Here is a 72,089-nt window from a genome sequence, read left to right as displayed (position 1 = left end):
CCTTTCATATACGGAGTAATTTCTGTTCGTTTTAAGTTTTAATGTCGCTCCTTACTTTCATTTAAAAAAACTTGTTTTTTTTAATGACTTTCAGACGTAGGAAGAGAGGTCGTGCAACAGTATAGTGATTTTTTCTGCCAATTTGTGCCATAAATCATCAATTTTTTGTCTAAAAAATGTGTCAAAGTGGATGAAAACACAAATTTGAAGATAATCAATCGACTTTGCATTGTTTAAAAATTTCAAGTGGAGGTTTTGAGTCCCCTCACATGAAAAAGGAAGAAATCACTTTTTCCGTGGTTAGCTTTTATTTCATAGTTTATTTTAATTCTTATTTTCTACCAGGGCTAGCAGACTACCGCAAGATCGCAGAGAGATGTTTAATTGCTCATTTAAAAGCTACTACCTAAATCTACATGCCTCTTATAAATTCGAATTAACGACTCTCTACTTCTGCCTCTTGCAAGTTCAATTTAACAACTCTATCGTAAGGCACCTAATACCGCCTTCTTAAGTTGGAGGACTGGAATCCATAATAACGGTACCATTATTATTCCCCTGGCCAAAAATCCTAAACTGGTGGTTTAAAATCACCTTCTTTTATGCCTTCTCCCAGCTCCCCCAGTAAGCGTGGCATGACAATAAAAATTGCCTAATGAAGACAAATGTCATTTACTTGTTTCACTTCTATAGAAAATTATTAAATGACTCATCTGAAAATTTGCAAAGAAACTTGTGATAAACTACCCCCCGACCTCTCTAGTTACTTAACAAAATTGCACGGTAGCAGTGTTTTAACGCCACCACGTTTTTCCGCCATCATATGTTTTCCGTCACCTTTTAATTCAGGTAGGTCAGAATAGACATAGACGTAGAAATAGACATAGACACAGATAAAAATATAGACATAGAGTTAGACATGGACATAGACTAACCTAACCTGTCTATTATGACCTGAGTAATCCTCTTGATGATGCAAGATTTCCTGGGTGGTGGAAAAAATAAGGTGGCGGAAAACCGCGGTGATGTGAAAACACCCACACCTAACTACTGGGCCAGTACCGACGACCAACGATGGTTCAACTTTGTCAAACGGGAAATATGAATTTGCTTATAGACATAGACATAGAAATAGACATAGACACAGACATAAGAACAGACATAGACACAGAAATAGATATAGACATTGACATAGATACAGATATAGATAAAAACACAGACATAGAATTAGACATAGACATAGACTAACCTAACCTGGCTATTCTGGCCCGAGTAATCCACTTGATGATGCAAGATTTCCTGGGTGGCGGAATACATAAGGTGGTGGAAAACCGCGGTGGCGTTAAAACACCCACACCAAATTCATATCTCTTGGAAAAGTTAAGGAAGTAGGAAGCAAAAACCCTTATTTAATGTTATATTTTAATAAAATATTTTATTTACTTGTTTAGTTTCATTGCCTAAAGTATGCAAAAATCTTTCTGCAAGTTTTAAAAGTGTGTTTAAAAAAACAACAAAAATTAATTTAGAACAACAACGTTTCCTTATGGAAGTAAAGAGCAAGATTCAAACTTAATACAAAGACGAAAGACATATCTACAAAACTAGCTTAGACAGACTAACTCGTAATATTTTTCAGTACCTGTGGAATTGTAAAAACAGGCGCTTTACTGAAAACTGAGTTTAGTTGAGTTTTTTTCGGAGGAATATAATTCCATACTAAAATTTATCAATATCCTGGTCGATGAAAAATTATTTATAGAGTTATAAATTGTTCTTCTGTTTCTGCAGGCTGCTCATGGAGTTGTCTAACCCTAATCCTAAAGCACGTACTCTATTTTTAGGTCAATGTTGTGTTTTCGATAAAGTGCTAGTTTTTAGAATTCTATGGATATCAGAACATACCACAGGTATGTTTGTTTGCGCCAGTTTGTAGATATATCTTGCGTAATCTATAGCCACAAATTTCATCATTTTAAGTTTCAACTTTGTTCTTTACCTTCCCGTAAGTAAGTTTTTTTAATTAACATAAGAAGAATATGTGTGTGCCAAAAATTGTCTGTATTCATAAATTGCGTTAATGGGCAGATATAGTTGAAATTGGACACCATTTCTGTCAGCAGATATAAGGAACAGACACACTGTGATAAACTAGGAGGAAATAGAAAAGCGTTCAAGTCAATTAAATGTTACATGGCTAAAAGTAGCCAGATTGTATGTTTCTTGGACAAAGGGATGAAAACCTTTAGCCTCCTGTTTCTACTTGAGCCTCAAGTTTCAAAAAACCAGGAGTTATTACAATTCTTTAGCGAAATGCAAAGACGTTTAAGCTTTGACATGCATAGAAGTACAAAGAAATTATTTTTAGACTTAAGCATACTCCAGGACACTATGTTATTGTAATTGATATTTGTATGTTTTAGCATTCAATAGCCAATGGGAATTAAGGAATTGCGTTGAATAGCATTTATCGAAACCTTGTGCAGACATAAATTCTTGAGTTATTTATCTATTGGTGCAAGCTAACAGCATTTTTGTTTTTTGTCAGAAGTTTTTTTTTTGACATTCAAACCATGTTTAATAGATTACTTTAATTATGCTTACTCAATAGCCTTTAAGCTCACAATAAGCTAATTGATAATAATTTATAACAATAAGCTCTGTTGAAGGTTGGGTAGGAGACAGGATTACTATTGTCCGCTGAAACAAAATTTTCAGATGCTTTCTTGACCTTTCTTAGTAGCTCCGGAAGGTTGTATTCCCACCTAAAATCATATTCGAGGTACACTCTCGCATGAATGGAGGTGCGTAAATGTACATTAATATGCAATATACAAGCATAAGTTATGACATCTGTTGTAAAGTTACAGCCACGATATCATTGCAATGCACAAATGGTAACAGCGACTGGCAAATAAATGAACAGATACTCAACATACTTAAATCTACACAAAACTTAGCTTACAAAACTCCTAAACTTTTAACATTCTCCTTCGCACCCCTAGTAATCCCTTCTCGCTGCCTAATAATGTCATAACGCTTACTTCCAATCCCGCTTATCAGCGACTCTTCCTCATATTTCATGCCCCCTAGAAAAAACTGTCTTTTAAATCTTTTTAATGTTTTACACTCACCTAAAAAATGAAACACGCTTTCATTCAGATACTCAAAAATTGGGCATGAACATGGACTCTCTTTTTCTTAATATTTCTAACATATTATCTTTTTTCTTCAGCATGTTAGCACTCAGCTAATAGTTCTACAAAACACAAAAAATTAAAACTTTCCTTCTTATAGTTAAGGTTATAAACAAAAGCAAAGACCTCACGGAGGAACGAATGCGGTAATACCTATTCACTAATTAGGCTCAGAACTGCTAGGGGGAGAACTGTCTGGGGTTAGTAATGCACCTTTATTAGAATTTGTACAGGTTCATACATTTGTTGTTAGAATTTCCAAAATTTCACGGTTGCAGTGATAGGTGCAATTTCACGAAGAGTGAGCTACTACCGACAGTAACAAGAAATCAAAAAGTGTATTCTTGGGGAAACTGTGTATTGAAAGAAATTCTCAATTGACAATTATTTAGGAATTGTAACTATTAACTGGATTCAACTTACTAACATTATATAGTCAGAAGAAAATTCCTCCAAAAGACATTTAAAAAAAAGAAGAAGAAAAAAACAACAACAAAAAAACTGAGCATTAGAATTGTCTTAGTCATAACCCCATGCGGATTCCAGAGACCTATCTGTCCTCAAAGTTCAAAGGTAGTCGTACTTCAGCAGTGTAATGCTGATGTCTCCTTTTTTCGTTAGTGTCAGCTGTCTACAGGATGGTGAAATTCAAAGTTTGTATTAATCACTACACCTCGCGTAGAACTATTTTGGGGGGAGAGGGATTACTAGTCAAAACGACAGATGAAATTATTCTATTAAAACACTATCAATGTCACGGGAAAAATCGTCAGGTTTAAGGAGGCGGCCACCTACGAAAACCTTTGCCAGGCATGTACAATTTTTGTATACTTACAGTATATTATGTGTGTGACGAAAAAAGAACCTATACCGAAACAGAGTTGGTCGCTAATATCCAATTTCTCAACCTCATAAAGTAGTCATATAATCATGACGAAGTATTAATCGCTTTTTGATATTTCTAAATTCGATTTTCGACTAGTGACCGTGGTGACATTTGGTTGTTTAACAAATTGGAAATTATTTATGGCCTGGAGAGAGATTGAGACTCATAAAAAGTAGAAATGCACGTGTTATGATGCATGCTGTGTCTAAATTGATAGAAGACGAAAAAAAAACAATTGGGATTGCTACATCTAACTCTGCACTGATTTGATGGAAGAAATAGTTGAGTGATAGACAATATTATAAAACTGGATCTGGGGCCCCAAAGAATGGTTCGTTTTAGATGAGGTATTTAGTTCAAAAAATCAACTATCCAAAGTTCAGATGGAAAAAAAACTGAATATAAACATCAAAAAAGGTTTAAAAACAACTATATTCTTAAAAGTCGCTAAAAGGATGAAGAACTAAACTGGTAAACCAGAAATGATCTCTTAAACCACACTGGTTTGCCATAACATAAAGAAAGACAACAATCCAAAAATGGGGTTTTTAAAGGCCAAATGAAGTTGTTCGTTAGTATCCATCGTTGGCAGTTCAAATTTGTTTGGATTTTATGCAAATTGCAGATATTGGCGAATAACTCACTTTATTGTTTGTTAGGTATTTGATTTTAATTCTTTAAATTTTTGGTCTTTTATTGAATTTTATTTTATTCTTTGGTGTTTTTTTGGTTTTTTGGTTTTTTGTTTTTCCTTGATCATATTATTTTGTTAGCGCTGAAAAAGAGAGGTGGTTGTTCTCTCGAAATATTCGCTTTCTGTGTTTTCTTCAGTATTTTCATTTGGCATTTAAAAACCCCATTTTTGTATCATTTTCTTTCTAAACTAGAAATGAATTCACACCCAGAACTCACGCGAGAAAGTAGACTTGTTGTTTGCTCAATACCACAAATATTATGGAAAATGTACATGGCACTCGACATGAATAAAAAAGCTTTCGAAGACAAATTTCTCAGATAAGAATAATACAATTTACACTTTACTGAAAAATAAGTATTTGTAAGTGTCATTACGCATTTTGAATTCGAATGGTAGTGAATATTCAGTAAAGAACGGTATACTATAAAAACAGAACTTTAATAACAATAAATATATCAAAGAACATTCTTATTATGATAACTTCAAATATATGCAATTGATTAAGTTTAAAACTCCCTATAGGAAGCTACCTGCCCGAGAAACTAATAAAAACTGTTAGGAAAAGGAGGAAACAATCATAAAAGGGGTGTGATTTTGAAGAAGATTGCAGCATCCTATTCAGCATGTCCAGAAGCCTTATTAAGCAATTCCAGGTTCTTTTACATTATTAAATAAAAAAACAAGTTATTTAATTGAAAGTAAGCAGCGACATTAAAACTTAAAACGAACAGAAATTATTTCGTATATGAAAGGGGCTGCCCCCCAACGCCTCGCTCTTTACGCTAAAATTTTTTGTCTTAAAAAGTAGAATTGTGACTAAGAGTCAAACTTTAGCGTAAAGAGAGAGGTGTTGATGAGGGGATAGACTCTTTCTTATACAAAGTAATTTATGTTCGTTTCAAGTTTCAATGTCACTCCTTACTTTCAGTTAAAAAAAATTGTTCTTTTTTCTAATTTCAATGCAGGCTCGAGTTTGGCTCGCCGTACATGAAAAATTAAAACGAAATTTGCGGGCTGAATTTGGCAGATTTATTCCGTATATGAAGGGTTGCCCCCTCCTAAAATACCTTGCTTTTTATGCTAAAGATAAAAAATCCTATTCTAATTAAACAGCCCCCGTGTTTCAGTAGCCGTTCTTAAAAAATTGGGACAAACAGTCAAACTCTAGCGTAAAGAGCAAGGTATCAAGAATTGGGCAACCATTCATATATGGAATAATTTCTGTCCGTTTTTCAAATAATGTCGGTAAATCTAGATCAATCTATGAAATATACTCCTTCCCCTCACGGAAAACTCCTCCGTGGAAAGTTTATCGAAGTTAAAGTGAACCCCTCACCCGTTAAATTCCCTCCAGACAGTTCCATCCTCGCTGAAAATCCCCCTTTCCGGTAAAATTGGCTGCAGACGATTCAGCCTGAAAAATTCTTCTTAGCATTCTTTCATTTGAATAAGACTTTAATTTCTAAACTGTTTCTCGATCACTCCAGCAATGCCCCCTTCTGTGAAAATCATTTCCGTGGAAAATAGCCCCAGAGTAATTCCCCAAGACAATTAAAAAGAATTTCGTATATTAAATCTGTCAAATCCCCCAATTGTAACATTTCCCCTGGAAAATTCACCCCCCAAAAATTTATTTCCCCAAGGAAGATTCTCTCTATAGAAATTAAATATATAGAATACAGCCCTTCCTCCAAAAGCTTTCAGGGGTCAAATCATCCTCAAAGACATAGTTATTATTTTTTTTTTATATTGCTGAACAAAATGTCTATCTCAGAATTTTTTACCGGACGACTTTGGGAAAAAAGAGGTGCGGGAGAGCTGCCCGCCGATATGTTTGGTCACTTAAAAAGACACTGGAACTTTTGATTTCTGATTAAATGAGGCGTCTCCTGATGATCTAAGAGCATTGGTTTGATACGATTACTCCTTGGAAAACAAAAATAAAAATAAAAGAAAATAAAAACACATCTGTGATCTTGCTTCTGGCAGAAAATGCAAAATTCCACATTCTTGTTTAAAGGAATTTGAAACCTCTACAGTAAGGTTCTCTGATATGTTGAATCTGATGGTGTCATTTTGTTAGGATCGCTTGATGTTTTTGGGAAGTTTTCCTCCTTTTTCAAAAATTGGATAAATTTTCTCAGGTTCTTAAATTTTGATGGGTAATTTCAAACTTGATGAATTTCGTGTATTTTGAATAAGCATTGAAATTTGATTCTTGTATTACATCCAATCTTATCAAGACTCTGTTCTTTAGAGTTTCGGTTACTACTGAGCTGCTTAGCTCCTTGCGTACATTTTGTTAACACAAACTATTTGAAATCCAGTTCGCATACAAAGAGAAGAGAGCCTTTGAGTCCAGGTCTCCTCTTCCCTAGCGTTCCAAGATTTTTCTTATTCTTTGTATAATTTTATGTCATTTTTATTCCATCTGTATGTTTGTAATATTCTTGTTTATTCACTCCACCGGACGATACCCAAAATATTTTCCTTGGTATCTATCAGCTCCAATATACAATTTTCCTTTGGCAGTCTCCTCAATTTCGTTTGAGAAATATTTTTCTCAAAATCAAAATAATCAGCAACTCTAAAATGAATCTTAATTTGTACTTAAGCATTAAAACTACTGGCGTTAAAATCAACTTTATATCACTCTATTTCGACGCTATTTTAAAATGTTTGAGAATTCCAATGGAAACCAACAAAAGTAGCTCTGATTTTTATGTTTCAACCAACTGGTACCAATCAACTAAAAAGTGCTTTTCTATTCCAGTATCATAAATCTAACAGGAATTCTAGTCAAAACTTTTACTAATCCCTGCATCCAGCGGAATGTCGCGGACTAGTAGTGCAGCTGTCTGAAATCATTCCCAGAGACTGTCACTAAGACATGGCAATTTTGTCATTTCCGTGCCGATGTTAAAAGCCGTATTAATTGCTTCAAGGTTCCGCGTCACTAGATAGTCGCGATGGACCGGAAAACAAACGAAAATTTACAACTTGGTTTTCTTTATTAATTTCCGTATATTAGGTAAAAGCCTTCCATGCCGACATTGCCTTTAAAGACATAAAATACGACGTAAAGCATAGACTAAGCAAGGACGCATCCAGGAGTTTTGTTTTAGTGGGGGGGGATGCTCTTTTAGGTTTTTCTTACAAAAAAAAATTACAAAACACATCCAAAATAAGTTTATATACGTTTTTGTTACTTCTTTTACGAGTGGGGCAAACATCTGAGCGGTTAAAGTTCAAAATTGGTAACACCCCCCTTCCTGGATACATCCTTGAGACTAAGGGCTAAAATTATTTCTTAAGGGGGATATGGCGATTGAGTCACATTTATTAGTTGTAGAAATTATCAACCCATACAGAAGGGTCATTTTACAATTTTTTTCAAATTTTTAATTATTCATTTTTTTTTTTTGACGAAACAACAATTTGGCCCTAAAAGGACGGACATTACGTGGGGGGGGGGAGATATGTTGACGCAGCGGATTAGTCTGATCAGTAAAAACACTTTTATATGATGCCATATAATTTAATCAGCTTGGTGTCACCTGGGGGTGTTTAATATGCATTTAAATAATGTCTATTCAAACGATGGTTAGCCTAGGTTCTACTAAGAACAATTTTCTAGATTAATATGAGACTCGGGTAAGACAGAAAATACCTGAATGTAGGCGGGCAGGGGGGGTATACTTGATATCCCCAGATCTGCATTACTACCTCAGAGAATGAAGAGCTGTGTGAAAACTCAGAGATAATTAATTTATTTTAGATTATCGAAAAATATATATTGAGCTTTCCAGTCTCAGAAACAGTAATGCCACACTGTGACATATTCCTTTCTAAAGATGCAACTACACACTGCTGGGAGAGTGCCTTGAGCCTCAAAAAGTGTATTTCCATGCCAAAACTTTGTAGTACTCCGAGGAACCTCGGAAAAAACAGGGGGGAGGGGTCAGGGTCGTATCCAGGATTTTTCCAAGGGTGTGTTTTTACAAAAGAATTTTTCTGGCGGGAGGGGGGACAAAAAACTTTAAAAAACGCATCAAAAATTTATTTATATTAATTTTTGTTACGCTTTTACGAGCCGAACAAACACTTCGTGGAGGTTAAAACCCCCTAACTCCTCTGGATACGGCCGTGAGGGGGGGGGTGTTAATTAAATGCTAATTCGTCTTGATTCTCGGAAATATTTTGTGCTACGCCTGTAATTGGTACTGGGGGTAATAGCACCCCTCATATTGCCGAAAATCTGTTTCTATGTAACATGAAAGCTTTCATTCACACACCTACCGGCAAAAAGTTGTTTTTTTGGGGGGGAGGGTATGAGCACCATTGAAAAATTTTTCGAGCTGGTGGAGTAGTTTTGCGAGTGCTAACAAAAGCTTTTCCTGCCAAGATTTAGATTGTAATTTGTTTGTATTTATGTACAGCATGTTATGGCTTCTTTTTTTCTTCTGAGTATTTCCCACCCCCTTCCGGCGTCAATGGGATTATCCGTATAGTAAAAAAAATGTTCAAAGACCGTGAAAAAGACAAAAATGCTTCTTTTTTCTGGTCCCCTCTCCGAATAGATATTTACAGCGATGCATTTTTCAAGGAGGCACACTCGTGCCTCTATAAAGAGGCGACACACGACAATGTTAAGCGATCTTCGGTTCCAGTGGTCGCAGACGGATGGGGAGGGATGCATTTCGTAGCCCGAGCTCCAACTAAGAAACCTGCAAAATTTCATCCCCCTCCAACTTTTTCTTCATGGGGAAAATCTGGCCGAAAGTTTCGACCTGTCAACCCAAGCCCCCCTTTAACGTTGTCCGATCGGGCTGAAATTCACAAGTTAAGGTTCCCTAGGGCCCAGGAGCTTATCCGCGAAATTTCAGCTTGATCCGATAACTCCTTCCCTGTTTTCCAGAAACCACGCATAGCCACTTAAAATTCATTTACTTTCTTTTTCGCCACGCCTACAGGTCACATCCGACATCGGATCTGGGTGTACGAAGACTCATTCGATGCGGAATTCTCCGAGTAAGTGCCCATGAAAGTTTCGTAGGAAAATCTTAACCCCCCGAAAGTTTCGACCCTCCAAAACCCCCCCCACCCCTTTTAACGTTGTCCGATCGGGCTGAAATTCACAAGTTAAGGTCCCCTACGGCCCTGGAGCTTATCCGCGAAATTTCAGCTTGATCCGATAACTCCTTCCCTGTTTTCCAGAAACCACCCATTAGCTATTTAAATTAACGGATTTCTCTCCATAAGAGCCCATGTTAATTTGAAATTTTTAAAAGCTATTGAGAAGTTATATTTACACACATGCAAGTTATTAGCTCAGCTGGTAGAGCGTGAGACTTTTAATCGTCTGGTCAAGGGTTCAAGTCCCTTACGGGCGATTTTTTTTCACAACATCAAAAAAATTTTGATAACACCTGGACAGCTTATCATTTGAGAGATAACAGAATATTAGCTTCTTATGAGCAAAAGAAACATTTCGGTCATTCTATCTATTTTTTTTTCTATTTTATACAATGATTTAAAAGCGGGGGTGGGTTCCTCTCCTAATTCCTGTACGAGGAGTACAGGAACTATTAAATTACATCCACCATGGATTGTAGAAAAACGTACAGAATTAATATGAAAAAAAATTAAACCTGTACAAAAGAGTCTTTAAAAGCGGGGGGTTTGCCTCTCCTAATAGTCTTCTTATAGTCCTAATAGTCTAATAGTCCCATGTTAATTTTTGAAATTCTTAAAAGTTACGAATATCAACATTCAAGTACATCAAAATAATCAGCTCGGCACGGCGAGAATGACTGCAAGCATCATAAAAATCCAGCTCCATTCCAGAAAAATATTTGATAACACCTGGACAGCTTATCATTTGAGAGATAACAGAATATTAGCTTCTTATGAGCAAAAGAAACATTTCGGTCATTCTATCTATTTTTTTTCTATTTTATACAATGATTTAAAAGCGGGGGGGGCGGCAGCCACCCAAGTTCCTCTCCTAATTCCTGTACGAGGAGTACAGGAATTATTAAATTACATCCACCATGGATTGTAGAAAAACGTACAGAAATAATATGAAAAAAACTTCGTTTTCTTAAAGAGTTAAAGAGGCTGCGTCCCAAAGTCGAACCTTAAAACGTACAGGAATTAGAAGAGGCAGTTGGGGGGCTGCCGCCCCCCAAACCCCCAGCTTTTAAAGACTCTTTTGTACAGGTTTTTTGTTTTTTTTGCTAACCCCCAGCTCTTGGCTTCGGAAAGGCCCTCTTTTAATTAACAAAAAATTGAAATGAATGAATAATGGAATAACTTCGAAAAATGTTAAACACAAGAGGACAGGAGAACCATTGCGCCGAAACTAGTAATTAGTAACAATGAAGTCCCCCCCCAAAAAAAACCTGTACAAAAGAGTCTTTAAAAGCTGGGGGTTTGGGGGGCGGCAGCCCCCCAACTGCCTCTTCTAATTCCTGTACGTTTTAAGGTTCGACTTTGGGACGCAGCCTCTTTAACTCTTTAAGAAAACGAAGTTTTTTTCATATTATTCAAGAATAATGACCACTTTTGAAGCACTGCTTACGAATATCAAACTAGAATATAACAAACTGGGTTGAAGGAGGGAGCAACAACCCTCCCTCGTATTTATGAGAGCCTTGGTCCAAACAGCTCGTAGTAACTAGTTACATGTAAAGAGTGAACCTTTTCAAAAGGAACCAAAACTCAAAGTGAAGCTTTAGTTACAATATTTTTAATTTCTATTCGTTTTAAGTCTGAATTCAGAAAATCAATTTTTGTTTCAAATGAAAATAAAGACTGGCTTTAAAACTTACAACTGACAGAAGCTATTCCGCATATTAGCGGTGTTATCCCTCCTTGACCCTCACCCCTCACCACGACACATATCACAGAATTAGGACAAAATTCAACTTTAAACTAAAGAGGAAGAGATTAAGCAGGGACAGCTGCCCTCATAATCGGAGTAATTTCTGTTCGTCTTAAATATTAATGTTGCTTTTTATATTCATTTGACAAGAAAAAGTAATTTAATAATACATGTTTTGCTTTAAATAGCATACCCAGGATCACCGTGAAAGCGAGTAGGGCTACCATCTTCTGAACTTGACTCTTTGATTCAAAGTTTAACTGTTGTACACTATTAATTGGGGGAAAAGGGCTTGCTTGTGTATTGGCTTCTAAAAATAAAGTATAACTACTTAGTATAATCTCATCCTTGATATGACGGGAGCTTTCACCTCCTCAAGCCTCATACTGAACGTTTCATCCTGTATTCATATCAAATAAAAAACATATTCTCAACTGAAAGTAAGGAGCAACATTAAAATTAAAGCAAACGGATATTATTCAGTATTTGAGAGGGGCTGTCTCCTGCCCCCAAAGATTTTTGCACTTTAAGAAAATCTTATTCCAATGCAGCGGCCCTTGTTTTTCGGCAGTTGTTAATAAAGAATTGGAACAAAAAGTCAAAATTTGGCGTAAAGAGCAAGGAGTTGAGGAGGGAAACCCCCATATATATAATAGTATCTGTTGGTTTTTAAGCTTTAGTGTTGCTCCTATTTCAGTTGAAAAGAACATATTGTTCTATTTGATTTGTCACTGTTTTTCAAATTATACACAGACATAAACAAGATATAAGGCCTAAGGCTGGGAACTGGCCCCATAAGCACTTGATTTCTTACTGTTAAATCGTATATATCCGTAAGTGCAAATTGATCGGCAGTGCCCCTCTTTTTCATTTTTTCTGGTTAAGAATTGAATTGCTGGATTGTAATTAAAATTTAGAACAAAATGTGAATATTTAATCAAATTTTCGACGAACAGTAATTCTGTTGAGCAAGTCCTTAACACAATTTTTATTAATGAATTTTCGGTGGAGGAAGAGGGGTATTATTGTTCATATATCTAGTTTAATATCTCCCACAGCATTCCTTTCAAGTTTCAACTTAAAACCTTTAGCTGTTCCTGAGGTATTACAGATGAGCTCTGTTGAAAAATTGAATCCATATAGTATCTTTTGATTTGGTAAATCCTGGCCTGAAAGCTTGAGGTAAATCTCCTTAACCGTTACTACATGTGCTTTTTTACAAACAAGATGCAAATAGTGTCTTTAGATCCAGTTCAACCTTTCCCTCAGCATTCCTTTTAAGTTTCAACTTAACATCTTTAGTCGTTCCTGAGATTTTGCAGATATGTCCATTTAACCATCTGGATACACCTAATGATTTTCGACTTGGTAAAAATCCCCTCAACTTGCACATAATGATTCAACTTAATACCCTTAGCCGTTCCGGAGACATTACAGATTTGTCTTTAAGACAACTCCGATGCACATAGTGTCTTTCGAGTTTAACCTTCTGAGAGAGTTAAAGTTTCAAATTAATATTTCTAACCTGCTCCTTAGATGTCTTAGCTAAGCCCTTTTGAATATTTTGGTGCATGTAGTGTCTTTTGATTTATTTCATAATTCCCTTCGACATTGCCTGAAGATTATCTGTTAATACATTGAGCCGTACCAGAAATATTTCAGATATACGCTTTTGACAGCATGAATGCATGTAGCGTCTATTGATTTATTTCAATATTGGCTAAGACAAAATTTCACCTTAAATACACTTATACGTTCATATACCCATACCCATACCAATTTTTATGGCGTCGTTCAATTCATTACAATATCTCCCTCAAAATGCTCTGAAATTTTCAGCTTAATACGCTTAGCCATTCCTAAAATATCTTTATGCGCAATTTTTACAATATGAATGCCAATAGTGTACATAGTTTATCCAATCTTTAAGAATTTGCAGATACGGCTTTTTGATCACCTAAATGAATATACTGTCTTTTGATTAAGTTCAATATATCCTTCAACATGTTCTGAGAGTTTCTATTTAAGGTCCTTAGCTATTCCTGAGATATCGCAGACACATATTATCACTGTAGACACACACGTTGACACCATTGATACACTTAGTGTCTTTTGATTTAGTTCAACACGCCCTGAAAGTTTTAACTTAATACATTCAGCCCTCCTGAGATATAACAGATACACCTGTTTTAGACCCTGGTTGGACCCTCAATTCAAGATGTCTCCTCGCAATGTCCCAAGAGTTTCCTCTTCATGCCCTTAGCTGCTCCTGAGACATCGAAGTCACACCCCATTGACAACCTGTATGCCTTAGCATCTTCTCATTTAGTTCAAAATTGTCTGAATTTTACCTTAATACCTTTAGCATTTCCACCTATTTGCCTTGACACCCAGAGTCAAACTTGACCCATTTTCAATATTAAAACTTACATACAAACAACGTTTAAACAGGATGATTAGCAGCCGTTACCCTAGGGGCTATGGTAGTTATATCATCCCTGGAGGCATGGTCACTGGACCTTTCTACTATTGAGGGCAAAGTGGCTATCTCAAAACTTTATCGGATCTATTTGGGGGCTAAGGTAGAGTGAGTAGCTAAAACGGGCTTGGGAGGGGGAAGAGCTGCTCACTAAGCGGTTTCGACCCTTAAAAGGAGACTAGAACTTTCAGTTCTCAATCAAATCAAAATTCCACGAAATTCTTATACCACTCCTTTCGTATGAAGTGTTTTTTCTTATAAGTAAAAAAAATCTTTTTTTTAAATCAGTGAAGCCCTATGGCTCTTTGCTTGGTCGGCACTTTTGCTCTTAGCCCTCTAGAAAATATATTGTGCACCTTCTTCAATTTTTTGAAGTTACATAAAAACTGCATAAAAATAATTGCCAAGTGTCATTTCGTGATTCTAGTGATCTAATTTTAGTCGTAATGTCCATTTTTCTATTCTTCGAAATTTTTCAGATATTTCCATTACAACCACCTTTCTTACCAATGTTACTAGCTGGGTAATAAAACTGCCCACTCGGTCGGTTTCTCAAAACCCTAATGTTCATAACTCTTACTCATTTTTTTCTGGTTCCTCCGATTTACTCGTCTTAATATTTAATTTTTAAACTTGCTCACACTCTACCCTCAATGTCTCAATAATTATAATTGTTTCAGCAACGGTTTTACCTAAAACACTCCAATCGTAACCGTATAATAAAAAAACCAGCCTGATTTACTTTCCCATTTACGACAATATTCCCATTTCTAACAGTTTGTGATGACGAGCGACCTGGTAATAAGGAGCGACCCGGCTCAATAGTAACCAAAACTCTAAAAACCGGAACTTTTATACCAATAGTTACATCAAAAGAATCGCATTTTAATTTTGATTTTAAATGTATAAGTTTCATCAAGCTTAGTCTTACCCATCAAAAGCTACGAGCCTGAGAAGATGTGCCTTGTTTTAGAAAATAGGGGAGAATATCCCCTAAAAGTCATAGAATCTCAATGAAAATGACACCATCAGATTCAGCGTATCAGAGAACCCTACTGTAAAAGTTTCAAGCTCCTATTTACAATAAAGTGGAATTTTGTATTTTTTGCCAGAAGACAGATCACGGATGCGTGTTTATTTGTTTTTTTTCCAGGGGTGATCCCATCGACTCTGTTGTCCTAGAATGTCACGAGAGGGCTCATTCGAACGGGAATTAAAAGTTCTAGTGCCCTTTTTAAGTGACTAAAACATTGGAGGGCACCTAGGCCCCCTCCCATGCCCCCAAAGTTGCCGGATCAAAAGTTTGAGATAGCCATTCTATTCAGCTTAGTCAAAAACCTAATAACTAGTCTTTGGGGACAACTTAATCCCCCACAGTCCCCGGGAGAGGGGCTGCATGTCACAAACTTTGACCATTGTTTATATCAAACACTGTTGAATCAGAATCACGCAAAGATTTTGATTTGTGTGATCGAAGGTGGAAATGTTATACAGAGTCATAAAAGGACTTTCAACATTTGTGATTTAAGGGCCCAGATCGAGATTTTTATGCCTTGGCCTCTCTATTGTATTTTAATACTGGAAGTGTGTAAATGTTACATTTTTTTTCACCAGGTTCTATGCAAAGATTTCAATATGTTTCAATGAAGGTGGACATGTTACCGATTTTTAACATCAGACTCATGAGATAAATTTTAAATTGTACAAGTGAAGGAGAAAAGTAATGCTCTTGAGTCTGCGAACCTTTTAGCTTCACCTTCCTCGTTTCAGTGACAGATGGGCATGTTCCAATTTTTCAAAATTAGATTTTTTAATACCTTCTCTAGCTCCTCATCAATAAACAAATCTTCCTTCATATTTAAATTATTTAACATCTTATCACTATTTTTTTTTATATGATTCCATATTTTCATGCCAACATTTTATCCCGTTCCTCTTTGTAAACTACATCTTTCTTTGCTTCTAATTTGGCTTGCATTATAAATTTCCTTTCGCTTCCCAGCAATCAAAATGTTCCCATTATTGCTTAGGTTAATTCCTAAGACTGTCACGTTTTTATGGCACTTGGTATTAACCAAGTGACATATAGCAATCACAAATTCTGTCGGTCTGTCGGTCTGTCTGTCCCGGTTTTGTTACTTTAGGCACTTCCAGGTAAGCTAGGACGATGAAATTTGACAGGCGTATCAGGGACCAGACCAGATTAAATTAGAAATATTCGTATTCCCTATTCGACCATCTGGAGGGGAGTGAGGGGCCGGTTAATTCGGAAAAATAGAAAAAATGAAGTAATTTTAACTTACGAACGGGTGATGGGATCTTAATGAAATTTGATGTTTGGAAGGATATCGTGTTTCAGAACTCTTATTTTGAATCCCGAACAGATCCGGTGACATTGGGGGGAGTTGGAGGGGGGCCGAAAATCTTGGGAAACGCCTAGAGTAGAGGGATCGGGATGAAACTTGGTGGTAAAAAAGCAAAAGTCCTAGATACGTGATTGACATAACCGGAACGAATTTTCTCTGTTTGGGGGAGTTGGAGGGAGGGTTAATTTTTAAAAAATAGAAAAAATGGGGAATTCTTAACTTACGAAGGAGTGGTCAGATCTTATTCAAATTTGATGTTTGGAAGGATATCGTGTCTCAGAGCTCTTATTTTAAATCCCGACTGGATCCGGTGATATTGGGGGAGTTGGGGGAACCTAAGATCTTGGAAAACGCTTAAAGTGGAGGAATCGGGATGAAACTTGGGGGTAAAAATAATCACACCATCACACCATCAAGAGACCTGAATGAAAATCACACCATCAAGAAATCTTAATGAAAATCACACCATCAAGAAATCTTAATAAAAATCACACCATCACACCATCAAGAGACCTGAATGAAAATCAAACCATCAAGAAATCTTAATGAAAATTACACCATCACAAAATCTTAGTGAAAATCACACCATCAACAAATCTTAGTGAAATCACACCATTAAGAAATCTTTATGAAAATCACACCATGAAAACTAATGAAAATCTTATTGAAAATCACACCATCAAGAAATCTTTACGAAAATCACACCATCAAGGAATCTTAATGAAAATCTCACCATCAAGAAATCTTAATGAAAATCTCACCATCAAGAAATCTTAATGAAAATCACACCATCTAATCTTAATGAAAATAACACCATCAGAATAAGTGTATTAGAGAAACTGTACAGGTTTCAAGCTCCTACATACAAAACAATGGAATTTTAAATTTTACGCCGGAAGAGCCATCATGAATCTGTGATTTTTCTTTTTCTTTTTTTTGATTTTTCCAGGAGTTATTGTATCAAATTAATGGTCCTATAAAGTCGGAATAGTGCTCATTTAAATGGATATTAAAAGTTCTTGTTCTCTTTTCCCTCTAATCTTGGAGTTTTCTTCCAAAATTGGAGAGAAACTAGCCTCCCCCCTCCAAGCCCCTTTCCCCTGCAAATACAACCGATCAAAATTTTGAGACAGCCATTTTTTCCAGCATATTTGAGATGCCAAATCATGAATCTGTGATTTTTCTTTCTTTTTTTTTTCAGGAGTTATTGTATCGAATTAATGGTCCTATAAAGTCGGGATAGTGCTCATTTAAATGGATATTAAAAGTTTTTGAGCTCTTTTCCCGTTCTTGTGCTCTTTTCCCTCTAATCTTGGAGTCGTCCTCCAAAATTGGAGAGCAACTAGCCCTTCCCTCCAAGCCCATTTTCCCCTCAAAGACAACCGATCAAAATTTTGAGACAGCCATTTTGTCCAGCATAGTTGAGATGTCAAATAAACATACTTACTGGGATAACATGACCTTCGTGGCCCCTGGAGAAAGGGTTATAACTTATGCAACGTGCCGAATATTTACATATAGTATATGTTCTTGGGAAACATACGGACACTTTAAGGGGGATTTCTCTGTAGGCGGGGGGATCTTCCAAAGGAAGAATCTTCTGTGTGGAGAATGGCTTCTGGAGGGATGGGGGAATTTTCCATTCATGATTTTCACTGTGGTTATATGCTAAAATTTTTACTTTCTTTATGGCTACTCAACTTTACACGTGGTAGAATATTTCAGGGCAATTGTCCAGTGAAAATTTTCACCAGGGAGGGCATTGTGTGGGGATTCTTCACTTTGGAGGGGGATTTTCCAGAGAAAATTTTAATAGAGGGGGACTTCGGGCATGATTTGAAAAATGATCAAAAACTAAATAAGAAATTTTTTTTCAAATGAAAGTAAAAAGAATTTTTTAGTGAGTTTTCCGCACGAAATTTTCCAGGGGAATAGTCAGCAAAGAAAGTATTATCCAGGGGGATGTTGCGAGGGAGGAATCTTTTTTATTGGAGAATTTTCATTGGATTTTCCGATTTATTTTGGGAGAAGGAGCAGAAATTAATTGAAAAAAAGTTTACTTTCTACTGAAAATAAGGAGCAACATCAAGACTTAAACTAAACAGAAATTATCTCATATATGAGGGGAGCTGTCCCCTACTCAAACCCTCCTTACTTACATTAAAATTTGACCTTTTGTCACAATTCTTTAAGAAAATTGACGGTTTGAGGAGGGGACAGCCCTCCAATATAGGGATTAATTTCTGTTCGTTTCAAGTTTTAATGGTGCTCCTTGCTTTTTGTGGAAAAAAACTCTTTTACATTCGATCAAACAGTTCGTGGTAACGAACTGTAGTAAGCAGCGACCCGGCTCAATAGTAACCAAAACTCTAAAAAATGGAATTTTGATACCAATAGCTACATCAAAAGAATCGCATTATAATGCTCATTTTAAATATATAATTTTCATCAAGTTGAGTCTTACCCATCAAAAGTTACGAACCTGAGAAAATTTGCGTTATTTTAGAAAATAGGGGGAAACACCCCCTAAAAGTCATAGAATCTTAACGAAAATCACACCATCAGATTCAGCGTATCAGAGAACCCTACTGTAGAGGTTTCAAGCTCCTATCTACAAAAATGTGGAATTTTGCATTTTTAGCCAGAAGGCAGATCACGGATGCGTGTTTATTTGTTTTTTGTTTTTTTTTTACCCAGGGGTGATCGTATCAACCCAGTTGTTCTAGAATGTTGCAAGAGGGCTCATTCTAACGGAAATGAAAAGTTCTAGTGCCCTTTTTAAGTGACCAAAAAAATTGGAGGGCACCTAGGCCCCCTCCCACGCTAATTATTTTCCCAAAATCAACGGATCACAATTCTGAGATAGCCATTTTATTCAGCGTAGTCGAAAAACCTTATAACTATGTATTTGGGGACGCCTTTTTCCCCCACAGTCCCCGTGGGAGGGGCAACAAGTTACAAACTTTGACCAGTGCTTACATATAGTAATGGTTATTGGGACGTGTACAGGCGTTTTCAGGAGGATTTTTTGGTTGGGGGATGGGTTGAGAAGAGGGGGATATGCTGGGGGAACTTTCCATCGAGAATTTGTCATGGGAAAAGAAAATTTCCATGAAGGGAGAGCAGGATTTACTAGCATTATTAAAAAAAACAATTAAAAAATAAGTATGAAAAAGTTTTTCCAGCTGGAAGTAGGGAACAGCATTAATGCTTAAAACATAAACTTAAAACAAACAGAAATTATTACCCATATGAGGGGCTAACCTCTTTCTAATACCTCGCTCTTTACGCTAAAGTATTTTTAGTAATTTCAACTATTTATTCTACGGTTTTTGTGATTCAGGGGTCATTCTTAATGAATTGGGACAAAACTTAAGCTTTAGTGTAAAGAGCGAGGTACTGACGAAGGGGCAAACCCGCTCATATATGTAATAAAAACATGAGAATACAAAAGTTCTTTACGTAAGCTAATTTATAAGTTACGTAAAAATTTTACTAATAAAAAGATTCGTAAGAAATTAAAAGTTCTAGTTGCCTTTTTAATTAACCAAAAAATCGGAGGGCAACTAGGCTTCCTCCCCCGCTCTTTTTTTCTCAAAATCATTCGATCAAAATTATGAGAAAGCCATTTAGCCAAAAAAAAAAAAAATGCAAATTTCGTTTTATTCCTCTGCGGAGAGCCAAAATCAAAACATGCATTGATTCAAAAACGTTCAGAAATTAAATAAAAAAAACAAGTTTTTTTAACTGAAAGTAAGGAGCGACATTAAAACTTAAAACGACCAGAAATTACTTCGTATATGAAAGAGGCTGCTTCCTCATCAACGCCCCGCTCTTTACGCTAAAGTTTTTTACTGTTTTAAAAAGAAGAATTGAGAGAAAGAGTCAAACTTTAGCGTATAGAGCGGGGCGTTGATGAGGAAGCAGCCTCTTTCATATACGAAGTAATTTCTGTTCGTTTTAAGTTTTAATGTCGCTCCTTACTTTCAGTTGAAAAACTTGTTTTTTTTTATTTAATCACCAAATAAGGTCTGTTCTTTTTTTTTAACTTTGATTGGTTGATTGCCTCCATTTCAAACCTCCTACTTTCACATTTCAAATTCTTCGCCATGGATTGAAGGAAGCTGTTAAATATATTTTCGAGACTACTAAATGGTCATCATTACTTTTAGCATTTATTTTTCGCCAATATTTGGTTCTTTATTTTGTGTTAAACAATGCTAAAAATAATATTTATAACCGCAAGTAGATGTTATTGCGGCCATCTCAAGACAACCAGTTGAAGTCATTGTTATTTTTTAGCCTTATAAGATAATTCTACGTACTTGAAACTCTTGAAAAAACAGCAGGCAAAAAAATTGTAACATTCTTTATTTTACAGCGATATACATGAATAAATCTTAGACATAAGTTAAGACACATTGTCATAAAGGCACTAAGATATAATAGATCACAGAAAAAATCAACGTTTCAGCTTTGGTAAAATAAGTAATTTACAAAATCATTAGTACTAGTTCACAATTGGCCTCAGAATTTGCATCAAATAATACACTGTGTTGAAATACACTTCTTACTGTTCCAAGAAAATAAATCATTGGGCGGAAATTTGTCTGGCCCAGTGACGCCTCAAGAGGTTAAAATACATTAATTTAGAAAAATTACAGTCCTTCGAATCAAGAACACCCGCAGAAGTTGTTCTGAAGGGGGACAAGCTTGTAAGAGTTTTTTTCTCGGGTTGGGGAGGGGGTTAATGTTAAAAACTAACTTATTTCGCCAAAAAGTGCTCTTTTTCTTCTGAAAATTTTTAATTTCTTTCATAGTTTCTAATTTTGGAATTTTTTATGAAAATTTAAGTCAAATTTTCGGACTTCAAAAATATACAATTTCGAATTTATAGTATATTTTTGAGAAATTAGCAAGCAGCCGAGATCCCCTGCTTTCCACTGCTGGAGCCGTTTCTCAGATTAGAGAGCGAAGCGAATTGAAAATTTGTAATTCACTCAATCGCATAAATAATTTTCCTCGTACAAAAATGCTTTCTTATACAAATTAAATAATAAAACAAGTTTTTTCAACTGCAAGTAAGGAGCAACTTTAAAACTTAAAACAAACAGAAATTATTCTGTATATGAGGGGGCTGTCCCTTCCTGAGCCCACCTCTTTACGCTAAAGTCTTAAGGCTCTTTAAAAATATTTTTCATTCAGAATAAACGGTCCTTGTACTTGAGCAGTCAAACAGTTCGTGATAGAGAACTGCAGTAAGGAACGACCCAGCTCAATAGTAACCGTAACTTTAAAAAACAGAATTTTGATACCAATAGTTACATCAAAAGAATTATATTTTTATGCTGATTTTAAATATATAAGTTTCATCAAGTTTAGTCTTACCGATCAATAGTTACGAACTTGAGAAATTTGCCTTATTTTAGAAAATAGGATGAAACACCCCTTAAAAGTCGTAGAATCTTAACGAAAATCACACCATCAGATTCAGTGTAACATTTCAAATGTACGCTATCATTCAGTGGCGTAATTACGTCAAACTCTGGAAGGGGGGAGTTGGATCCAGTTTTCCCAAATCAGGTGAAAGTGACAGTGAAAAATGAAAAATGAGCCATATAGTACCAAAAAGCAAAGATATACTAAGAAAAGTGACCCGTTTCTCTGGATACTTGAATTATGCAGGCGTATCTTAGTTTTGACAAGATTCTTGAAGAAACTAAATTTTAGCTGTGGGGGGGGGGGGGTAAACTGTAACGTGGGAGGAGGCAAATTGGGATCTGGAGGGAGCTGTTCCCCCCGCCCGATAATAAATTATAACCCTGCTACCATTGAGGACAGGTTAGAATGATAGACTTCCAAGATCAGCTGTTAATTTTTCCCTTATTTTTGGTAATTGATGCAAGGATAGGGCATTTAGTGGGCTTGGACATTTAAAGGAAAGTTTGTTTGACAGCAGAGATGGCTTGATGCTTAGGGTATTCTTAGATAAACGACACCGAGATATAAAAGCTACGGTATATACATACATATATATATATATATATATATATATATATATATATATATATATATATATATATATATATATATATATATATATATATATATATATATATATATATATATATATATATATATAAAGGCATAAAGAAATGGCAGTGAGTGAATATAGTGAAGCTGTGAAAAATAAATCGTGTAGTTCACGGCATGCCAAACAAAAAACCCATTTTTTGGTAATCAAACAAACGTCTTACAGTATTTGCACAAATATAGCTATAGGTTTTTCTAAAAGGGGGCCACTAGTAAATTAGGGCGGGGGCTGATTTTAGTGTCTTCAGTCAGAGCATAGCTTTACAGTCTATTTTGGGGACTTTCTAAGAAGTTATGAATTTGCTGACGCAATGAACTCACTATTAGGTGCTTTGTTCATGCTTTTCTGATAAAAGGGTTTTACTTCTCCAATTATTTTGTTATTGTAATCTATTCTGTTGCTGTTGCTTGGGTGCTGTAACAACAACAATTTTGTGTTGCTGTTGTAATTATTGTAATCTAGTTATTTTGTTTAGCAGGTCTATGTTTTTAGGCATTAATGCAAAAAGGACGACGGGGGTTATACTTCTTACAACACCCAAAATAAAGCAAATCATAAAGCATGAAGTAATTATATATATATGGAAAAAAATATAGGATTTCTGGGGGTAAGATTCAAGACTCTGTGTCAGTATGTCCCTGGCCCTTGTTATGGGTCCTTATATTTGAACCTTCTTTCAATAAAATTCTCTTTAGTCGTTTATATGGTTAAAGGCCACAAAGAGTACTAGCATATTAATACTTCTCTTTCTTTACCTTTAATGTAAATTTTGGTTAAAAAGAAAAAAAGCATGGCACACACATTTACACGATCAATATAGAAGAGGTAGAACTGGCTCAAAAGCCATGCAGAGAGCCCTTCTACCATTTAACATACAAAGTTATGAAAACTAAAATTGCGAGGAAAATATTATATCGGCTACGCCTCAATGGACAGTACCTCCGATCGACATTCAGGTTCTTTTATTTTCTACAGTAATTACAACATAAGTGTGACCTACTCCAGGCAAAGAGCATAGCGTGAATGGCACAAATATATTATTTATAATAAATGAGTCAGCTCAAAAATCAAATTCTCAGAGATGGCATATCAGTTTATGAGTATAACCTGTCGAATGCTTAAATTCACTTATGAAATATAGCATATTTTAGGTATATGTCATGTTGACTAAATTACAATTGTCATAAAAAATTAAATAAGTCTTGCGCAATGATTTTTTTGTTTTGAACAATTTTCATGCAATATAAAAGTCAGTTTTAATTGGAAGTAAAAGCAATTCAAAGAGCCAAATCGATTAACTCTGCTTAATTTTACCTTAGCTTTTACTGTCAAAGCACTTGATCTACAATTAGCCTTGTATGCTCCAGCGAAAAATCCCTGAAAATAGAATAGAATACTCCGAAATGACCAAAAGTTGGCCAATGAACGATAAAATACTACATTAGAAACCAAATTGAACATCTCCGTAATAGTTTAAACTTAAACTCACTCTCTATTCTCAACCACACAAACAGACACGAAAACACCAGCTTTTTTCGCTCGTTGACTGGTATTTTATAGTCAAAGACAGCCACATATCTTTTTTTCATTTTCTGTTCTTTGTTTTATGGAGTTAATCAATGTGGCGTTCTAGTCACTAGTATACTGACTAGGTTCGATAATTTAGCTTCAATAAGCGCTAAATAAAAAAATGTGATTAGACAATAATGCAAATTTTGAGAATTCAATCCTGCTTTTGTTAGTTCGACCATGACTTTGCTTGCTTTGCAACTGAAAGATTCTCTACTATGGAACTTAGTCGGTCCAAACTCGATGTTGCTCCAGGAAGGGGGTCACTACCTGAAAAAATTAGATGTTTCATTTTGGACCTGGTACGCTGATAGAGCTAAACGAACTACTTTTTTTAGTCATGAGCCAAAGAGCACGGAAACGCATAAGAGTGGAAAAGAAAAACCACCAACGCCATCTAATGCTTGGTGACTTTGTATAAACTAACTTACCTAACTTGATGGGATTTTCCAGGCTAAGCTGGGTCAATTTGGTACAGTTTGGATTTGACTTAATTTAATCCAGATTAATTTGATTTACTCTTAATCTAGAGAATATCTAATTTTCTTTGAGATTTTTTATTGATGAATCCGCCGGACACTACATTATAAGTGGGGACAGTAGTTTGTGATCCCTATCCCATGTTTAACCATTATAGATCCATTTCTGATGATTTTCCTTTTCTCTTTGGGAGTCAGCTAGAATGTGTGATTCTAATAGACTTGTTTATGATAAATTTTAAAGCACATTCGGGGACTTGACATTGATGGTTAAACGAATTTTAAAATTGGATTTTTGCGAAATTTCAAGGTATGGGTTTTGTTTTCCAACAAAATTAGTTTTGATTGTCCAATAACGTAAGCAAACAGAAAATTGATAATAAGAATTCAATGCTTTGTCAGAGAAAACTGTTAATGGTCAACAATATTGAAAAGAGCTGAAAGACTTGCGTTTTATAAAGTTTAGTGTATAATTTTGATACATTAACGTTCAATAGCGTTAAGCAAACAGAAAATTGCTGCTCAAAATTCAGGGTGTTGTTAGAGAAGACTGTTGATGGAGAAAAATGTTGAAAGTAGTTGAAAGGCCTGCGTATTTTAAAGTTTACTATATAATTTTGATACTGCAGTGTTCAATAACGTTAACCAAACAGAAAATTTGCTACTCAGAATTCAGGGCCTTGTCAGAGAAAACTTTTGGTGGAGAAAAATTTTTAAACAATTGAAAGGCCAACGTTTTTTGAAGTTTAGTATATAATTTTGATATATTGACCTTCAACAACGTTAAACAAACAGAAAATTACTACTCAGAACTCAGGGCCTTGTCAAGGAAAAATGTTGTTAGAGAAAAATTTTAAAAACAGTTGAAAGGCTTACGTTGGTATATTATTTTGACACTTTTTTCGGGTTTTGGAAGACTGTTTAAAGTCTTTTTTTCTTACATTTGAAGGTCCCATTTCTAAATTGTCGGCCCAGTTAATGCGTCTCTGCGAATTATTAGTGACACGTATTCGTTTGTTTGCAATTTGGTTTCCGCAAGCTAACAGAAAATGCTCAGTATCAACTTTAAGCAACAATTCGAATGACAGAAACAGATCCAAGGTTAGAGATAGGGAAAAATCCTCTCCAGATTTTAAAACAGATTGGATTTACTCATCAACTTGCAATAATGTTTTGAAACCAAACTAAAAGAAACTTCACACACAAAAAAGTAACAAATCCAATTTGACACCAAAGTGATTCCGAGACAAACATTGTCAATTTGTTTTTCGGAAGCAATTAGATAAAAACGTCAAAAGTAGAAAGTCTCGTAAACAACTTTGAAATTAGTTCTTCGTTGAAATTAAAAACAAAAAGAACTATTTTCTCAAAGTTTAAACGGTCAAAGTTGACCGTGTGTATTTGTAGTTGCGCCTATAAATACACACGGAAGAGTAACAATGTTTCAGGCTAATCCTTAGTTTTTTGTAATCCGAAATGAAATTATTTTCATCCTTCATCCACATCTCTCCATCACCTGATGATTTGAAAATTCTTGAAAACGATATATTAGAACTGATTAAATAGAAGATAGTAAAAAAAAATTCTTTTTTTGAAACTGGAAACAAAACTGACTTTTTCCTCAAAGCTGAGACAAAAATCTATAAATAAACATGGAAATGTTACAATGTTTCAGGCTAGTCCTTGGCTCTTTGCCAACCAAAAATTAAATTGTTTTCACCCCCCAACCCATAATTCACAACATGCTGAATACTTTAAAGATCTCGAAAGCAATATATTGGAACCGGTTAAATAGAAGATAGTCAAGAAGGACTAAGCCAGTACCTTCGTTGAAATTGGAAACAAAACTAAACATTTTCTCAAAATTGACAGAAGTATATATAAATAAACACAGAAATGTTACAATGTTTCTGGCTTGTGTTCTTTTGTGTCCATTTAAAATGGTAAAATGAAAATCATAATTGTAATTATTCTAAGGAATATTTTTTCCTATATTTTTGATTAGTATCCGGACACTCTTTCATTTTCGGAGATGTGCTAACAAACAAAAAACTTACTTTGCAAAACACACATCGTTTAAGTAAATTGCAAAAGACACTGGCCTTTTGAACACTGTTTCTGGACACTGTTATAATATTGTCTCTATCATCGATGATTTTCAATAAGGTGCAAATGACACACCAGCCATTAGGGAGTTAAAATGGGCAGTAGGCCTACTTTTAGTTGGGTTAGCTTCTCTTCGTTCCAAGTTTAATTTGTTTGTCCATCTCAATTTCTGTTTGCCTTAAGTTTCATTTTAGTTTCACCTACTTTGACTTTATTTTGAACCTTTTTGGGTTTTGAATTTGTTCCTTTACCATTTTGGAAAAACGGGTTTTCCAAAAATATTTGTTTCAAATTAATCTAAAAAAAGACAAACGTTTTTTTGTATACTGAAAAAAAAAATGTTTCTCAGAGTTTACAGATAAACTCTGATACAGATAAAAGTGCTACTATGTGCTTACTATGAATACAGATAAAAGTGTCACGACGTTTCAAACTAGTCCTTGGCTACATGCTCCTCGAGATGCCAAATTTTATTCACCCTCCCCACCTACATCTTCCAGAAATTGAAAAAAAAACCTGGAAAGTGGTACCTGTACACTGGAACGAGTTAGATATAAAATAGTAAAAATGATGAAGAGCACTGAAACGAGAGCACTAACTTGAACAAAAATCTCAAGTCCTGGTGCTGTATTCTGGTAGCAATAGTGCCGTTTCTGTCACAACGAATTGCCATTTCTGGTTATTTGTGCCAATAAACAACAACTTTGCCCTGAATAGGACCAAAATGCTATCAAATAGAAACTTTGACATAACCAGTTAGTTTGAAACTATCTAAAAGTCATGTGGAAAGATTCTGACATAAAGTTTCCAGAATAATAGTTTTCGTGCATAAAGTTCCCAGTTTTGAAAATGAACTGCCGAGTAATGAAAACGTCCCAACATTTTTGTCCCATTTAATTTTATCCCGAAATATATATGTAGTCTATTTTGTCCTAAAACGTATATGTAATCTGAATAAGAAAAACAGTTACCACAGACATTAACTTGAAAGCTTCATTACAATGAAGCTTCATCACCTGATACACGTCTAAGCGCAATCTCGTCACGTGAGGTGGGCTTTCACCATGTCATGCCTACTCGCGCTACGTATGGCAAACTTTGTACGGTTCGCCTACTTTACACGATTTTTAAAAGCGGTCAACCCTTCGGACAGGACTCATTTTCTATTTCCTTCAATAAAGTACAATAACTTACTAGCTACTAAGTGGGAAGTGGTGACGCCCGCTCTGAGATGGGTGTCCAAAGACTCATTTTTAGGCTTTAATTTTACTGTGTTTTTTTCCCTGTAAGATAATTCAAGGTAATTTTGAAGGGGCGGCAGAGACTATTTACCTCATAACTTCTCTTAATTCAAAGAAATAATGTTTTAACTGACTGTTGAGAATTGGTGATGAGGGAGCCGTAGATTCACTTTTGTTGTTGAGGATTTTACGCACAAAGTGAAAAATTTGTTTAATTGTTTGTAAAACAGGAGGTGTGGGAGGGGCTTACTCACTAGAATAATACGTGCCCAAGAAACTCCTTCAACGCATATGAAAGTATAGCATATTTGCTTATCAAATAGTTAAGCGAATATGACCTTAGAGTCACTGTCACGCCTCAGTAAATCTTAAAAATTTATAAAATGAAAAACATTAATATTCAATAATTTGAATTGATTGGCTATCTCGGAATTTCCATTCGACGACAAGTTGGCCTTCATCGGGGCAGTACCGCCATTTTCCGACACAACGTTACAGAAAAGACACTTCATTGGGCTGCAATTTCTATTTCTGCTTTACTTGGGTACGAGATGTAAGGATTCTGTTTCAAAAGGGCTCTTATACATTTGCGACCTTCCAGTAGCCTACTAGCGCTGGCAAAAAAAGAAGACACACTAATACTACCCGTTCCAAAATGCAATATTCTTTAGTTTACAAGATGGGGGACTGGAGTCCATACCTTTGGCCAGGTGCTATGGTAATTAAAACGATGGATTTTCATCATTTTGGTGACGTTTAAGTTCTTACCCATAATTCTTTAAATTTTATTTTCGTAGTTATGTGCTATTAAGCTGAACTTGAACAATGGTTACAATTTACGAATCGGTTTCAGTTGAAATTTTTTTTTATATCAATGAGATTAGTGAAAATATATTTTATTTAATCTTTGGTTACTACGGACTGAGGTTCACTATTTGTTAGGGTGTAGCTACCCCTTCAACCACAATCCGGCAAGTGTCTTTAAAGTTGTGCTTTACCAAATAAGATCATGTACATTCACTACATCTAAAATGAGAGCAGTCTCTGCATTATCAAATCAAACAGTTCGTGGTAACGAACGAAAACGAAAAAGTAAACGAAACTCTAAAAAACGGAATTTTTTGATGCTAAAAGATACATCAAAAGAATCGAATTTTTATGCTGGTTCTAAAAATATAAGTTTCATCAAATTTAATCTTTGTCATCAAAAGTTACGAGCCTGAGAAAATTTGTCTTATTTTGGAAAATAGGGGGAAACACCCCCTAAAAGCCAACGAATCTTAACGAAAATCACACCATCGCATTCAGCGTATCAGAGAACCCTATAGCAAAAATTTCAAGCTCCTATCTACAAAAATGTGGAATTTCGTATTTGTTGCCAGAAGACAGATCACAGGTGCGTGATTATTTGTTTTTTTGTTTTTTGTTGTTTTTTTTTTCCTAGGGGTCATCGTACCGACCAAGTGGTCCTAGAATCTTGCAAGAAGGCTCATTCTAACGGAAAGGAAAAGTTCTAGTGCCCTTTTTAAGTGACCAAAAAATAGGAGGGCACCTAGGCCCCCTCCCACGCTCATTTTTTCCCAAAGTCAACGGATCCAAATTTTGTTCCGCATAGTCGAAAACCATATTAACTATGTCTTTGGAATGACTCACTCCCCCACAGTCCCTGGGTGAGGGGTGCAAGTTACAAACTTTGTCCATAAGTTACAAACTTTGGCTATGTGGGAGGATCTTCTCTTGGAGGAATATGTCATGGGGGAAGAGAAATTCAATGAAAAGGGCGCGGGATTTTCTAGCATTACTATAAAAAAAATGAAAAAATAAACACGAAAAAGTTTTTTCAACTGAAAGTAAGGAGTAGCGTTAAAACTTAAAACGAACAGAGATTATTACGCATATGAGGGGTTCTAAAAATACTTTAGCATAAAGAGCGAGGTATTTAGGAGGAGATAAATACCTTGCTGTTTATGCTAAAGTATTTTTAGTAATTTCAACTATTTATTCTACGGCCTTTCTGATTCAGGGGTCATTCTTAAAGAATTGGGACAAAACTTAAGATTTAGTGTAAAAGGCGAGGTACTAACGAGGGGACAAGACCCCTTATATACATAATAAGAAATATAAGAATATAAAAGTTTGTTACGTAAGTTAATTCTTAAGTTACATATATTTTTTACTAATAAAAACGTTCGTTAAAAATTAAAAGTTCTAGTTGCCTTTTTAAGTAACCGAAAAATTGGAGGGCAACTAGGCCTCCTTCCCCACCCCTTATTTCTCAAAATCGTCTGATCAAAACTAAGAGAAAGCCATTTAGCCAAAAAAAGAATTTATATGCAAATTTCATTTTAATAATTTATGTACGGAGAGCCAAAATCAGACATGCATTAATTCAAAAACTTTCAGAAATTAAATAAAAAAAACAAGTTTTTTGAAGTGAAAGTAAGGAGCGACATTAAAGCTTAAAACGAACAGAAATTACTCCGTATATGAAAGGAGCTTTTCCACCTCGACACCCCGCTTCTTGCGCTAAAGTTTGATTCTTTCTCGCAACTCTACTTTTTAAAACAATAAAAAACTTTAGCGTAAAGAGCGGGGTGTCGATGAGGAAAAGCCCCTTTCATATACGGAGTAATTTCTGTTCGTTTTAAGTTTTATTGTCACTCCTTACTTTCATTTCAAAAAACTTGTTTTTTTTATTTGATTCAATAAAAGTTCATCAAACTTAGCTATCAAACAGTTCGTGGTAACGAACTGTAGTAAGGAGCGACCCGGCTCAATAGTAACCAAAACTCTAAAGAATTGAATTTTGATATCAATAGCTACATCAAAAGAATCGCATTTTAATGCTGATTTTAAATATATAAGTTTCACCAAGTTTAGTCCTACCCATCAAAAGTTACGAGCCTGAGAAAATTTGCCTTATTTATGAAAATAGGGGGAAACACCCCCTAAAAATCGTAGGATCTTAACGAAAATGACACCATCAGATTCAGCGTATCAGAGAACCCTACTGTAGAAGTTTCAAGCTCTTATCTACAAAAATGTGGAATTTTGTATTTTTTGCCAGAAGACAAATCACGGGTGCGTGTTTATTTGTTTGTTTTTTTGTTTGTTTTTTTTTTTTTCCCAGGGGTCATTGTATCGACCAAGTGGTCCTAGAATGTCACAAGAGGGCTCATTCTAACGGAAATGAAAAGTTCTAGTGCCCTTTTTAAGTGACCAAAAAATTGGAGGGCATCTAGGCCCCCTCCCACGCTCATTTTTTCCCAAAGTCAACGGATCAAAATTTTGAGATAGCCATTTTGTTCCACATAGTCGAAAACCATAATAACTATGTCTTTGGGGATGACTTACTCCCCCACAATCCCTGGGGGAGGGGCTGCAAGTTACAAACTTTGACCAGTGTTTACATATAGTAATGGTTATTGGGAAGTGTACAGACGTTTTCAGGGGGATTTTATTTTATTTGGGGGTGGGGCTGAGGAGAGGGGGCTATGTTGGAGGATCTTTCCTTGGAGGAATCTGTCATGGGGGAAGAAAAATTCAATGAAAAGGGCGCAGGATTCTCTAGCATTACTATAAGAAAACAATGAAAAATAAACATGAAAACGTTTTTTTCAAATGAAAGGAAGAAGTAGCATTGAAACTTAAAACGAACAGAGATTATTACGCATATGAGGGGTTCTAAAAATACTTTAGCATAAAGAGCGAGGTATTTAGGAGGAGATAAATACCTTGCTCTTTATGCTAAAGTATTTTTAGTAATTTCAACTATTTATTCTACGGCCTTTCTGATTCAGGGGTCATTCTTAAAGAATTGGGACAAAACTTACGATTTAGTGTAAAGAGCGAGGTATTAACGAGGGTACAAACCCCCTCGTATACATAATAAAAATATAAGGTTATGAAAGTTTGTTACGTAAGTTAATTCTTAAGTTACGCATATTTTTTACTAATAAAAACGTTCGTTAAAATTAAAAGTTCTAGTTGCCTTTTTAAGTAACCGAAAAATTACAGGGCAACTAGGCCTCCTTCCTCACCCCTTATTTCTCAAAATCATCTGATCAAAACTAAGAGAAAGCCATGTAGCCAAAAAAGTAATTAATATGCAAATTTCATTTTAATAATTTATGTGCGGAGAGCCAAAACCAAACATGCATTAATTCAAAAACGTTCAGAAATTAAATAAAAAAAAAACTAATTTTTTTAGCTGAAAGTAAGGAGCGACATTAAAACTTAAAACGAACAGAAATTACTCCGTATATGAAATGGGTTGTCCCCTCCACAATCCCTCGCTCTTTACGCTAAAGTTTGACTTTTTGCCACAATTCTACTTTTTAAAACAATTAAAAGCTTTAGCGTAAAGAGCGAGGGATTGTGGAGGGGACAACCCATTTCATATACGGAGTAATTTCTGTTCGTTTTAAGTTTTATTGTCACTCCTTACTTTCATTTCAAAAAACTTGTTTTTTTTTATTTTATTTTGAAAAGGCTCGAAACATAGCCATTTGGAAACACGATCAACCTTAAAAGATGATAAATTTCTAGGCACTATATGGCTGAAAATTAGGTATTTTTATGTCATTCACAATAATCTGGAGAGAAGGCAACAGTGGTGTCAAGTCCCGGAAAATTAGAAGGGGCACAATTTATTTTTCGAAACCCTATGGGCCAATTTGTTTTCTTTTTATTTTTTCAATGAAAATACTAATATTGGCAAAAAATCGTAAGAAGTATTTTTCAAAATCTAGGATAGGAGGGACAAAAGTCTATGATGGGAATTCTAAATTCCTTTCCCCTCCCAATTGACACCCCTGGAGGGTTCAAATCTAATACAACCAATAATTCAAGACCAATGCAGATCTTTATCATTGTTGCAGCAACCTCTGCGAACCTTGGCTAAAAGCAACAGAAAATTTAAAAGTTGGTTAAAAAAAACAATAGCGTAAAAAATCTGCCATTGTTACTATCTTGAAAACGATAGCATGGTTAGAAAAGATGGGGCCTAGACTTTTAAATCCCTAGAACCTAGACTTTCAAATTCTTTCCTTAACTCATTTCAATAAATATCTCCAGCAGCATGGGTCGAATTATGTTCCGGTTCTATGGTTTCTAATTGTTGAGATCAAATACCACCTAATTTATGGATATCGGAAAGTTGAGACTTTAAACTCCATTTGCAGAGACCAACAGAGACTCCTGCAGGGATGGCCATAAATTTAAGAGAGGATGACCTTTGTCAGGTATCATTCATTAATATTGTGTTTATTTTCTCTTTTCTTTTACTTATTTTTTATATATTCAATTAAAAGGTGGTAAATTTTGGTGGTTAAAAGATGGATACACTACATTATATATGAACTAGCCAAAGAAGCTGTTAGACAGCAGACATATATAAAAAAAAAAACTTTAGTGTATACTATTTTATGAGGTCCAAAGAACATATAGCTCGGCTCCTTACCCTCCCCGCCCAATTCCTGATTTTCCTTGAAGAGTATTTTCTTGATTGTGCTCGCTTGAGTTGCGGAAAAATGCAAATACTTTAGACAGATATTAGAATATATACACTACAAACATCAAGTTTAAGCGAAAATTTATTAAAGTTATTTATCAGCAATGACATCAAATTAGAAAATAGTGAAAAATAAATGTAGTAATTACTTTTTCCAAAAGCAAAGCTTTCTTTCCAGCGATAGGACAAGAAAAATAGGTTAAATAGGTTAAAAGGTAAAATAGTAAACAAACTATTTTTTCTTTGGTCTTCACAAAAGAGTTAAACGCTATTTTGTTTATCTATTATGTATTTGGTGTCCGACAGGTTTCTTGGTTAGTCACTGAATCATAAATAATGTAATATACAAATAATTGAACTAGATTATTTACCACTTTTTTTGTCAAACAAAAAGAGAAGATAGGAGAGACCACCATACCGATGAGTTGGGAGGGTGATGAGTTCCCTAGAGAGAGAGAAAGGAGAGAATAAGAGAGACAGTTACCTATAAGTGGTGCATAGCTCCTACCATCTGTATTGTGGAAGCCAGGTTGTAGTAAAGATCCAGTTGAAGATGACTGTAATAAATAAAATTCAAATGAGAAAAAAAAGGTCGAGGGACAAACAACTAGGATCGTGGATGCATATGGTTAAAAAAGCTGGGGAATCAGTCAGAAATAAAAAAAAAACATTCTAGATCCTATTTCTCAGTAAGAGGTTTGTAAACATTATTATGCGTAATGGTGCTGCTTATAATATTATTACGCATAATAAACAAGGAACTAAAAAGAACATTTTTCTTATTATAACGGTTAAAGACAAACGGGAGATCTTTTGAGCTCCATGTTTATGAAGATGACCTTGCCCTCCTTGCTCTTACTTCCTTAGATGAGGTGCTAGTGAAGTAATTTGCTCAATTTTTTTCAGAGTTGGGATGAAAATGAAATATTGAGCTTCTCGACAGTCTTTCCCTGACTAAATTAAATAAAAAAAAACTAGTTTTTTTAACTGAAAGTAAGGAGCGACATTAAAACTTAAAACGAACAGAAATTACTCCGTATATGAAATGGGTTGTCCCCTCCGCAGTCCCACGCTCTTTACGCTAAAGTTTGACTCTTTGCCACAATTCTACTTTTTAAAACAACTAAAAACTTTAGCGTAAAGAGCGTGGGACTGTGGAGGGGACAACCCATTTCATATTTCATAATCTGATGGTGTCATTTTCGTTAAGATCCTACGACTTTTAGGGGGTGTTTCCACCTATTTTCCTAAATAAGGCAAATTTTCTCAGGCTCGTAACTTTTGATGGCTAAGACTAAACTTGATGAAACTTATATATTTAAAATCAGCATTAAAATGCGATTCTTTTGATGTAGCTATTTATATCAAAATTCAATTTTTTAGAGTTTTGGTTACTATTGAGCCGGATCGCTCCTTACTACAGTTCGTTACCACGAACTGTTTGAAAACTTTACTTATACCCAATTTCAAACACCAAAAACAAGAAGAACAATTGGGAATTATTTTCACAAGACAGTGGGAAACCAATTATACTGAATAATTTGGCCCTATGTCCAAGGGCCGTTCTCACCAAGACATTATATAAGAAGAAAAACTTACAACAAGATACAATAAATACAACTAAAATGAACAAAAAATTCAAAACAGTCCCAGCATCCTTACCTCAGAGAAGTTCAACCAGGACTGGTAAATAAATTGTGATGAAATGAGGCAATTCATAGAAATGAAAAAGAATGATTAAAAATACGTTTTTAGTGCTAATCTTGCTTTTTTGGCTGCTGATCTCGCAGGTCTATTTGTGACAGGTTGGTCACATGTTAATATTCACTGGTTTTTTATAATATTTTGTAAGGTCGTTTTTATGGCACTTTGTATTAACCAAGTGACATATAGCAATCGCCAATTCTGTCGGTCTGTCTGTCGGTCTGTCGGTCCCGGTTTTGCTACTTTAGGCACTTCTAGGTAAGCTAGGACGATGAAATTTGGCAGGCGTATCAGGGACATGACCAGCTTAAATTAGAAATAGTTGTTTTCCCAATTTGACCATCTGGGGGGGGGGAATGGGGGGCCGGTTAATTCGTAAAAAATAGAAAAAATGAAGTATTTTTAACTTATGAGCGGGTGATGGGATCTTAATGAAATTTGATGTTTGGAATGGAGTGGAGGGATCGGGATGAAACTTGATGGGAAAAATAAGCACAAGTCCCAGATACATGATTGACATAATCGGAACGGATCCGCTCTCTTTGGGGCAGTTGGGGGGGGGGGGGGGTAGTTCTGAAAAATTAGGAAAAATGAGGTATTTTTAATTTACGAACGGATGATCGGATCTCAATGAAATTTGATGTTTAGAAGGATATCGTGTCTTAGAGCTCTTATTTTAAAGCTTGACCGGATCTGGTGACATTGGAGGGGAGTTGGGAGGGGGAGCCTAAAACTTGGAAAACACATAGAGTGGAGGGATCGGGATGAAACTTGGTGGGAAAAATAAACACAAGTCCTAGATACATGATTGACATAAACGGAACGGATCCGCTCTCTTTGGGGTAGTTGGTGGGGGGGGGTTATTTCTGAAAAATTTGAAAAATGAGGTATTTTTAACTTACGAACGAGTGATTGGATCTCAATAAAATTTGATATTTAGAAGGATATCGTGGCTCAGAGCTCTTATTTTAAACACGACCGGATCTGGTGACATTGGGGGGGAGTTGGGAGGGGAAAACCTAAAACTTGGAAAACACTTAGAGTGGAGAGATCGGGATGAAACTTGGTGGGAAAAATAAGCACAAGTCCTAGATACATGATTGACATAAACGGAACGGATCCGCTCTCTTTGGGGTAGTTGGCGGGGGGGGGTGGTTATTTCTGAAAAATTTGAAAAAATGAGGTATTTTTAACTTACGAACGAGTGATCGGATCTCAATGAAATTTGATATTTAGAAGGATATCGTGTCTCAAAGCAATTATTTTAAATCCTGACCGGATCTGGTGACATTGGGGGAAGTTTGGGGTGGGGGAACCTAAAATCATGGAAAACGCTTAGATTGGAGGGATTGGGATGAAACTTGGTGGGGAAAATAATCAGAAGTCTTACGTGATTTACACAATTGGAACGGATCCGCTCTATTGGGGTGGGGGGGTTAATTCTGAAAAATAAGAAAAAATGACGTATTTTTAACTTACGAAGGAGTGATCGGATCTTCATGAAACTTCATATTTAGAAGCACCTCGTAACTCAGATCTCTTATTTTAAATCTCAACCGGATCAAGCTTAATTGGGGGGGGGGCAGTTGGGGGCACCGTAAATCTTAGAAAATACTTAAAGCGGTGAGATCAGGATGAAACTGGATGGAAAGAATAGAAACCTGTCTAAGATACGTGACTGACATAACCAGACCAGATCTGCTCTCTTTGGTGGAATTGGGGGGGGGGGGGTAATTTTGAAAATTAAGGTATTTGTAACTTACGAAAGGGTGACCAGATCTTAATGAAATTTGATATTTAGAAGGATCTTGTGCTTTAAAGTTCCAATTTTAAATTCCGACCAGATCCTGTGACATTGGGGGGAGTTGGAGGGGGAAACCGGAATTTTTGGAAAACGTGAAAATTGTGGTATTTTTATCTTACGAATAGATGATCGGATCTTAATGAAATTTGATTTTTAGAAGGAATTCATGTCTCAGAGCTCTTATTTCAAATCCCGACCAGATCTTTTGACATTGGGGGGAGTTGGAGGGGGAAATCTTGGAAAAACCCTTGGAGTGGAGGAATCGGGATGAAGCTTGGTGGATAGAATAAACAAATGTCATTGATACGTGATTGACAGAATCGTACTGGATTCACTCTCTTTGGGGGAGTTGGGGGGAGGGGTTCAGTGACTGCGAGTTTGGTGCTTCTGGACGTGCTAGGACGATGAAAATTGGTAGGCGTGTCAGGGAGCTGTACAATTTAACTTGATAAAGTCATTTTCCCAGATTCGACCATCTGGGGGGCTAAAGGGAGAGGAAAAATTAGAAAAAATTAGGTATTTATAACTTACGAGTGGGTGATCGGATCTTAATGAATTTTGATATTTAAAAGGACATCTTGACTCGGAGCTCTTATTTTAAATCCTGACCGGCATTAAGCCTCTTATTTTCCTTTTTAAATCAATCTATTGATTCATAGAATTTTGTTAGAGCTCATACCAAATGATCTCTTGGCTCTTAGCTCTTCTCGCCTCGTCACAAGTGCCATATGAGCTCTTAGCTCTTGTTAATTAGATTTGTGTATGGAGTACTTAATGAATACTCTCCTAAGTCCCTATTTAAGCAAATATGACTATTAATCTTAAGTCTGATTTCAACTGATTTAAGTTTGATTTAATCAAAGTCTGACTTAAGACTACTAATAGTATTTGCTTAAATAGGAACTTGGGAAAATATTCACTAAATGCTCTATACACAAATCTAATCAAAACGATCTTACAAAATATTACAAAAAAAAACAATTGATATTAACACAGAACCTGTCACGAATAGACGTACGAAATCAGCAGCGAAAAAAGCAAGATTAGCACTAAAACGTGTTTTTAATCATTCTCTTTCATTTCAATGAATTGTCCCGTTTTATCACAATTTATTTATCAGTCCTGGTTGAACTTTGCTGAGGTGAGATATTGTTTTGAAAAAGTTCTCATTTTAGTTGTATTGATTTCTCTTCTTATATATTTATGTCTTGCTGAGGACGGCCCTTGGACATAGGGCCGAAATATTCCTTTTAATTAGTTTCCCACTGTCTTGCGAAAAGAATTCCATCTTATTCTTCTTGTTTTTGGTGTTTGTCATGGAAGGGCAATGTGATCTTCGTCGCTATTTATACCCAATTTATGCAAGATAACAATTTGAAAGGCTGTAAAACGAGCAGTTCTTTTGCAGCAGGTCCGAGCAACGGGGCTCTACAAAATCTGATTACTAAAATCAGTGCAAAAAAGGTATATTTAACTCCATATTTTAAATAGCTTGTCGAAGCAACATAAAGCAGGCGAATAAATGAAAATAAAAAAGTAATGTCACCTGGTTTAGGGACCTCCGCCAACATACCCCCATGGATGGGAATTTTTAATTTCAAAAATTGTTTTATTATTTTCAGATACAGTCTCAATGTCGTATCAATCTTCCTTGACATAGTCGAAGTGATCATTGGCTACATTTTGAGCTAGAGCCCAAAATTGTGGCGAAGTCAAATAAAGTTGAGTGCGTTTACAACGCCATTGTTTGCAAATCTGTACAACTTCGTAGATGCATTTTACATTTATTGATCAAAATAAAAGACCAATATATTCCATTGATAAACGGGCTAGGAGGGGGGGGGTGAATTTCATTTCAACAGTAAGTACTTCTACACTTTTATTGGGGATCAGTTGACATGCATCATGATATTAAAGGCATTTTAAAACATTAATGCTTAGAAATAAAAACTGATGCAGATTAATTCTCTTACTTCCCGTTGGGCCGATCGATCACGTCAATGGATTGAAAATAGATCTACATTATACTTATCTATTTTGGATGATCAGCTGATCCGTAATATTTTTCCCTGGTCGTTGCCTGTCCTGGGAATGAAACCACCAGTGCTCTTAATCGAGGTAGTGCTTTGCAATTTTAAGCAATTTTTAGTTCCATCAGTTGCAAACAGACGGAAAGTTATACATTTTAAATACCAAACTCTAACAAAGAAATGAGTAAAAATGAGTTCGTTCAAATGTTACTTGGGAAGCAATTTTCGTCAATAGTTTTTACCCTTCATGTCTAACTACCTTTTCAAATTCTCTAATTTCATTTGCAATTGTATAGTGTTTTTAGGGACATAGGCTTGATCAAATCTTGAATCATTTTGCCTCGGTTGTTTCGGGTTAAATTGGTGTCTTAATTTCTGAATTCTAATTTGATCAGATCTGTCATTCCTAGTTTTTCGGAAACAATCATTTAAAATCACTTCGTCATTTATTTTTATTTACTTTTTTTTATCGCGTATCTAAAAGACCAAAGCTCCCAACAAATTTTAAAAAGGATTTACTAAACGCAGATTTTCTTGTGAAAATAGTCTTCACAAATAAACAAAAAGGTCAAAGACAAAATTCAAAACATTTGTTTAGTTTTAATTACATTAATTAACATTAATTATTTTAATTAACCTTATCATAGCACAGTGGATTGATGTTCTGCTAGGCAATATGGTCCAGGGTTCGATCCCCACCTCAACAAGGTTGGGTGACAAGTTTGCTACTTATCCCTGTAAAAAAAGACCCAACAACTGAAACCCAACAACAGCAACTAGAACCAACATGACTTCGAAGGGTCTTTGTCCTTCTCTTTTTAATAACAGATTTAAACTATGGTAGTACCTAATCTTGAATAAACCGATGCCTTTTTAAGCTTTCATATACTAATTAGTTCTGATTTCAGTAACTGAAGAAATTGAGAAAAATATATTGATTACTCTCGGCTTTAAAATACCAGAAAAATATAAAGGGCTATGCAGTTTATTTTAAAGTAAACTTAGTAAAAACCTTTTAGACCTCCAGTCTTTGTCTAGAAACCTCCAGACAAAAGACCATCTCTAAGCCACATCTCCTGCGACATCTCATTGACCCTTAGCAGCAAAACATCATCTCTCTCTGAGCCCTACGAGACAAGCTATTAAGAGAGTCGGTTACATATTGTCAAAAAGACAAAAAATTATCCGATCTGATTTCATGGTTGCGAGCATAAAATTCTAGTGTTATGCCTCTGTGAAGCAACATGTGGTTTGTAAGAACAAGCCTATTAAAAAAGATTATGGGAGTAAATTGGCTGGAGAACGAGTAATGATTCTTGAGCCGCATATCGGAAAAAAAGCTTCTGTCTCCAGTTTCGACCTCTGTGTGACCTACTCAAATTTTAAGGGCCTGTGAATACAGGTCCATCATATGTGCTCTATTACATTAAAAAGAATAACTATGGCTTGTTCTACTGACTACATGGATCAAGGATGGAAATGTTTTGTTCAGCATAGTGAAAAAACCTAATAACAATGTCTTTGGGGGCGACTTACTCCTTCACACTCCAAAGGGGAGAGGCTGCAAGTTACGAAATTTGACAGGTGTTTACGTATAGTAATGGTTATTGGGAAGTGTAAAAATATATTTTCAGGGGGGCTTTTTTGGTTGGGAGGGGGGTTGTGGGAAAGGGGCTATGCGGGAGGGGGGTTGTGGGAAAGGGGCTATGCGGGAGTATCGTTCCATGAAGGAATTTGTCATGGGAGAAGATAATTTCCGTGAAGGGGGACAGGATATTCTAGCACTATTTAGAACAAAAAAAAAAGAAAAATGAAATATGAAAAAGTTTTTTCAACTGAAAATAAGGAGCAGCATTAAAACTTAAAACGAACAGAAATTATTACGCATATGTGAGGTTCATCTCTTCATAAATACCTCGCTGTTTACACTAAAGTATTTTTAGTAATTTCAAATATTTATTCTACGGCCTATGCGATTTAGGGGTCATTCTTAAAGAACCGGGACAATTCAAAAAAGTTCAGAAATAAAATGAAAAAAAAAAATTTGACTGAAAGGAAGGAGCCATATTAAAGTTCAAGACGAGCAGGAATTAGTCTGTATATTAAAGGGGCTTTTCCCTTTTCAACGCCCCGCTCTTTACGCTAAAATTTTTACTGTTTTATAAAAGTAAAGTTGAGAGAAAGAGTCAAACTTTAATGTAAAGAGTGGGGTGTTGAGGAAGGTAAAGCCCCTTTAATATACGAAGTAATTTCTGTTCGTTTTAAGTTTTAATGTCGCTCCTTACTTTCAGTTAAAAAACTTGTTTTTTTTCATTTTATCTTATAACTAAAGAGTAAGTATTATAAGTTAGAATTATTAACTTTTCCTTCCCGATGTGTTTTTTGCTCTTCTATCAGTAATAGAGAGTTTGTCAAACCGTTCGTGATAATAAACTGTATGTAAGAAAAGAATTTCTTGGAGAGTAATTAGAGAGCCTCCAAAAAGGGGGGATTTCGAGAACAACGTGTGCATCAAAAGATTCACTTTAAGGTGCTTCCAAATATTAAAAATTCAATAACGTGGAAGTTACTTAACAAAAGTTACGGCGCTGAGGAAATTTGTCAGGTTTTCAAAAAGGATTACTCCTTTTTGCAACAAAACTAGCACCGAAAAAGAAAGTGATCTTGTTGAAAATTAAGCTATTATGTTCAGCATATCAGAGGTCACTATTGCAGAGGTTTCAGACCGCTTTCTGTAAATAAAAATAAATTATATATTTTTTTCAAACAATTCGTGGTAAAGAACTGTAGTAAGGAGCGACCCGGCTCAATAGTAACCGAAATTTTGAAAATTGGAATTTTGATACCAATAGCTACATCAAAAGAATTGCATTTTAATACAGATTTTAAATATATAAGTCTCATCAAGTTTAGTCTTACCCATCAATAGTTACGAGCCTGAGAAAATTTGCCTTATTTTAGAAAATAGGGGAAACACCCCATAAAAGTCATAGAATCTTAACGAAAATCACACCATCAGATTCAGCGTATCAGAGAACCCTATTGTAGAAGTTTAAAGCTCCTATCTACAAAAATGTGGAATTTCGTATTTTTTGCCAGAAGGCAGATCACGGATGCGTGTTTATTTCTTGGAAATAAAGGGGGTGGAAGGGTAGCTAGTTGCCTTCAAATATTTTTGGTCACTTAAGTATGGTGCTAGAAATTTTTATTTCCGTTCCGATGAGCCCTTTCTCAATATTCTAGGACAAAAACGATCATCTCTGAAAAAAAAGAACAAATAAACACGTATTAATGAATAATAATAATACTAAAAAAAAAATTAAAGAATTCCAATTTTTTCGGAAGGGAACTTGAAACATCTACAATAGAGTTTTCGAGTGTGCTGAATCTGATGGTGTGATTTTCATTAAGATTCCTTCATTTTAGGGAGAGTTTTCCCCTCTTTAGAAAATCAGACAAATTTTCTCAGGCTCGTAGATGTTAATGGGTAACACTAAGCTTAGTGAATCTTATATATTTGGAATCAAAATAATAAGCAAATTCCTTTGATATATAGATTGATATCAAAATTTTGTTTTTTAGAGTTTCGGTTACTTTTGAGCCACGTCACTCCTTACTTACACTTCGTGCCCACGAACTTTTTGATAGCTCATGCGCAATATTGCATCACCGTAAATTTTTCAATAAAGCCTCAAATGAATCAACTTAGTTAAATGAATCTTTAGAATAAACATATATGTTAACAATTTAAGTTTTATGGACTATATACAGTATACTTTTACTACTACCAACTCCATTCAGCACTAAGCCACCAGAAGCCAATACAGCTACACTCACTCCTTCTCCAGCCCAATGTATTCAAAGCCTCCTTCTTTAGGAGGCTCAAACCACCTGCTCCCACTCTATTCGGGGACGACCAACTTTTTGTTTGGTCCTAGATGGTTGAACGATCTTTGGCAATATTTGCTTCTTAATCCACAGAACTTGGCATAGCCATTTCAATCTTTCTTTCATAATAGCCCTAAAAAGCCAGATAGAACTACATTTTTGGTACAGTTTGCTCTCTAAAATATGCCTAGTCAGACATGTACCTAGAAAAATCTGTAGACTCTAGAAAATATCCAAGAAATCCTCCCATGTATATCGGAGCGCCCACGTTTCAGGTCACACTTAACCGCTGTCATTGCTAAGACCACTGCATACATCTTCAGGAACGATTGTGCCAATTAATAGTATTACTTCTTTAGAAACTGAGAAGTTCAATGTAGAGTTTTTGATAGCGTTAAATCGATTGGTATTCTCAAAATTTTCCGTAGGTTGATTTTGCCCCACTTTGGGCTAAAATTCTTGTTTTACAACAAAAACAGCAGAACACAGTAATTTGCTGTGTTACAATCTTTTTTTCCCACTTTAAAAGGGAACTAGAACTTTTAATTTCTGTCCAAAATATCCTTTGCAAAATGTTTTAAGAGAACTGGCACAATGCAATCACACCCGGAAAAAAAAGAAACATATACACACGCACCCATGATCATCCTTTTTCGAATAAAAAAAACAAGTTTTTTAACGGAAAGTAAGGAGCGGCATTAAAACTTAAAACGATCAGAAATTGCTTCGTATAAGAAACGGGCTGCTTCCTCCTCAACACCCCGCTCTTTACGCTAAAGTTTGACTCTTAACTCTACTTTTTAAAACAGTAAGAAACTTTAGCATAAAGAGCGGGGCGTTGAGGAGGAAGCAGCCCCTTTCATATACGAAGTAATTTCTGTTCGTTTTAAGTTTTAATGCCGCTCCTTACTTTCCGTTAAAAAAACTTGTTTTTTTTATTTAATTTCTGAACGTTTTAGAATCAATGCATGTTTTGATTGTGGCTCTCCGCAGATGAATAATTAAAACGAAATTTGCATATTTTTTTTTTTTTTGCTAAATGGCTTTCTCCAATTCATAGTCCCAAATTTCCAGGGGGCACGGCCCCCTCCCTCCGGGGCTCATGCCTTGTAATAAAACACTATAAAGGTTTAGACTACAGAGCAAGGGCTAAGGGGAGAGAACATCCCTCACATGTGGAATAACTGCTTTTCATTTTTAAGTTTTAATCCACCTCTTCAGTTTCATTTGACGAAAGCTTTTTATACTTATTGTCGGGAATAATTCACTCGGTTCCTATTGAATTTGCGAGTAATAGCGTCACAGGCTCCGGGCTCTGGAGTCTCTATGGCTCCAGAGCCCTCTTCCGAAATTCATATAAATACATATTAGGTTGCACTTTTTGAGCATATCATGGCTAAATGCAATTTATTTTCAGAGTTCGGCCCTTCATCCCCACAAAAATTTGAACTTTTCAAATTAAAGCTGATTAAGTTCATTCCTCATTAGTAATCATTTCCTAATTTAGTTCCAGTCTACACAGGCTCATCAACAATTAGAAAATTTCGAACAAAATGCAATTGGAGTCAAATTATAGTTGTTGACTCAATTTACTCCCTGGGTCGACCTTATTCGATCAGCGAACAATAAACAAGCGCATGCTCTGAAGGAAACACGATACTAATTGTTAAACGACATAAGGGAATCCGTCGAAGGGTTAGAATAAATCTAACCCTTGAAATTTACATCTTTCTAAGAGCCTAATATAGAAACTTGATTGATCAGAATATTTTAAGGGGTTAAGCATTGTCCGTCATTGGTGAATATCGGTTTTTCCTTAGACGGTGCTTCTGGTATTGCCTATTCTGCTTCCGAATTTTCGTCCAGATCTTAGGGTGTATCTCAAGTCCGTCCTTTGTGTGTCTATCTCTCAATTTTACACAGCTTATATAGCTCTCTAACTTTTTTTTTATTTCTCTAATTTCTTTTACTGTGGTTTTTGCAAAGATTTATTATTGTATCATTGGGTTGACACTTAATTTTAAAAGACACTCCCTGCAATGCCGTATGCATATGGGAAATTCGTCTTCTTTTCAGATGGCGAAGGTGCATATGGCCATTCATACGATTACTTTAAAAAAAAAAAAAAATTTCGAGGGAAGTAAAGAGCAAAGTCGAAATTTAAGACGAGCAAAAATTATTACTTTACAGCCTATCTAACATATATCGAAAAAACTTGTGCAAACCAACCAACTGGTGATATTTCCCTATTTTTGTAGGATTACAGAAAACTAGCGCTTTACTGAAAACACAAAATTATATAGGAATTTTGGCATAGTAAAAGTAAACTATTTAAGGACACTTTTAACAGTAAAAAATAGAGAGTTTTAGAATTGTTACTTTTTTTTCGTTTTAATTTGGTATTATTTCTGCACAATGATGTAAGTCCACAACAAGAAGAGGAATCAAAACAAGAGAGTTTTCGAAACATAACATTTAATACTATTTGTATAACTTAATGTATATTTCTTATTAATCTTCGGTGACGGTGGTAATAGCGCAGCATTTTATCTTCCAGTATTGAAGCTAATCCATTATATTAGCCATCTTTGGAAGAGTTTTGCTATTTAAGATATAAGACGTTCATTTCGCATAGATGTCAATGAACATAGCAGGCCTGTATAATCAAATTTTGGATGTTAATTATTTAAATTTACTAGTATTATGTAGTCAATGATTCGTTCCCAGTATGCGGCACACAGTGCATTCCGATATGTGCACCAGGTAGAGGGGAGTGGATAACGCCTCAATATCATCTTTTCATTACTTTAGTGATCTTTCTGAGCACCGGATTAGCATTCGACATCTCCAACTTCAAACAGTCTAACTAAATTTATTATGACTGGTATTAGCTAGCTATAGATCCAAAATACTCTGACCTAGATACCGAAAAACCGCCTTTATTTTACCGTTTCTTAACAGTCCAGTCATAACAATTCATACCTGTTCTTCTATGGCAGGAGAGGTTAAATATTTAAGCTTATCCAAACTCAAGACTGATATTAACAACTTGATAGACAAACGGATATAGTAAAGACTAAAGGCTATCCAAAATGTTGTTACGAATTTAACATATCTTACACAACAGTTCGTTTCTGCACCTTTCTTACTTCTTACTTCTTCTTACTTACTCACTTACTTTCTTACTTACTTACTTTCTTACTTCTTACTTACTTTCTTTCTGCACCTTAAACTACCCAAACACAGAGATTATACTTTGAAAGGGTGGGCCAATAATTGTTCATAAGCGCATGCTCATCAAGTGCTCTGCGTTTTAGCAAACATTACAAGAAAGCACCACGTTTGACCATTCCCCAAAAGGGGACGTATTAAGCTTAGTTTTATTCACAAGTGCCGAGAGACAAAAACGTGGGAAGATTCCAGTGAAAAGACACATGGATGTGTAAAGTGATACTCCCGAAAAATCCTCAATCAAATCCAATGAGACAGTTTTTCGTAACAACTTTTGTTGTGTGACATTCAAATCTGAATGAAAGAAGAAATATGAGCATTTCATGCAAACTAATTAAAGGGGGATTCAGACTGATTTTTTTCTGCTCGTTTATTGCGTCAATAGTTTCATTAGAGGTGATTACAAAATAGCATTTTTTTTCTTTTCCATATTCTCTTTAAGTAAAATTAATTTGCATAGTTAATATAAAATAGTATAATTGTTTCAGAAGTTAACATATTATTTTTCCCTTAAATCATCGAAATATATGTTCTGAATTTAATTTAAATGGTGAAAGCTCGTTGAATTTGACTTGATTAAATTTTTTAATACTGTTGGTTCAGTAGAGGGTAAAAAAGAAAAGAATGCAGAATTGGACTTTAAGTCCTTACCGGCGGTGCTGGTCTTCGTTTTTGGACCTTTCAGCCAGGAGCTGCAATGGAGGGAGCAGCCACCCTGTGCTTTCACATTCTCTTCCTGTTTACCTTCTTCTGTTTTCTCTGGGTACCCATTACAACAGGGGCTGTTCCTCCTTAACGCCCCGCTCTTTGCGCTAAAGTGTGACTTTTTCTCTCAAATCCACTTTTTAAAACAGTAAAAAAAACTTTAGCGTAAAGACTGGGGCGTTGAGGAGGGAACAGTCCCTTTCATATACGGAGCAATTTCTGTTCGTTTTAAGGTTTAATGCCGCTCCTTACTTTCAGTTAAAAAAAAAACTTGTTTTTTTTATTTAATTTCTGAACGTTTTTGAATTAATGCGTGTTTTGATTTTGCACATGAATACTCTCCGCACATGAATACTTAGAACGAAATTTACATTTTTTTTTTTTTGCTATATGGCTTTTTCTTAGTTTTTATCGGAGGATTTTTAAGAAAAAAGGAGTTGGGGAAGAGGCTTAGATGCCCTTAAATCTTTTGTTTACTTAAAAAGGCAACTAGAACTTTTAATTTCTTACGAACGTTTATATTAATAAAAAACATACGTAACTTCCGAATTAACTGCTGTAACGAACTTCTATATTCGTATATTTTTATTACGTATCTAAGGGGGTTTGCCTCCTCTTTAATACCTTGCTCTTTACACTAAAGCTTAAATTGTGTCCCAATTCTTTAAGAATGACCCCTGAATCACAAAGGCCGTAGAGGAAATAGTTGAAATAACTAAAAATACTTTAGCGTAAAGAGCAGGTATTTAAGAGGAGATGAACCTCTCATATGCGTAATAATTTCCGTTCGTTTTGTTTTAATGCTGCTCCTGACTTTTAGTTGAAAAAACTTTTCATGTTTATCTTTCCATTGTTTTTTTGTTTTAAAAAATATTAGAAAATCCTGCACCCCTTTCATGGAAATTCTTTTCTCCCATGGAAAATCCATTCATGGAAAGATCCTCCCATGTAACCCACTCCCCTCAACCCCCCTCCTTACCCAAGAAAAAAATTCCCCAGAAAACGTCTGTATACTTCCCAATAACCATTACTATATGTAAACACTGGTCAAAGTTTTTAAATTGTAGCCCCTTCCCCGGGGACTTTGAGGGAGTAAGTCGTCCCCAAAGACATAATTATTTGGTTTTTCGACTATGCTGAACAAAATGGCTATCTCACAATTTTGACCCGTTGACTTTGGGAAAAATATGAGCGTGGGAGGGGGCGTAGGTGCCCTCCAATATTTTTGGTCACTTTAAAAGGGCACTAGAACTTTTAATTTCAGTTAGAATGAGCCCTCTCGCAACATTCTAGGACCACTGGGTCGATACGATCACCCCTGGGGAAAAGAAAAAACAAAAAAACAAATAAACACGCATCCGTGATCGGTCCGTGATTCTGGCAAAAAATACGAAATTCCACATTTTTGTAGGTAAGAGCTTGAAAATTCTACAGTAGAATCCTCTGATATGGTGAATGCGATGGTGTGATTTTCGTTAGGATTCTATGACTTTTAAGGGGTGTTTTGCCCTATTTTCCAAAATAAGGCAAATTTTCTCAGGCTCGTAACTTCTGATAAGTAAGAATAAATTTGATTAAACTTATATATTTTAAATCAGCATAAAAATACGATTCTTTTGATGTATCTATTAGTATCAAAATCCCGTTTTTTAAAGTTTCGTTTACTTTTGAGCCGGATCGCTCCTCACTACGGTTCGTTACCAAGAACTGTTTGAAAACCTCCCTCGCCAAAATGGGAAGAAACATTCCCCATTTTGATCCATAGCTTATCCATCAATTGAATTAAACGTTTAATGCATTAACAGACATTATTTTCATAAAATCTTTTATGTTTTATTGGAAGGTTAGAAAGATTTGAAATACCGCTTTAGGTTTTTTTCTTTCTAGCTCACAAGAAAGTATTGAAATCAGGAAAGACGGCTATGAAATACTGCTACAACTAAGTCTACTTTTTATTGATGGTTACTTTTAGAATAAGATAAATTAGACTAAAAGATCACTTTTCTTACTCTTTCTAATATAAATAGATCAAGTTAGGGATGCTTACTCAAAGAATTTTCAGTAAAATATGCCTTAAAATTAAATTAATCAACGAAGCTATATAGAAGACAAAATAAAATAATTTTCGGTCCAGCTCAATCTTGCCAAGTACCTTTTTGTTCTTCTTTTTTTTTTACATAAAGTGAATCTTTGGTTTCTGTAAATGGTATACAGCCCTCGGTATTGTGTTGACAAAAATTATCTTAAAATACTTACCACCCTTGATAGACCACATGAATTTTCTTTAAGGTCACCACTGTCTGAGTCTTCAGCAAGAATGTCCTCCAGTGATTCAATATAGTCTATTGCCATACGCAGAATTTCGACTTTAGGTAATCGCTGCGTAGGATTACTGCAAGTTCGTCTTTTCAGCACTTCAAATGCTTCATTAACCTGATAATAAGAACTGTCTTGAGTAAAAGCAGTGGAATACCCAGGGAAGAGCTTGGAAGATGGTTCAATTACCCCCTCCCCATAAATATCTTGTACATTCATAATATTTTAATATATAAAAAGATGACCTTAACAGAAAAAAAATTAAAAAATTTAAAGGGAATATAATTATTACTTATATGAAGGGGGTTGCCCCGTTGTCAACACCTCGCTCTTTACGCTAAAGTTCCAATTTTGTCCCGATTCTTTAAGAACAACTCCTGAAACACAAGGCTAGTTTAAATAGAATTATAAGAAGCTTTTTTAACAAGTATTAAAAAACTTTAGCGTAAAGAGCGAGGTGTTGATGAGGGGGCAATCCTTTTCATATGCGTAATAATTTCTGTTTGTCTTATGTTTAATCTTGCTCCTTACTTTCAGTTGAATATACTTGTCTTTTTATTTAATTTATGATCGTTTTTTTGTAATGCTGGGAAACCTGGTGCCCACTTCATAGAAATGTCCCTTCCTACATGGAAAAATCCTCCCACGTAATCCTCTCTTCCACCCGAAAAAAATACCCCTGAAAGCGTCTGCATACTTCCCAATAACCAATACTATAGGTAAACAATTGGCAAAGTTCATAACTTGCAGACCTTCCCCCGGGGACCGAGGGGGATTAATTCATCCTCAAATACATAGCTATTAGATTTTTCGACTATGCTGAACAAAATGGCTATCTCAAAATTTAGATCGGGTGACTTCCGGAAAAAATGTGGGTAGCAGGGGGCCTTGTTGCCCCTAGTTGCCCTCCGTTTTTGGCCACTTAAAAAGGGAACTAGAACACTCGATTCTCTTTTGAATTAGCCCTCTTGTGGTATTCTAGGACTACTGGGTCGACACGATCCCCCCTGGGGAAAAACAAAAAAAACAAAGAAAAAATAAAAATAAAACAACAAATAAACACGCATCCGTGATTTTTCTTCTGACAAAAATACAATAGTCCACATTTTCGTAGATAGGAACTTGAAACATATTCAGCAGGGTTCTCTGATACGTTGAATCTGATGGTGTGATTTTCATTCAAATTCTATTACTTTTAGGGGGGTGTTTCCCCCTCTTTTCGAAAATAAGGCGAATTTTCTCCAGCTTATAAATTTTGATGGGTTAGACTAAACTTAATGAAACTTATATATTTGAAAACAAAATCAAATTCTTTTAATGCATCTATTGGTGTCAGAATTCCGTTTTTTTTTTGTTTCGGTTACTATTGAGCCGGGTCGCTTCCTCCAATTCGTCACCACGAACTGTTTGACACATTTGAAAAATTGAATACCTGGCTCAATGTTGTTACTGTGGACTTGCAAAAAGCTTCTGATTTAATTAGCCACAACAGGTACATTAGTAGAGAAACTATCCAATGACTTCGAAGTTGATCCCTATTTAATTAGAATAATTGCGTCTTTCCTCTCTAATAGAACGCAAGTCGTCTAATGCCTGAATGTATATTCTGATCCTCTCCCAATTTATAATGGTGTGCCCCAGGGAACCCTCTTAGGCCCAATTTGATTTTGTAACGATAAACAACCTTGTTGTCGATTTCCCGGATAGATGGAAATTTATGGAATTTAATGATCTCACTGTCTTAGAGACATGTTGCAAAAATTTTTAAAGTAGCTCAATGAACGTCTTGGAATCGATGTCAGACGAATCTTTTACTTACTAATGATGTGAGAATTAACCCTTGAAAGTCAATGGTTTTAACTATTAATTTTCTTAAAGCTCCCCCTTCTTTCTCCTGCCCAATCCCCCTGAAATGTCAGTCACCACAATAAAATTACTGGGTGTGGCCATCTAAAGCGACTTAAAATGGGATTGCCATATTAATGATATTTTAAAACGGGCAAATGCTGCATTGTTACTCCTTAAACTCTTTAAAAAATTTAAATGTCTTCAATCGCATTGTTTGAGGATTTTCCTCTCATCCGTACACCCAACCCTCGAGTACACTTGTCACGCTTGTGTGTTTGCTCTTCATTTTCAGTTTTGACTCGCTCAAATGCTCGGTGTCGCATGTTTTCTAACCGCGTGTGTCTTTGATCTTTATTTTAATTTTTGACACACACTAATTGTCGTTTTCGCAGATCTTCTAATCGTCCGTGTCTCTTCTCTTCGTTTTCATTTTGACACGTTTTTGGATTTTGATCACTTTATCAGTAATGACAGTGAATAGTCATTTATAGAGACCTTCAGCTCAATTAATTTTACTTATTATTTCTTTATTTTATTATTGTCTTTATTCTTTATTGTATTTTTCATTATTAATCATTCCTTAGCGTATCCAAGAGCTGATATTACACAAGATCGAATAACATGGTCCAAGAAGGTCTCTAAGATCATCGATGCCGGGCGAGGTGGAAACGCCTGATTCCCGCCACAAGTACAAGTAAGTATAGTTGCACCTTATTATATCACTGAAACTGTCCAACTCTTCCCTTGTAATGATCAGTGACAACCCCTTTTATTGTCTCACAGTCTTTATTAAATAACAAAAAAGTTTTTTAAGCTGAAAGTAAGGAGCAACATTAAAACTTAAAACGAACAGAAATTATTTTGTATAATATAAGGGCTGTCACGTCCTTAACCTTCCTTCTTACGCCAAAGTCATTTGGCGTAACAAATGCTCTTACGCCAAGAGCTTTTGTGTCTGAGTAGTAACTCCTAAAGAATCAGGACACAAAGTCAAACTTTAGCATAAGAGCAAGGGCTGAGGGCGTTGCAGCACGCCAAATATATGGAATAATTTCTGTTTGTTTTAAGCTTCATGATGTTCCCTACTTTCAGTTTAAAAAAACTTGTTTTTTTATTTAATTTCTGACATTAATTCAAATCATACCCGAAAGTCCACTTCCTTCCCCCCTCCCAGTGTAATATATCTCCTAAAAAATTCTCCCGGGAAATATCCTTCCCACAGAAAATCCTCCCGTGTGAAATACCCCCTTCCCTGCAGAAAATTACCCCAAAAACTTCCAAATAACAAATAATACAGGTAAAAAAAAGGGGAAATAGCGTAATTTACAGCTCTTTCTCCGGGGAGTACGGTGAGTCATTTCATCACCAAAAGTATAGCTACTGGACCTTTCGACTATGCTATCTTAAAACTTTGATCAGGCGTCTTTGGGTGAAAATTAGTGTGGAAGGGGGGCTAAGTGTCCTCCATTATTTTTGTCACTTAAAAAGAACACTATAATTTTTGCTTTCTGTCCAAATAAGCTATCTCCCGATCTTTTAAGACCATTGGTTGGATACGATCAACCCTAAGAATAACAATAAAACAAAACAAAAAACAAACCAAACAAACAAATAACACGCATCTCTGATCTTTCTTCTGCCAAAAAACATGAAATTCCACATTTTTGCAAATCGGAGCTTGAAACCACTAAAGTATGGTTCTCTGATATGCTGGATCTAACGGTGCGATTTTTGTTAAGAATGTTTGACTTATAGAGGGTATTTTCTGCCTCTTCTGACAATCATGCAAATTTTCTCAGGTTCTTAGCTGTCGATGGATAACATTAAACCTTGTGAACCTAATATATTTAGAATCAGCATAAAAAGCCAATTCTTTTGACATATCTATTGCTATCAAAATTCTGGGATTTAGAGTTTCGGCTACTTTTTCGACAGTTCGTTATCACAAACGGTTTGACAACGACCATATCATACTTTTATGATTACAAGAAAATCTATCTTTAAAGCTATGGGTAATGACCGTAAAGATAATGAAAAAAAGACTTGGTAAACTTTTTTACGTTTAAGAAGTTTGTAATAAGTAGATTGTAAAACTCACCTTTCTCAATGGCCGTCACTTGTTCTATCGTTTTTCTATTCGACAGTTGACGTTTTTCTCTTCCACAAATTATATTTCTCGCTTTATATATTGCTCGAGCAATAGCATACCATATTATTTTGCTTTAATTACAATAGAATTGTGCGTAACTGAGAATTCTTGGAACAAATAAAATTAGAAAAAATAATAATATTATAGCACTTTCGAATGTCCTTCGTAAGATACCCTCCTTCTCCATAGTGGTGGAACCATGACGAGGGCTCCTTCTTGGATTAGTTCTTGGGCAATTATAAATACATCTCTACGAATCTATCAAGCGAAAAAAGGTTCATTCTCAGGAATGAACCAAGAGCCTCAATAGTTCCCTGGGAATATATTTTTAAGTACCTGCCTCTACCTCTAAAGGACAATGACCTTTCATTATCTTTAAAATCCTTGCGTTATAAAAAATGAGACCTTGGGAAATAGATATACTGCTCAAATGAGACTCAATGAAAGTGTTTTTAGCCTCATATCTTGGGTTTTTGTCTCATACCAAAACCTTTGGTTTTCATTTGAGGTTGAAAACCTTTGGTTTTCAGCCTCATACCAAATTGGGATTGCTTAATCCCAATTTATTATAATACCTTAAAGATTTGACAGTCTATTTTTTTTTTATTTAGGGAAGACAGTGGTGACATGGCTCGCTGGTGGATATAGGGGGCCAGGGCCCCCTAAAATTTTTTGTGGTGCCCTCATTCTTTGTTTCTTTTTCAGTTTTTTCCTCTTTTTTTAAAATTTGTCATTTTGGTCAATTATTGGCGCCCTTTGCGCATTGCCCCCCAAGGTTCATTGCCCCTTATGATACTGCCCCCTCCCAAGATTGTGCCCTTGATCCGCAGGATTAAAATCCTGCTAAAATTATAGAAATTGCATTTTCACCAATTAGTGCCGCCAAGAATAAAAACCCAAAAATAAGGCAAATTATTAACATCGATGTCCTAGAGACAAGAAAAGGGTAAAGAAATATCTTCCCGGTGTGTATTTTAGGCCTGGATTCATTCCCGCAACTCAGCTAGTTTCCAAGATCCGAAGAAATCCTTACACTACCACTTGGCCCCAAAAAGAAATTAAAATTATGGATAAAACCCCCCTCCATATTCAAAGCAAAGTCAACCAGACGATGCCAGCACATAATACTGGAACTTACCTTTCTCAGCCGTCTTCGCTCTCTCATTGTTGCTGCTTTTCTTCTGTCAACAGTTATTGTTTTTCTTTTGCACGCTTTACACGCCCATAATAGACACTGTCTTCGTCCGTGATTACCTTCACTAGAATTAGGTAATAAAATATGTCCACTTTCATCATCTGACTCTGTCGTTGTGCTACATGTATCAATTCCACCATCCGTGGGAGATCTAGGATAGTATCTATAAGGGTAATGCCAGTATGTCGTATCTGCGTCCATGGGCTCTGCTTTAGTTTGGTCTATATCTCTAAATTTATAATAATAATAATAATCGGGTCGTTCGTAAGGATTGAAACTGTAACAACAATTGTTTCTATCGTTCATGTTGGTCAACTACTGCTGGAAAACTTTTCCAAAACTCTGGAAGGAGAAAGGTGTGGCAAATGATGGATTAGCCCCTCCCTGAGTTGGTTTAAGCTAATTGGAGACAAGCGATTCAATCAACTTCATTGTTCTAAGGAATATAAAAGGAATGAGATGGAATTGATGGGATATAATGGTATCCATGTGTATGATCGTTGGAAAAGTGATGAGCTTAGGCTGTCCAAGCTCTTTTGACAGAAAATTGAAACAAGAATAAAGAAAGATTTTCTTACCAAGGAATCACTTTTAGTTCGCCTTTGAATATAGAACTACAAATTTAAAATAGACCAAGTGAAAAGTCAATTTCATGGTAATTTTATCGATACCAGCAAGTATATTTTCCAACACACTGTGCTGAAAATTCTGAATTCTGAATTTTGAATTCTGACCTGCAGCTTTAATGTTTAATGCCATTACAACTGCAGTAATTATTATACTTGGAATGAGCAATAAATGAAAAATCTAATGGTATATTTGTTTGTTTTTTTCTATCTAATTTCTGTCCTATAAATTAACCTTAACCCAATTGAGTACGATAAATGATAAAAACTGACAAAACCAGCAGTGTTGTATATACAGGTAAGGACTATTTCCAAGTCCTAGGAAGGATGTGCGGTTAACACTCTTTAATATAGTTCTTTATTAAAAATCTGAACGTCATCAACGAAACAATTTCTAACAATTACATTTAGAAACTGCAATAAAATAAACTGAATCAAATTACAGGTTGATGTTGCTAGACAATCTTGTACTTTCTCCTCAGTTAATCCGAAAGAAATTCGCTTTCTCCGTCCAAAACCGCCAAATTCACTTTTTGCATTCAGTATGGCAAGCTTTCGAAGCAAACAAATAATGTTCGTATTTCGTCGGTTGACTTCAGTTTAATATACCAAGCGCAGAAATAGAATATACGCTTAACAAGATTCTAGCTTAAGAACGAAGAGATTAAAAAAAAATAATAATAAAATAAAATAAAAAAATACTGTCTTGTAGCCAGATGAACTTGTGTAGATTTTGGTATTAGTAAGCTATTCAGAGATTGTGTTATATTATTGATATCGTGCAATGGTTGTCTAAATAATCATGTAACATGATTATTATATATAATAATCATACATGATTATTAAAAAATATATACATGATATATACATGATATCATACATGATTATTAAATATATAATATACATGATATATATATAATAATCATAATATGATTATATATATATATATATATATATATATATATATATATACATATATAGATATATATATATATATATATATATATATATATATATATATATATATATATATATATATATATATATATATATATATATATATATATATATATATATATATATATATATATATATATATGCATGTATATATAATAAAGATAAATAAAATAATTAATTAATAATAAAAACAATACATAATAGTATGTAGATTATATATAATATAGTTAAATGTGTGATAAATGTAATTAACAATCAACAAACAATCATGCAACTAAGGACGACTGCACAATTCAATAGAAAAATAAATTACCATGTTAAAACACCAATTAGTAGAAGCATAAAACACCTCATTCTAAAAATGACTTACACCAAACCAGCCACTTGAGCTTTGCTCTTTCCATTGGTACCCATCATGAAGGATGAATTATTGAAATATAACTAATTATTTAGTCTAATTATCAATTTGAAGCTATTTGTAACTATTAAGAACCAAAATACTCTAGGAAAGTGGTTCTCAAAGTTGACTGGGCTCCGACTCATCTAACAAAAATTTCCAATCTTGGGACCGATCTTTTTACTGAAAATTTGTTTCGTTCTTGTATGATATACCCCCTACCTGATATTCTTTTAATACGTTTCCCTGACGTTCAATCCTACTGAAATATACCAAAGTAAGATACAAATGTAATACTTTGGAAACAAATTTGGGCTATAAATTTGCACACTAGAGGGGGAGAATAAATTATAGCGGGTCTGCATGTCTAATTTGTTAGATACAATTGTTCTGCATATTATGTAATAAGAATTGTTTTGTAACTTCACACTGACCAAATACTAGATTCCCCTCCCCCTGATGTGCAAATGTATAGCCAAGAATTTATGTTTTACGCTACTCTTTCACTTCTCTTTGTCTTGTCTCAAGGTAATATGAAAGAAACTAACGAAATAAACGGTCCTATGATACTTCAATGACTGAGCAACTTGAGAGGTAGGTGGTTTGTCATAGAAGTATCTTTTTTTTTACAAGCGTTACCAATATGAATGAAAGACTGTTAAAATAAGAAACACGACAAAAATGATTTTTTTTATAATTTACGTAATTACACCTGCAATTTTTTTTTTACAAGGCTATTTCAATGGGAAGGATGTATTTTTATCCGATTTTCTTCATTACAGTTTCAGCATCGAATTCAACTTTAGTTAATCTTAATCGCAGTTAGTTTGATATATTCAATTTATTTCTGCACTCAGTTTTAATGTAAACAATAGCCAAAAATCTAGTCTCACGTAGATATGAGGTAGTAAAGAGGAGGAGGTCTTTCATAGCTTCATCAAACAGGCAAGTATAATTATCAGCAACTGAAAACCAGAATTTCGATAACTGTTTACGATTTAAAACTATTAATCAATGATGTATCAAACAGTTCGTGGTAACGAACTGTAGTAAGGAGCGACCCGGCTCAATAGTAAACGAAACTCTAAAAAACGGAATTTTGATACCAATAGGTATATCAAAAGAATCGGATTTTTATGCTAATTTTGAATCTATAAGCTTCATCAAATTTAACCTTACTCATCAAAAGTTACGAGCCTGAGAAAATTTGCGTTGTTTTGGAAAATAGGGGGAAACACCCCCTAAAAGTCATACGATCTTAACGAAAATCACACCATCGCATTCAGCGTATCAGAGAACGCTACTGTAGAAGTTTCAAGCTCTTATCTAAAAAAATGTGGAACTTACTATTTTTTGCCAGAAGACCGAACACGGGTGCGTGTTTATTTGTTTTGTTGTTGTTTTGTTTGTTTGTTTTTTTCCCCCAGGGGTAATTGTATCCACCACACGGTTTGTTGGTTTGTTTGTTTTGTTTGTTTTTTTTCCCAGGGGTGATCGTTTCGATCAAGCGGTCCTAGAATGTCACGAGCGGGCTCATTCTAACGTAAATATAGTGCTCTTTTTAAGTGACCAAAAAACTGGAGGGCACCTAGGCCCCTCCCACGCTCATTCTTTTCCGAATTTCAACGGATCAAAATTTTGAGATAGCCATTTTGTTCAGCATAGTCGAAAAACATAATAACTATGTCTTTGGGGCTGACTTACTCCCCCACAGTCCCCAGGGGAGGGGCTGCAAGTTACAAACTTTTACCAGCGTTTATATACAGTAATGATTATTTGGAAGTGTACAGACCTTTTCAGGATGATTTTTTGGTTGGGAGGGGGGTTGAGGGGAGGGGTCTACGTGGGAGGATCTTCCCTTGGAGGAATTTATACGGCCTTTGTGATTCAGGGGTCAATCTTAAAGAATTGGGACAAAATTTAAGCTTTAGTGTAAAGAGTGAGGCATTAACGAGGAGGAAAACCCCCTCATATACATAATAAAAATATACGAATATAGAAGTTCGTTACGTAAGTTTATTTGTAAGGTATGTATATTTTTTACTAATAAAAACGTCCGTTAAAAATAAAAAATTCTTGTTGCCTTTTTAAGTAACCGAAAAATTGGAGGACAACTAGGCCTCCTCTCCCACCCTTTTTCTCAAAATCGTCTGATCAAAACTAAGAGAAAGCCATTTAGCAAAAAAAAAATTAATACACAAATTCCGTTTTAATTATTCATTTGCGGAGAGCCAAAATAAAAACATGCATTAATTCAAAAACGTTCAGAAATTAAATAAAAAAACAAGTTTTTTAACTGAAAGTAAGGAGCGACATCAAAACTTAAAACGAACAGAAATTACTCCGTGTATGAAAGGGACTGTTCCTCCCTCAACGTCCCGCTCTTTACGTTGAAGTTATTTACTGTTTACTAAAGTAGAATTGAGAGAAAGAGTAAAACTTTAGCGTAAAAAGCGGGACGTTGAGGGGGAACAGCCCTGAGAAGTAGAAATGTCTGATCCGTTTAAACCTTGCAAATACAAGTTCGTTCTGTTTGGAAAAATTATCCGCCGAATAAGTAAGCTTGAGAATGAGTTCATCGTCCACTAGATGTTTAATATATTCAGTTTTGTCTTCCAAGTAAATTGTAACTTAGTTATGCAATTCAACTAATACTGCCAGCATTTTCCCCCTGGATAACTAGCGAACTCCTATATGCAAAAGAAAAAATTTATCGCGGCTATCCACATTTACAAGCACATATCTATGTGAGGTTGGATTTTTGGCTATAGTTTATAATAAAACTAAGTACAGAAATATATTGGATGTATCACACTCACTGCGATTAATAATAACTGAAGGTCAATTTGATGCTGAAACTGTAATGAAGAACAATTAACTTCCCATTGAAATAACTAGGTAAAAAAAAAAGAAAAAAAAAAAAAAAACTTGCAGGTGTAGCTATGTAAGCAATAAAAAAATCATTTATGTTATGTTTCTTATTTTGACAATCTTTCATTCATATTGGTAACACTTGTATTTTTTTTTTCATTTCAATTAGAACTTCCCACCACTACGGAATTCGAGCATTACCAATATTAGTGCTCGCGACCGTGACCCACTCAATATTCACTCGTGACCCGCCGGTGGTCATGCGTTACGAAAATTTGAACAAAACAAACCAGGAAATAAAAAAAAGGCAAAATAATCTGCAGACATGTCTAATCCCTTACCCATTAAGTTGCCAGTATAATATTGAATAATCAAAACTTATAATTATTCAAATAATTATTGATTATTGATTATTCAAATTATTGATTATTCAACTTATTGATTATTCAAATAATATTGAATAATCAAAACTGGCGAGACTTCTGTGAATCAGTATCATTTTATTTTGAACCATCGATCCTCTTTCATTAGAGTGATATACAGTAAACTTTTGTCCTTACTTTATGCCTGTTAATGCATTACTTTTGAATGCTTGGAAAATCAATTAACAACTAAACAGATTTTTTCAGGAATTAGTTTCCATTTTAAAAAGTGTTATTCAAGTATGAAATAGAATCAAAAGCCTTTTAATGATCCGCCATTTCAATTTATTGTTACAAAATACTAAACAGATTGGTTCAAAATTACCGGTTTTCATTTTAAACTTTTATTTAGGCATACATTTTTCATTTTGTTTGTTTGAAATAGAATTAATAAGCCTCTTAATGTTTCGTCACTTCAATTATTGCTACAATAAACGAAACAGATTGCTTCAAAATTACTGATCATAATTTTAAAAGTCTTATTTAGGTATCAATTTTCTATTTTGTTTGTATGAAATAGAATCAAAAAGCCTTTTATTGATTCTTCAATTCAGTTTATCACTACAACTAACTAAACTGATTATAAAACATCAATTTTCATCTTAAAAGTTTTATTTAGGCTTTTATGAAATGAAATTTATTTAGGCTTTTATGAAAATGAAAATATTTGTTTGTATGAAATAGAACCAAAAAGAACATTTTTGATTAAAAATGTCTTTTATAACACTAAGTTGCAACTTAGTATTTTCGAAAGTTTCATATGTACCTATTCTGAGATTTTAAGATTTTATTTTTTTTATGATTTTTGACAAATGAAAATCTTTCCGTTCAAAATACATATGCTTTTCAATAAAGTAAAAATGACACAATAGCCTTTTAGAAGATTTGACAGGGGTGGATAGCCCCACTCTTATTTGCAGTAGGACTCATTTTAAATATAGGAACTGACTTTTTGGACTACAACTAACATTTTCAACACCATTTGAATCTACAGTCTTTGATCAGCGTTTTTTTTAACAGTATTTTTAAGTAAATTTTCTGTGAATTGAGATGGTGATTTTTATTCATAATTTACGAATCAAGAATATGCATAATTTAGTCTTCTATGGGGCTGGGGCCATCCTGTAGGACGAATATGTACGTTGAATATGTACGCATCTTCGTCCTTGGTCTTATTGAAAGAAATTTTAATGTTAAATTTTGTTGTACTTTGTTTAACATTTAACTATCAATATCAATTGTAAAAAGGCTTCCATTTTGTTTTCTGAAAAAAAATACATCACAAATTGAAACAACCAGATCTGTACCTTAATTTTTCTTCTCTTAATCGAGGTAATGGAGGTTTTCTTGTAATTTCTAAGCCAATAAGGAAATACCTATCTGTGGTTTTATAAACCAGAGCTTAGACAATAAAGATTAATGGCCATTTGCCATATAATTAGCCTATTATTAGTATTTTTTCAAATTTGTTATTTTCGACACAGTTAAAACTTTTTTTTGGCCTAGGCTTATTTACTACTTCGTTTCCTTTAAAAATAAATTTCCTAAAATTGAATCCAGGTACAAACAATTGTTGTTCAATATTTCATGTAAAGTTTGTCAATAAATGCTAGAACATACACCTTTTTAATCAATTGTCAATCAATGCTAGAACATACAACTTTTTAATCAATTGTCAATCAATGCTAGAACATACAGCTTTTTAAGCAATTGTCAATCAATTGTCAATCAATGCTAGAACATACAACTTTTTAATCAATTGGCAATCAGTTGTCAATCAATGCTAGAACATACAGCTTTTTAAGCAATTGTTAATCAATGTTAGAACATACAACTTTTTAATCAATTGTCAATCAATGCTAGAGCATACAACTTTTAAAGCATTAGTGTCGCTTTAAAAAAAAAAGCTGTAAGTTGTGAGAAAGACCAGCCAGGATATGATCTTTGTGGTTCTGCCTTTGCGCACACACATTTCTTCTTTTTCCTTGAATAAACCTCTAGATGACTTCTCCACAGACACACTAAGTTTCTCATGTCAATGGGTGAATAAAATAATTACTTAGTAAACCATACCCATCATTGAGATTCGCAAACCCCTAAGCAATAAGATGAATATGTTTTATCGAGCAACTTCAATCAATCCAGACACCTACTCCATCCTCTGGAAGCCATTTCACCAGCCATCTTTTCAAATCAACACAAGGAGTTTAACAAATGGCTATTCCATTCATTTATACTGAAAGTGCATACTTCTCCGGTTATTTACATATTTCCGGAGATCCTAGGGCACGTGCCGACAAAGCTTGCTAATTGATTGACCCATCAATTATCTGCTGTCTTTCCAATGTGTTTCATGTGACCATCTTCAGAGAGGGAATTCTGGTTTATAAACTGGGGCTAGCCCCCTTCAGCAGGGTATCTTCTTAACCAGAACAAATGCCCTTCCATGGATCTTATCTCAGTGAAAAAAAAAAAAAAAAGATTTGAAACCAAAGGTCTGGTAAAAAGAAAAGTCACATGAATTATGCTTTTATTAAACAAAAAGCATTATTGTTAAATTATTTGTTTAGAATTATTTCTTTTTAATTTACATTAAGTCAAAGAAAGAGATAAGAAAAAGCGTTGTAATGATGATTAATAATACAATAGTAATGTAAGTATATTATTCTAGTTAAATCTATTAGCGAGAGTCTGTAAGGCCATTACAAACGGACAGCGATGTTTGGACCGATTAAATATGCAAAGAAAAGCAAAAACAAAGAAAAGAAAAGGTAGCAACGGATAATCTAAAATTACATCTTCAGACATTGAGGGATATGAAAAAGTCCCCCTGGATTTCTTAGGAGGCCTGGAATGGGGGAGGACCATTTTCCTTTTCAAACTGTTCCTGGTAGCAAATTGCAAGCAAACACATGCTCATGGATATACGGATTATATATATATATATATATATATATATATATATATATATATATATATATATATATATATATATATATATATATATATATATATATATATATATATATATATATATATATATATATATATATATACATTTATATATATTTATATATATATATATATATAAAGATGAAATTTTTGGTGATTTTAAAAATATAAAAATTTTAAGTTTAGTCATCCATCAAACATCGTTGGCATAAGAAAATCCGTACTTTTTTTTAATTATCTTTTTTTTTTCCAAGGAAGTTAGTCAGCTTCAATTCCATTCCCCTAGTTGCGGTTGGGATATCACAGATTTGCTATTTTCATATCATGGGTACGCACAATGTTGATTTACCTCTGTAATCTCCCTCGAAGTCAAAGTTTTAGGTCCACTTGGCCCCCCAGCACCTCGTTAAAGTTTCAAATAGAGCCCACAGGCCTTTTCTGAGATACTACAGTTGCGCTATTTTGATAACCTGGGTACAAACAGTGTTCTTCTATTCAAATAGCTACTTCACCGTGATTAGATGTTAGTCCCATTGGAACTTATAATGCCAACACTCATGGGTCGGAGACAAAACTACTTTTTTGCCAACCTAATTCATCACTCCTTAGTCAGAGTTTTAGGCTTATTTGGCACCCTCCACAACTCCTTGAAAGCTTCTATTTTGCAGATACGCTGTTTTAGTAATCTGGCGACACATTATTCCTTTTGATTTAACTTGCCACTTAGCCACCAACAGATTCTAAGTTTCATAGGGCCTTGTATTGTAAATCAAAATGTTAGCTAATCCTCCCCCCCTCCCAGCACTCGCTCGCGTAACAAATACAGCTTTTTTTGGACTTGTTGTTTCCATGAATATGCTTTATTATCGAGATGGATGAAATGAGAATTATTCTACATCCCATCCTAAATTTTGTATAATGAGTGCTGCGCAATGGAATTCACTTGGTTTTGACTGTTAGTATTACATTCAGTTTTTACAGTAAATATTCTATTTTAAATGCAATGTAAATTATGTTGGTCACTCATCGGCTTGTCATATATCAAAATCGATGTGATAAATGGAACTGAACATGCAAAGATATAATATTAGCAAATAATATTTGGGCACAAACAGGGCCGACCCTAGACGTTTTTTGGGGGTTAAACGGACTATTTCCTCCCCCCCTCTGGTAGACCGAAATATAATTATACGCCTTTAAAGTAAAGTGTGCAGGGTTTTCTAGTAAAAAGGGTAACAATAAAAATAAACAAACTATTTCTGACTTAAATATTCTAACTTGATTCTGACGCATAATTCTAACTTAAATATTAAAATGAAATATGTAAATAAACAACAAGGTGATTTATTAAAAATGGAGAGTTAAAATACATACAACTTTTTATAATGAAAATTAATTTTTCTAGCTTTCATGTTTGAAAACTCCTTGAGTAGTCTGTCCCTATTGAATTCACTTAGCACGACATTTTCAATGGCCATGGACGCAAGCCCACTCAGTCGATCTTGACTCAACATAAATCTTAAGTAAGTTTAACTTGGAGAAACTCCTTTCGCCACTGGCAACTGATAATAATTTATAGTTTAGTTTATTCCAGAAAAATCCCGTGGGCCATAGGAATTTTACATAAAAAAAAACAACAAATTAAACTAAAATAAATTAATACTATTTAAAGAAAACGCTCAAATGTGCAGCTCTAATCCTGACAAACCTTGCCATCCTTTTAAGATTCAGAAAATTTGTCTCTTTCATTCTATCTACCATCCACACCCCATTCAATTTTTCTTTACCATACATTTCTCGCCTCCATTTATTCAATTCACGCAAAAAATGTAAAACCTATATTTTTTACTAATAAAAACGTTCGTTAAAAAATGAAAATTCTAGTTACCTTTTTAAGTAACCGAGAAATTGGAGGGCAACCAGGCCTCCTCCCCCGCCTCTTTTTTTCTCAAAATCGTTCGATCAAAACTAAGAAAAAGCCATTTAGCCAAAAAAAAAGAAGTAATAGGCAAATTTCATTTTAATAATTTATGTGCAGAGAGTCCAAATCAAACATGCATTAATTCAAAAACGTTCAGAAATTAATATAAAAAAACTAGTTTTTTAAACTGAAAGTAAGGAGCGATATTAAAACTGAAAACGAACAGAAATTACTCCGTGCATGAAAGGGGATGTTCATTTTTCAACGCCTTCTCAAAGTGCTTTACTGTTTACTAAAGTAGAATTGAGAGAAAGAGTCAGCGTAAAGAGCGGGCCGTTGAGAAGGGAACAGCCCCTTTCGTGCGCGGAGTAATATCTGTTCGTTTTCAGTTTTAATGTCGCTCCTTACTTTCAGTTAAAAAAAACTAGTTTTTTTTTATTTAATATACGACAAAGCTTGAGCTGAGAGACTCTTAGAGGGTGGCATTCCTGCGAAAAGTTGTAACTCCTCAAACGACTTTACTTCGCAATCTTCCCCCTCATTTAAAAAGATTTGAAGATGTTTACGGAATTTCTTCAATTCTTCTTTATCTGTGAAGTTCCGCAAGCTTTGAATCTCGTAGAAAAATTTAAAACTTTGACTATGGTTTTCCATTAGCTCAAATCTCTCCTTTAGTAAGGATATTGCAGTATCTAGCACGACAAAGAAGAAATTGACCTTAAATGAATTTTCTCCAGGATTATCAGTTTCATCTTCCCCCTGATTAGAAAACTCTTTTGTTTTATTTCCTTCGGCCGACTGTCATTTCTTTTTCAAACTTAGGAACAACACCGATTTCTTCTGTAAGTTTCATAGTATTGGTGATCACGTTGTTAACTCCTTCATCAGATCTCATCTTGGTCAGAAATAATTGCATACTTTTTATTAGATCCATCGAACTTTGTAAATAATCGTGACTTTTTGCAACGACTTACTTGTATATTTGTTTTGTGCAGGATATCTTGCCATGTTGCTAAACAACACAGAGACTTGAAGGTTTGTAGTTTCTTAGCAAGTCCTAAGGCGGAGTTCCTGCCAAATGCATTGAGTTTCTCGTCTTGAGTTTCTAGTTCATATAAAGCGTCATATACTTTTTCAATATGGTACCTCAAAGGCAACAAGGCTTAAATTCAACTCTCCCACCTAGTGTTACAGAGCGGTTTTACTGTAAGATTTGAAAAGTTATTAAGCAAATACTCAATCTGTGATTAGAACTTGGAAAAAATTGAAGATTTCCTGAATTGTCCTGAAACAGTTTACTGCAGCATTGCAAGAGGAGCAGCATCGTTAATTACAAGGTTCAGTGAGTGGTTTCCACATGGTACGTAAAAAGCAGAAGGATTTAAATCACAGATCCTCTTCTGAACTCCAACATGCTTTCTTGTCATTCCAGAACCATTATCATACCCTTGGCCTCTCATGTTATTTGAAGGAATGCCTCGTGTTTGCAACTCTTTTAGTAATACTTATGTGAGGCCTTCACCAGAAGAATTGGTAATAGGAACAAAGCTTAAAAAATGTTCCCTAATGAACATATCCTCATCCGTTGCAATTTTGACGAATCTTACCACTAATGCCTGTGTGTACCACTACTTGCTCTGTGTGGCTGACATCGTATTTGCAGTCTAATATTATACAATAATATTTTGCATGCCACAGCTGCTCTAAAATGTAGTCTTGGATCTTTTTCGAAAGGAAATAAGCAAATTCATTCTGTACATTTTTGCTCAAGTAGTGAATATTTGTTTCTTTCGAAGTAACCCTTACAGGTTTCATTTTATCCTTACAGTAATCCTTATAGCATTATAGGCTGGAGATTTGTTTGAGTCCAGGTGAATTTTGTGGCGTCACAGCGCCACACCGCAATCCCTCCCATTTCCAGAGAAATCATAACTAAACAATTGCGCTATTATCTCTTTGCGCTCACGTAATTATTTCATATTTAAGGAGTCTTAATTGAACCCTAGAGTAAAATGTTCGTTACTGATAAGGGGGTTCAAACCAGAACCAATACAGATAATAGGGACTTTAGGGAATGTAAATTTAGTCGTTGGCATTATCGAAGTGCTTCATTCGATTTATCATAACACTTGCCCTATGTAAACATGACTCTCCTTGAGAAATATGTAATTAGTACCATAAAATCACAAGCAACTGACATACATTGCACCAAGAGGGATTGTTCAAATTGAGGCAATTTCATGCATAAAAAATCATGGTTCTAGAAGTTTACCGCCCTCCCTCGGAAAACGCCCCCCAAAGTGTACCCCCCGGAAAATATCCCCGCTTCGTGTAAAATACCCCCTGGAAAACATCCCCTGCGGAAAATACCCCCCCTGAAAATACCCCCATGGAAAATACCCCCATGGAAAATACCCCCGGTATATTTTCTCGGAAAATATTCTCCCTGTGTCTGGAAAATACGGCTTTCCAAATTGTATAACATTTTTTTCTTCTTCTTTTTTCCGTAGGGGAAAAAATAAAAACGACTTCATAATATGCAGAATAATTTTACCTAACACATCTTGCATGCAGACCCGCTATATTTTACCCCCCCCCCCCCTAATGTGCAAATATATAGCCTAAATTTGTTTCTAAAGTAACGAAGAAACTAACGAAGAAACCGGTTTGTTCTCGTGTTTTATGCATCGTAAACATGAGTAATTGACGTATAAGTACATAAGTACCGGAATTTTTCATGGGGAGAGAGCTTGTTTTTGCCGGTATTATTTAAAAACAATCAGAAATTAAATTAAAGAAAACAAACTTTTTCAACTGAAAGTGAGGAGAAACATCAAAATTTAAAACGAACAGAAATTGTTACGCATATGAAAGGAATTGCCCCTTCCTCAAGACCTTGCTCTTCACGCTAAAATTTTCACTTTTTGTCCTAATTCTTTAAGAACGATTCTTGAAACGCAATGGCCAAATAATTAGAACAATAAGCTTTGTTTCAAAATTCTGCAAAGAAAAAACTTCGGGTTAAAGAGCAAAGTGTTGAGGAGGAGGTAGCCCCTTTCATATACGTAATAATTTCTGTTTGTTTCAAGGTTTGATGCTGCTCCTTACTTTCAACTAAAAAGCTTGTTTTTTTTTGTTTTTTTGTTTTGTTTTTTTGTTTAGTTGCTTACAGATGGTATTTGTTAACGGAAGACATGCGGAGAAAGTTTTTTAAAGTAAAGTAAAGAGCCTCATTAAAACAAAAATGTGGCCTAATAGAAAAAAATATATGAAATATTTTTTTCTATGAAAAAGACTATGTCAATAAAAAATGAACAGAAAGTAATTTTAAAAAAATCTACAGAACTAGTTTGTCAAAGAATAGTAAAGAGCCTCATTAAGCCAAAAATGAGTAAAAATAAATTCAAATAATTTTCCAAGCGTAAAACTACCCCAAATCACCATCAATAAATGAACTAAACCCAAAACCAACAGAAATTACAATAAATAACCGATTCAAAATTAAAACAAGCAAAAATTAACATGAAAGTTCTATAAAAAAAAACTTTATCGTAATGAGCGAGGTCTTGAGGAGGAGGCAGCCCCTTTCATATACTTAATAATTTCTGTTCGTTTTAAGTTCTGATTTTGCTCCTTGCTTTCAGTTGAAAAAAACTTTTTTATTTAATTTAATTTCTGATCGTTTTTAAATAATACCGGGAAATCCTACTCTCTGTCCATGAAAAAATCCGGTACTTGTGTGTTATACGCCACTCATTCAAGTTTACGATACATAAAACTCTAGAACAAACCGGTTTCTTCGTTAGTTTCTTCGTTACTTTAGAAACACATTTGGGCTATATATTTGAATATTAGGGGGGAGCGGTAAAGTATAGCGGGTCTGCAAGCAAAATGTATTAGGTACAGTAATTCTGCATGCTATGAAGTACCCCCCTCCCTTGTGTGCAAATATATAGCCTAAATTATATATTTTCTATCAACTCTGTCATTTGTCTTTTTCTTGTCCCACGCTAAGCTTAAAGAGACTAACGAAGAGACCGGTTTGTTCTCGAGCTTAACAAAGCATAAACTTGAGTGAGTATCGTGAAATACACAAGTTCCTTCCCCCGATGGAAAATAAAAGAAAACACAAATCAAATTCTCAAATTTGGTATGCCTTATTTTCCACGGGAGGAGGGATATTTTTAGATGATATTTTTGGCCGGGAATTGGGGGGGGGGTATTTTGGAGGCATTTTTTGTGGGGTGATTTCTCACGGGGAAATGAAATGCCGGGGGAGGGGTGGTAAAGGCCAGTCACCGAAAATCAGACCATTGTATGGGTGATATGAATCGGTTTTAGAGGCTCTGCAATTATCTTATTTTTTTTGTCTTGATTAAGTCACATTGCACGCGGTGGTGGTCTCTCCCTCCTACACAGAGTGCCCCTCTGACTCCCTTTGCGACAGGGAGAGCCCTTTGCTCAAGGCACCCCCTTTCACTCGGCACCTTACGTGACTGCTTACTTTGCTTACCCCACGAGCCGTCTCTGGGCACAAATGATTGCTGGTAGCCAATATCTTGCCATTTCAATTTTCTACTTACGATTATGATACAACATTAAAATCAACGAATAAAATAGAATCAAACTTTGGGTTTTTTTAACAATTAAAAAAAAAACTAATTTTTTTAGCTGAAAGTAAGGAGCGACATTAAAACTTAAAAGGAACAGAAATTACTCCGTATATAAAATGGGTTGTCCCCTCCGCAATCCCTCGCTCTTTACGCTAAAGCTTTTAATTGTTTTAAAAAGTAGAATTGTGGCAAAGAGTCAAGCTTTAGCGTAAAGAGCGAGGAATTGCGGAGGGGACAACCCATTTCATATACGGAATAATTTCTGTTCGTTTTAAGTTTTAATGTCGCTCCTTACTTTCAGCTAAAAAAATTTGTTTTTTTTTATTTAATTTCTGAAAGTTTTTGAATTAATGCATGTTTGATTTTGCCTCTCCGCACATAAATTATTAAAATTAAATTTGTATATTAATTCTTTTTTTGGCTAAATGGCTTTCTCTTAGTTTTGATCAGACGATTTTGAGAAATAGGGGGTGGAGAAGGAGGCCTAGTTGCCCTCCAATTTTTCGTTGCTTAAAGAGGCAACTAGAACTTTTAATTTTTAACGAACGTTTTTATTAGTAAAAAATATACGTAACTTATAAATTAGCAACTTACGTAACAAACTTTCATAGTCTTATATTTTTATTATGTATACAAGGGGGTTTGTATCCTCGTTAATACCTCGCTCTTTACACTAAATCTTAAGTTTTGTCCCAATCAAACAGTTCGTGGTAACGAACTGTAGTAAGGAGCGACCCGGCTCAATAGTAACCAAAACTCTAAAAGATTGAATTTTGATATCAGTAGCTACATCAAACGAATCACATTTTAATGCCGATTTTAAATATATAAGTTTAATCAAGTTTAGTCTTACCCATCAAAAGTTAAGAGCCTGAGAAAATTTGCCTTATTTAAGAAAATAGGGGGAAACACCCCCTAAAAGTCGTAGAATTTTAACGAAAATGACACCATCAGATTCAGCGTGTCAGAGAACCCTATTGTAGAATTTTCAAGCTCCTATTTACAAAAATGTAGAATTTTGTATTTTTTGCCAGAAGACAAATCACGGGTGCGTGTTTATTTGTTTGTTTGTTGTTTTTTTTTGTTTTTTTTTCTTTTTCCCAGGGGTCATCGTATCGACCAAGTGGTCCTAGAATGTCGCAAGATGGCTCATTCTAACGGAAACGAAAAGTTCTAGTGCTCTTTTTAAGTGACCAAAAAAATTGGAGGGCATCTAGGCCCCCTCCCACGCTCATTTTTTTCCCAAAGTCAACGAATCAAACTTTTGAGGTAGCCATTTTGTTCAGCATAGTCGAAAACCACAATAACTATGTCTTTGGGGATGACTTACTCCCCCACAATCCCTGGGGGAGGGGCTGCAAGTTACAAACTTTGACCAGTGTTTACATATAGTAATGGTTATTGGGAAGTGTACAAACGTTTTCAGGGGGATTTTATTTTGTTTGGGGGTGGGACTGAGGGGAGGGGGCGATGTTGGAGGATCTTTCCTTGGAGGAATCTGTCATGGGGGAAGAAAAATTCAATGAAAAGGGCGCAGGATTTTCTAGCATTACTATAAGAAAACAATGAAAAATAAATATGAAAACGTTTTTTCAAATGAAAGGAAGGGGTAGCATTGAAACTTAAAACGAACAGAGATTATTACGCATATGAGGAGTTCTAAAAATACTTTAGCATAAAGAGCGAGGTATTTAGGAGGAGATAAATACCTCGCTCTTTATGCTAAAGTATTTTTAGTAATTTAAACTATTTATTCTACGGCCTTTCTGACTCAGGGGTCATTCTTAAAGAATTGGGACAAAACTTACGATTTAGTGTAAAGAGCGAGGTATTAACGAGGGTACAAACCCCCTCGCATACATAATAAAAATATAAGATTATGAAAGTTTGTTACGTAAGTTAATTCTTAAGTTACGTATATTTTTTACTAATAAAAACATTCGTTAAAAATTAAAAGTTCTAGTTGCATTCTTAAGTAACCGAAAAATTGGAGGGCAACTAGACCTCCTTCTCCACCCCTTATTTCTCAAAATCGTCTGATCGAAACTAAGAGAAAGCCATTTAGCCAAAAAAAGAATTAATATACAAATTTCATTTTAATAATTTATGTTAGGAGAGCCAAAACCAAACATGCATTAATTCAAAAACGTTCAGAAATTAAATAAAAAAAAAACTAATTTTTTTAGCTGAAAGTAAGGAGCGACATTAAAACTTAAAACGAACAGAAATTGTTCCGTATATGAAATGGGTTGTCCTCTCCGCAATCCCTCGCTCTTTACGCTAAAGTTTGACTCTTTGCCACAATTCTATTTTTTAAAACAATTAACAGCTTTAGCGTAAAGAGCGAGGGATTGCGGAGGGGACAACCCATTTCATATACGGTATAATTTCTGTTCCTTTTAAGTTTTAATGTCGCTCCTTACTTTCAGCTAAAAAATTAGTTTTTTTTATTTAATTCTTTAAGAATGACCCCTGAATCAGAAAAGCCGTAGAATAAATAATTGAAATTACTAAAAATACTTTAGCATAAAGAGCGAGTCATTTATCTCCTCCTAAATACCTCGCTCTTTATGCTAAAGTATTTTTAGAACCCCTCATATGCGTAATAATCTCTGTTCGTTTTAAGTTACAATGCTACTCCTTCCTTTCATTTGAAAAAACGTTATCATGTTTATTTTTCATTGTTTTCTTATAGTAATGCTAGAAAATCATGCGCCCTTTTTCTTGAATTTTTCTTCCCCCATGACAGATTCCTCCAAGGAAAGATCCTCCAACATAGCCCTCTCAGCCCCCTCGCCTCAGCCCCCCCCCCCCCCAACAAAATAAAATCCCCCTGAAAACGTCTGTACACTTCCCAATAACCATTACTATATGTAAACACTGGTCAAAGTTTGTAACTTGCAGCCCCTCCCCCAGGGATTTTGGGGGAGTAAATCATCCCCAAATAC

The 72,089-nt window shown here is 35.0% G+C and overlaps 1 protein-coding gene across 1 annotated transcript; it reads right to left on the bottom strand.

Annotated features, from left to right (window-relative positions):
• Positions 1-20,865: 20,865 nt before the first annotated feature.
• On the bottom strand, positions 20,866-54,693 carry LOC136043145 (myogenic-determination protein-like). Its single transcript, XM_065728082.1, has 4 exons — positions 54,326-54,693; positions 49,131-49,307; positions 33,997-34,069; positions 20,866-24,444 (listed from the first exon to the last, which is right to left on the bottom strand). The coding sequence occupies exons 1-4, from the start codon at positions 54,686-54,688 to the stop codon at positions 24,344-24,346; spliced, it is 714 nt and encodes a 237-aa protein (XP_065584154.1). The 5' UTR covers positions 54,689-54,693; the 3' UTR covers positions 20,866-24,343.
• Positions 54,694-72,089: the final 17,396 nt, after the last annotated feature.

This window comes from Artemia franciscana, chromosome 2 (assembly GCF_032884065.1).
Source record: "Artemia franciscana chromosome 2, ASM3288406v1, whole genome shotgun sequence".
NCBI classification, from domain to species: domain Eukaryota; kingdom Metazoa; phylum Arthropoda; class Branchiopoda; order Anostraca; family Artemiidae; genus Artemia; species Artemia franciscana.
Note: the sequence above shows the minus strand (reverse complement) of the source record. Positions and strands in the feature narration are given on the sequence as shown.

Coding starts and splice junctions, on each gene's coding strand:
- LOC136043145 (XM_065728082.1), bottom strand. CDS start 54,688: ATGAACGATAGAAACAATTGTTGTTACAGTTTCAATCCTTACGAACGA. Junction 34,070..49,130: donor CATGTGGTCTATCAAGGGTG/GTAAGTATTTTA, acceptor TATTTATTACAG/TCATCTTCAACTGGATCTTT. Junction 24,445..33,996: donor GAGCTATGCACCACTTATAG/GTAACTGTCTCT, acceptor TAATTTTTTCAG/GTAGTGACCCCCTTCCTGGA.